The sequence below is a fragment of the Siphateles boraxobius genome, unplaced genomic scaffold (genome assembly GCF_051911475.1).
Source record: "Siphateles boraxobius isolate OS27281-9 unplaced genomic scaffold, OSU_SipBor_1 26, whole genome shotgun sequence".
Classification (NCBI taxonomy): domain Eukaryota; kingdom Metazoa; phylum Chordata; class Actinopteri; order Cypriniformes; family Leuciscidae; genus Siphateles; species Siphateles boraxobius.
The window spans coordinates 30,748-102,836 of NW_027508876.1; the positions used below are offsets into that span (position 1 = coordinate 30,748).

At 38.1% G+C, this 72,089-nt stretch overlaps 2 protein-coding genes across 4 annotated transcripts in view; one reads left to right on the forward strand and one right to left on the reverse strand.

Annotated features, from left to right (window-relative positions):
• Positions 1-22,311: 22,311 nt before the first annotated feature.
• On the reverse strand, positions 22,312-52,737 carry cul2 (cullin 2). 2 transcript variants are annotated; one of them, XM_077244086.1, is made up of 21 exons: positions 52,537-52,737; positions 50,540-50,679; positions 49,730-49,832; positions 49,555-49,649; positions 47,862-47,967; positions 47,663-47,745; positions 46,139-46,235; positions 44,293-44,403; positions 43,089-43,251; positions 40,530-40,654; positions 38,331-38,438; positions 37,221-37,280; positions 36,971-37,099; positions 35,570-35,656; positions 35,222-35,374; positions 32,359-32,436; positions 32,150-32,216; positions 29,123-29,325; positions 27,539-27,640; positions 25,939-26,055; positions 22,312-23,025 (listed from the first exon to the last, which is right to left on the reverse strand). In XM_077244086.1, exons 2-21 carry the CDS (start codon positions 50,656-50,658, stop codon positions 22,894-22,896), a joined length of 2,238 nt encoding a protein of 745 aa, XP_077100201.1. In that variant the 5' UTR covers positions 50,659-50,679; positions 52,537-52,737; the 3' UTR covers positions 22,312-22,893. The 2 variants fall into 2 exon arrangements, with proteins under 2 accessions (XP_077100201.1, XP_077100202.1); XM_077244087.1 differs by lacking the exon at positions 52,537-52,737 and adding an exon at positions 51,937-52,017.
• Positions 52,738-64,267: 11,530 nt separating this feature from the next.
• znf271 (zinc finger protein 271) overlaps positions 64,268-72,089 on the forward strand; it is a 15,811-nt gene continuing 7,989 nt past the window's right edge. The window contains exons 1-8 of one of the 2 annotated variants that reach the window (XM_077244091.1): positions 64,268-64,363; positions 64,464-64,508; positions 64,855-64,998; positions 66,530-66,811; positions 67,918-68,340; positions 68,906-69,226; positions 70,496-70,996; positions 71,693-71,884. In XM_077244091.1, the coding sequence (XP_077100206.1) occupies positions 64,872-64,998; positions 66,530-66,811; positions 67,918-68,340; positions 68,906-69,226; positions 70,496-70,996; positions 71,693-71,884 (1,846 nt within the window). In that variant the 5' untranslated portion in view covers positions 64,268-64,363; positions 64,464-64,508; positions 64,855-64,871. The remainder of the gene's footprint in view (positions 64,364-64,463; positions 64,509-64,854; positions 64,999-66,529; positions 66,812-67,917; positions 68,341-68,905; positions 69,227-70,495; positions 70,997-71,692; positions 71,885-72,089) is intronic. The other variant, XM_077244092.1, reaches the window with a different exon arrangement.

Below are 72,089 nucleotides of genomic sequence, written 5' to 3' on the forward strand. Positions count from 1 at the left end.
AACTCCTAATCAAATAATTTGATATATTGGCTAGCCCTATTTGAAATCATATACAGTATACTCTAAATATTCAATAATGTCATCCAGCCCCCAAACACCGTATTTTAAGCAGTTTCTTTGCCATTATTACACCTCATTTTCCATTCAAAAGGCTTTTCCAATGCCAAGGAAATCACATCTTGACAGTCTCGGCTGTTTCAGCAACAGAAACACAGTGAATGAACCAGTCTAGTTGAGATCTTGTCTCTCTGAGCTGGAAATCCTCTGGGTAAGAGATGGACACTTTTCTGCTCCATTACTGTAAGTCAACAGGAACGTGAACATCGCACAAGTGGAAAAGCAGATTTTTGGGATAAGATCTATGTGGAAAGAACATACTGTAATAAAAGTCATCAAAAACGGCAGTCTTGTCCAAACACATTACTGATGACACTTGACAAGCATGAAATGTCTTTTTCTACAGGATGAAGGGAGGTATTATAGAAGTCATCAACTCTGTCTGGTGGTTTCTGAACTGTCCACGTTCTCATGAATCAGACATTCTTGTTTATGAAGCCAAGTATTACTGGCACTTTCCAAGAAAAGAGGGTATAACTTTCTTTAATATAGTCTCAGTGAAGAAAAGGCGGTGATTAACTTCCAGAAAAGGATAAACAGTACACTACTTTTCAAAAGTTTGGGGTCAGTAAGACTTTTTTCAAAAGAATTGTATTTATTCAGCAAGTTTATACATTAAATAGATTTTTTAAAAGTAGCAGTAAAAATAGAATGATTTCTGAAGGATCATGTGACACTGAAGACTGGAGTAATGATGAGGAAAATTCAGCTTTGATCACAGGAATAAATTACACTTTACTATATATAAACATAGAAAAGAGCTGTTTTAAATTGCAATTAATATTTCACAATATTAATATATTTTTGATCAAATAAACAGCGGAAACATGAGAGACTTGCTGAACACAAACTTCATTAACATTTTTAAAATGTCAGAAAGAGTAATAAGTACAAGAAACGGGGTTGTAGATTTATCCTAGATACAATAAAATAAATGTAATATATATTACATTTATTTGATTGTATCTAGGATAAATCTACAACCCCGTTTCTTGTACTTATTACTCTTTCTATATATATATAAAAATAATAAAACAAAAGTAATAAAAAATAAAATAAAAATAATATTTATATTTATATTTATATTTATATTTATATTTATATTTATATTAATATTATATATATATATATATATATATATATATATATATATATACACAGTATATTATTCTTTTATATATATATATATATATATATATATATATATATTAGCATTTATATGAACAACCCCCCCTCTCACACTTAGATTAAAGCAGAAACAGGAAACAATGAATCAAAATTAAATTCTACAGTGATCTTACTTAAGTGCACGGAAAACAGAATGGGGAATAGGGATCCATATTATGATAAACGGTACAGGGATTGTTCGGATTATAACTCAAAAGGCGCGGAGGCCTTGGAAAGGCAGTCAGAGGAACGAGTCCCAACGCACCACTGCATTGTGGGATCTGTTGTTGTCTTTGCTCTGCTAAACAGTTTCTAAGTTACTAAATATGTCATGTATTTACATTCCACAGGATAACCATGGAAAAGGAAAATGCTGTTAAACAAACAGGTGAACGGCATCTGTTGAGTCACCAGGAAAACCAGAGTCATCTTTGGGTGGGCGGAGCCACAGCGACAGGAGGGTGGGGGCACAGCGACAGGAGGGGGCGGGGCCACAGCGGGATGAGGGCGGGGCCACATCATGAGGAGGGTGGAGCTACATGTGGCAGGAGGGCGGTGCCCCAGCGGACTAAAGGGTAGAGCCACAGCATGATGAGGGCGGAGCTACAGCTGGCAGGAGGGCGGAGCCACAGTGGTATATCACTGAAATGAATCGGTCCAAGATAGACCAAGCTCCTGTAAAAAAGTTATTTGAACACCTAAAATAAGCTCCTGGCCATTTCAAATCCATTATTTACATATCTACACTTCCTCTGTTTATGGAAACCATGTAGAAGAAACAGAGGAAAAGAGAGAGAAAAAGCACATGGGAAAAGAGACGGGCAGTGCTGCAGTGACCGTGGCGACTCGCATGAACAGATTCTTTTTAATGAATCAAAAAAATTATGTGTGACTATGAGATGAACAGAATCTTTTACTCAAATCATATGTACTTCATTTAAATAGCTGTTAATGTGAAAAAGTTATAAAGCCTATACATATAAAAAAAGGAATAGAAGATTCAATAATGTAACCAGAATTATTATATTTCATATGATTCTCTTCCCTCATACAAGATTTGTTAATGGACAAAAATCCTCACCAGTCCAAATCCTGGTCCTGAGTAAAGACAAGTTCTTCGACAACTGAGTAAAGACATGTTTTTCGACAACTTTGTAACAGAAAGCACAATGCTTTGTACATTTAAAGAGAATCATTAACCTACTTAAGCTCATCTATGCCAACAACGCAAAGCAGTCAAACCCCTCCAGGAATCCAGCAGCCGTCTCTTGATTGGCTGCTTTTCCCGCCAAAATGAGCCGTGGCGGCTCCAGTTCACCAGACTTTGTTTAAACTACTTTCGAGTGACGCCCATTGATCGCCCGTCGCCTGAACCAAGGCCACTTTGGCTTTTCAGCGCTACTCATTAAATAGACTTGTGTTTGCCGTAGATCTCGAACAATGGCACGATCAGTGTCTCACACACACAAACACTCAGAATCAATACTAGCTGCATCCAAGGACAGGATTTCTGTGTGATAAACGAGTCACAAAAGAAACTCAAGGTTACTTCAGATTCCTAAAGCAAGCTGCTGCTTCAATGTGTTTTACTTCTGTTCAAACGCCCTTTTGGAAAGTGAAATAAGCTAAACTGTAGGATTATGTCTATCTGTGGGATCTATTGTTACAATATGTGTCCGATTTGCATTAGAAATGATATCAAAAATAAAGAGATTATTTAGGCTAAGGATTATACGCCTGTGCAAAACACATCAGATAAAATGATAATCTCTATAAACAAATCCTGCAAATAATCCATCCAGCTGTGCAACAGCAGGCGTAAACCTTTATCCCTGATCATATGCAGAGCCCAACATTAGGAGGCTAATCCGCCGAGTTCATCATCTGTTACAAAGATCTTAAAAGCTGTGCTGGTCACCAGTTGAGAAAGTACTGGGAATAGTTGATGCTTTCCTTGTAAAAGACAGGACACATGAATGTGCTGTACAAAAAATTGTGTTCCTTTTGCTGTTAATATTCCTTAAACTGCTTTAAAAGTTAGAATTGAGCAAGCATTGCAGAAAAAAAACAAAATGAAGAAACTAAATTGTGGCGAGCAGGACGAGGGCCGCGAGAGAGCGAGGCCGGTGGAGTGAGAGAGCAGAGCGAGGCCGGTGGAGTGAGAGAGCGGAGCGAGGCCGGTGGAGTGAGAGAGCAGAGCGAGGCCGGTGGAGTGAGCGAGGCCGGTGGAGTGAGAGAGCGGAGCGAGGCCGGTGGAGTGAGAGAGCGGAGCGAGGCCGGTGAGTGAGAGAGTGGAGCGAGGCCGGTGAGTGAGAGAGCGGAGCGAGGCCGGTGGAGTGAGAGAGCGGAGCGAGGCCGGTGAGTGAGAGAGCGGAGCGAGGCCGGTGGAGTGAGAGAGCGGCGCGAGGCCGGTGAGTGAGAGAGCGGAGCGAGGCCGGTGGAGTGAGCGAGGCCGGTGGAGTGAGAGAGCGGAGCGAGGCCGGTGGAGTGAGAGAGCGGAGCGAGGCCGGTGAGTGAGAGAGTGGAGCGAGGCCGGTGAGTGAGAGAGCGGAGCGAGGCCGGTGGAGTGAGAGAGCGGAGCGAGGCCGGTGAGTGAGAGAGCGGAGCGAGGCCGGTGGAGTGAGAGAGCGGCGCGAGGCCGGTGAGTGAGAGAGCGGAGCGAGGCCGGTGGAGTGAGAGAGCGGAGCGAGGCCGGTGAGTGAGAGAGCGGAGCGAGGCCGGTGGAGTGAGAGAGCGGAGCGAGGCCGGTGGAGTGAGAGAGCGGAGCGAGGCCGGTGGAGTGAGAGAGCGGAGCGAGGCCGGTGGAGTGAGAGAGGGACGCGAGGCCGGTGGAGTGAGAGAGCGGAGCGAGGCCGGTGGAGTGAGAGAGCGGAGCGAGGCCGGTGAGTGAGAGAGCGGAGCGAGGCCGGTGGAGTGAGAGAGCGGAGCGAGGCCGGTGAGTGAGAGAGCGGAGCGAGGCCGGTGGAGTGAGAGAGCGGAGCGAGGCCGGTGGAGTGAGAGAGCGGAGCGAGGCCGGTGGAGTGAGAGAGCGGAGCGAGGCCGGTGGAGTGAGAGAGCGGAGCGGCCGGTGGAGTGAGAGAGCGGAGCGAGGCCGGTGGAGTGAGAGAGCGGAGCGAGGCCGGTGGAGTGAGAGAGCGGAGCGAGGCCGGTGGAGTGAGAGACCGGAGCGAGGCCGGTGGAGTGAGAGAGCGGAGCGAGGCCGGTGGAGTGAGAGAGCGGAGCGAGGCCGGTGGAGTGAGAGAGCAGAGCTCTCTATCTATTTTCATTTTGTGTTTGTTTATTTTATTATTAGAGTCTTTAAATGTTCGCCGGTTCCCACCTCCTTCTTCCCATAACAACAAACTGTTACAAAAATTAAAACAAAATAGAAAAAAAAAAAAAAGTTATTTTATAATATCTTTTTTGCCATTGTGGCAAATAAATAAATGTTACTTTGTATTATTTATTTTAATCCAATTTTGTAAAAAAAAAAGATTATGGTCAACAACAAGCAAACAAATAAATAAATACATATGGTAATATTCGTATCTCTCACGGAGAGATATTCATACGCCCCAGCTAATTAATATTTTCCACTAATGAATGAATGAATATATATATATATATATATATATATATATATATATATATAAATAAATATAAATATTAACGACTATGGCCAATGTGTCAAATAAGCGTAAATCACAAAGCGTAAGTGCAAATCATCCGCGTATTTCTTGCATGTGGAAAATATTCAATGTGCTCACAGTATGCATGCATACAGCAAATTTCCTGTGAGTATGGTAGTACATGAAGTGCATACTTCTCCCACATATACAGTATTTGGCTTGTTTGTGGCATGAAGGTCGTTCATAAAGCCTGCACATTTTTGCATGCCGTCATGATTGAATATGACAGCTGAGAAAGCCCTTCAATCTTCACAATAGTGTGTGACACAATGCCTGTCAGTGATGCGATTACTCTCAGACGCTTCGGTAACGTACACTACCGTTCCCCTGTGGACATCGAGCCATTGTCTGCTAAACAGAAGCTCTGGTCATGTCTGCCCCAGCTAATCGTATCTTGCACTGATCACTGGTTATGGCATTTTATTATGAATTTATGATTCTCAGTTCACTCCCACTGTATCCCACCTTTCCCTTTACATTTCAGAGCTGGACAATATAGCTAAAAATATAAAATGTTATTACCACATCCAATTTGAAATACTTTTGAAAAACAAATCAAGATCTCCAAAAAATATCAACAGTTTTATATTGGCCATTTATTATGCGTTAAAATTATATTTTATGTATTTAAATTAATATTATGCATTTAAAGTTGTTTTTCTTTTCTGATCTATTATTGCCAATTGATTTAAGGTAAAAAATCAAATAAATAAAAGTTTAAAATAATCAAGTTTTGCACAACATTTTTTCACTGAATTAAGAAAAGGTACTACGATATTTAATACATTTTGCTAATAAGAACAATATAACAATACATAATAAAAAGCAATATCTAAAAATTAAATGTATTAATATTAATCAAATAATAGTGTTAACTATTTAACAATATTCTTTTTTTTCCAAAAAATTTCAACATCACGCAGAGTTGCATTGCGATTTTGGAATAATTATACCATGTTGAATCAGAGTTTTGAAATTATTAGTTGAAACACTCAAGAAACGAAAGTTGTGTGAGTGTTTTCTTATATACGGATCCTTTTACACATTTCCGGTGTTCTCAGAAGCAGAAGTCATCGTATTTGAGTAATCTTCCATAGCAGTGAATGGGTGACAACAGCAAATATATTTGCATTTGCCCTAAAAGCAAAAGAAAATAGATCTGCGATAGCGCATCCACAACTTTCCAAAAAAATATCGAGAGATTGATTACAGCAGTCAGAAGAGAGAAAGACGGCGTCACTCCCTCAGCCGGTGTATCAGAAACATCCTCACCAATGTGTCATCTACTGACAAGGTAATAGCTAAAACAATAGCTAAAACACAAAGTACAGAAATGTGCAATAATTTAAAAAATAATGAAAATATTAAACATTTTACTAGATTTGCGATATTGTTAACTGTGGAAACATCACAATCTGTGAAAAGGGTCCATCATGAAATATATGAGAGTGAAACACTTCTGGAACAAGAACGAATGTGGGCGGGGCTTGATTGTGTCTGAGGAATTGATTGGATGGTTGTGGTTTGCTATTGGTGGATCTCATGTGAGTGACAGGTTGCCCCGCCCTCGTTAATAAATACTGCAATATTGCATTTAAAAAAAACAAGAATTTCCATTTTGATTTCATTGTGACTAAATCACAGCCCATAAAGCCTAATTCCGTGTTTGCAAGTGATGTTTAGAAGATTAAATAGTCTCTTAAATCGCTCGTATTCTCTATAGCCAAAACTACTCAAATGACACGACATTTAGGAAACTCTAAATATGGCGATGGATTTAATTTACATTTAATTTAACAAAAAATACATAAATATATTTTAAAAATTGTTTTTTTTGGCAAACATATTGCTTCATTGTATACAGCAAAAACAATATATTGTGAAAATTCAATATACCGCCCAGCCGTCCATGAAAAGCTCTGTTCCCGTTACTCCATATCCTCGCTAAACTCACATCCTTCAGATAGGTTCACCTACACTTTCCGATTACATCATTCCGGTTGCTAAAGGTCAAAGGTCACTGCTGAAAGCGAGACGGAAAGTGATAATTGGTCACCGGAGAAGCAGTGTGAAGGGAAGGAGGGATGATTGATGTGGGATTCTCTGGGATCGTTATAATACTACTGGGAGAACACAGAATGGGTGAACAAACAGAGACTCAGTGCAACACACACACAGACCATGAGCCTCCCACATCCTTCCTTATGAATGCACAGACATGCAAATATGGATGGATATGATACTAGGTTACTAATGTTGGGATAAACCAGGTCACCTGTTCTAATAAATGACCTTTAAAGGGATCACTCACCCAAAAATTATACATTCTGTTATCAATTACTCATCCTCATTTCATTCCAAACCCAGTATTTTTTCAGTAGAGGACAAAAGTAGAAAGCTACTGTGCTTATGAATGACTTAACTCTGTTAATCTGGTGCAAAAAGGGAGTAAATCTCCCCTTGAATGTCTTGATTGTTCAGGCTTTATACAGACCTGAATTCCCTCCGTCTGGTCGGCTTGTATCGACAAATGACGTAACAATACTCACTGCGCTAGTTCCCAGACATCACACCCAGCATCAGCGCTGAAAGACTGGGATCGACACAAATCTTCACGCTTACAGATCGGCTACACTCAAAAGGGTTTTTTTCCCAGCGATGCAATAAATGAAGCATTTATGGTTCCACAAAGAACCTTTTACTGAAAAGTTATTAAAATAACAATTTTTTCTCTGTGTAAAGAACATATCAATCATCTAACAAACAATTTTCCACTATAAAGACAGGACTGGTGGCCAGTGCCTGTTGGGAAAGCATTTTGACCGCTTTAACAGCTGATTTTTCTCTGTTCAATGAACTATGACACTGGCACAAAGGCTGTGTACACACTCCAGGTGAACTAAGTTGTCACTTCACCTATTGCTATGAAAAAAAATAACAATCCCAAAGATGCCTATAATAAGTGGAGATGGCAACGCTGCAAATGCACGCTTCTGGAAACAGCTTTACGAGTAGGGAAAAAAACACAGCAGAGCGAGACGCGAGTGCAACGGTCAAACATGCTCTTCAAGTGCATGTTTACATAGAAAAAGAATGGAAAAGTAGCACAGTGAAGTGAGAAAAAAAAATTAAAGTCCCCCTGTAGTCAATAATTGTATCTCTTAAAACTCATCTTTAATCACCAAAATGACATATTTAAAAAAACTTTTCCTTGAAAAAAATTCTTCATGTCTTCAAATAGCTTGAATGTAACTCAACACCCTTGCCTCATTTAGTACCTGCGTTCTATGAATATGCAAATGAGCCCCGCCTCCACTCACTCACTCACTCAGAGATCCACTCGTTGACGATCACACGTTGATCTGATTGGTTACAAGGTAGTTTGTGACGTCAGAAACACCAGCGATTTCAAACCGTGTTTTTGAGACTATCTTTGGTTCACTGCAGTTTTAAGGAGAAAATACTCAGCAATGCTGTCGACTTATGAATTTACACATGGTTTGTCTTAAAGCTTATTAAAAATACCACATAGACATACAAACAATAATAAAAGCTTGATTTCCACCACAGGGGGACTTTAAGGTTTTTCCAACAAAATTAACAAATATTATACATGGTTATACACGCTCACTCACATAGTAGCCTACATTACTCACACAGAAATGCACAGCCAAATATCTCTGACACCAAAACCATAAGTAAAAATAAGAAATTAATAAGGGGAAAAATTGTTTGTTGAAGTTAGGATAGGCAATGTTTTTCATAAACACTTTTTGTTATACTGGTTGAAACTCTCAATCGCAATCAATAATAGAACATAGAAGTGGTCTAAATATATTAAAACAATACATATCATCTGTGCAAGTCTCAGGACCAAAAAAATGTTCGCCATCTCATTGCTAATGTAATTAGGAGATTAGCAATCCATGACGTTGCTTAGACTCGGATTTATGTGTCTCCCTATCAACGCCGAAATGAATCTGCAGCAGTCAGGTGGTAAAGGTCAGAGCTCTTTAAGTTCAGTATTATTGTAATGTTATGTGCTTTGAGACATAAAACAGTAATTTAACGCCGTCTCTCGTCTCGTGGCGCTTCGCTCTGTCTGTATACGTTCATGTGTTCTGGAGACGCTCTGAAGGGAGCTAATGCTTTCAAAACTAACTCGCTATTGCTAGCCTCTCCAAAATGACCTACCCTAACTTTAAAGTTGCAATGAAATGCAATTAGTGACAGATCTGATCTTCAGTATTGCGATGTACATCAAAGTGAAACGCATTATTGGAGAAAAAAATAAGACAGGAACTTGTTTTAATTAATCAGTGGTTAATCTGAATGCAACTTTGCGGTAGATTGTAAGAAAGGGGCGGAGTTTCAGCAAAGTAAATGATTGGAGGAATCCAGGATTAGTCAGCTGAAGTCTGCCGTTTCACAAGTTATGACATTTTTTTATGACAAAATATGTTTCAAAAAGGAAATATAAATTAATTGTTCACATTAAGAGCAATAACATGTATTTGTGATTTTAGTGGTGACGTTAGTTAATTTTAGGGATGACGAAAACTAAAAATGTTCTTGACCGACCACCGAGCCCCATTAGCCGGTTGAAACCGGTTAACCGATTAGTATAAAATATGCAAACCTTGTGACCTCGCGCCAAATGTTTTTATTGGTTTATTAAGTACTGTTGGGGCAAAAATTCTGTTAAACATCATCACTGCGTAAGAGACACTCAGAGTCAAATTAATAAAAAAGAAAAGTATTTATTCTTGCAAGAATAGCTTCAGTCTAGTACACAGAAGTTACGCTGTGCAAGAGAGTGACACACAACAGGAAGATATGAGACAGCCTCAAGGTTCCTCCTCACCCGCTGTACCTTTCACCCACCCAGATAAGGTCCTTACTGCTGTTCAGTTTCTACTTAAAGACACAAACTGGTACTGAAATAAGCTGGCCAATACTGACCGTCCCTAAGGTCAGAGGTCCTGTCCCATATGTTCCTGAAACGTCACGCACAAGCACGTACACACATATACTTTTATACATTGAATAGGTTCTTTCTCTTAGATACCTGTTTGGGATCAATGACTATTAAAATTTCTACAACAGTACAAACAGGCGAGTTATGAAAAATTGAGTGAGGGATTTGTTCACTTCACACAAAAATATCTTGGAATGAGATGGGTAACTGTGGTAGCGTTTAGTCCACTGTCCATAATAGCCTAATTTAGAGATCACTTTTTTTTTTAACCGACTACCGACAACTTTGATCGGTTAACATTGAGACGGTCAACCATCGGTCAAACAATCATCGGTTAGCATCCCTAGTTAATTTATGCATAAAATTCACATTTTATTTAATTAATTTTGAGCACATTTCATTTGCAATCATTTTATTATACTACATCATATATGTATCAGTTTTAGATTGGAAATCAGTCACCCATTTCTCCAGATGTTGAAATAGAAACCCATACTTGTGTGCAAAACGGTACAAGTTAACTAATCTAATGATGGGAAAAGATAGAAACAGACACTATAACATTTGATACCAGCTACAAAATAATACTAAGTCGGTGCTGGAGGACTGAGCATCCTGACTTCTGTCATTCCAGTCCATCTTAAATGGAAAAGTTCACTATAAAGTGACTTCTAGCCTCAACAAGTTCAGTTTTACGTAACAATACACACATATAAAACATGATCTCGCAGGCTGATCTGTCATGGCTTTATATGTAATCTGCTTCTTGAAACCAGATAAAAGGTTTTAGTCCAGTTATTAGTCATTCAACATAAAAAACGCCACCTCTTATAGGCATACTGTAACTTTCCTACACATTCCTACAAGCTAAATGAGCTCATGTTATTTCCCAATTGTTTGCTTCTGCAGAAGGTCAGAACAAGTAAAGTGGCCAAAACAAGTATTTGCACACTTAAGTCGCACTTAAAAATGTCATTGCAAACAAACACAAAATATCTGGCAAATGTCATCTGCAAACAAATGCTACTAGAGCTTTTCTAAGAACTAACTTCACTTTTCTGAGTCATTTTTCAGTGGATGTATGAAGTCGTAAAACTAGCATTTCAGAAATGAAGGTCCTCTACAAAGAAACCTCTAAAGGGAAGGATTTCCGATCTGAAGGTCAAAGTTCGTCTGCAATTATTGCATTTCCCTTTCAGTAATAGACATCCAGATGTATGCGAGTCTCATAAACACAATGTATGTTTTGTGTGGACCTGTGTTTAATTACAGCCGTATGAAGAGACAGCAGGGGTGATGTCTGATCCAGCACATGTGCTTCTGTTATTTGAGAGCAGTATTTCAAAGCAGCACGATTCATTCAACCTTGAGTCGAAAAGTCACATCAAGTCACAATGAGTAGCTATTTTTCTATTCACATGCAATACCATCAGCTTTATACCTAGACATTTCGGAGCTATATCATTCATCTCAGCCTTTTCCTTTTCATAGCGCTTTGCAGGCAGTTACAAAAGCAGAGGAGCATTAGTGAATCCCAGAAAACCTGTCAAGAATTTGCTAATATATATATATATATAGTTTACATAAAGAAAGCAAAGCCCATTTTTAGTACCTTCAAGATTTTTTTTGCACTTTCATTTCTCTCCCTAACGTTGCAAATTGTACCATATTGCAACAAAAAAATGTCTCATTCTCAAAAAAAAGAAAATGCAAACAAATTTTTAAATATTGTTTTACCATAATCTAAACAATTATCATTCAAAATGTAATGCAAAAAACATATTTAAATTGTTCATATTTTTCTACAGGCATCAAAGTTAATGTGTTACAAGCAATTAATCAAATGCACATTTAAATTTAGCACACGATTTTATCCAAAGCATCTTGCAAATGAGTAACATCACAAGATATTGTACCTAATAATTACACAAAAGCCTAATTGATGATAGTTCTAATTTGCATCATTCTTGTACAGTCTATAATTTTATTAATTTATGCTACTTTTAATAAAAAAATTGTATTTGTTTCTGCAAAGATTACTTATAACTCATTACTGAAATATGACTCTCACATGTTTTTGAGAGATTCCCCCAAATCTTACTTATAAACATCATCACTTCGCCGACGGAATATTAACATATTCTAGAGTTGAAAGAAGAAAACATGTTTCCTGCAATAGCAAAAAAAAAGGCAAATTCAACAATCAAACAAATAAATAGGCTTATCTCCAATAAGACTCCTGTCTGCAACCGCCTCCTCTATACTAGATTTATATTGACTCGAAGGAAAGTCAATGGAAAGGCTGCAGACAGCAATCTTGCAATGGAGGAGGAAAAGTTTGAGCGTCCCGAAGAAAGAAGACGATTTATTAAGGTTATTGATAAAGAGCTTGAGTTCTCTCTGCAGACTCACATCTCCCTATAGATCATAAGCTCATTCATCCTCACACACTCCCGCTGACGCAGCAAACCCATGATCCTCCTCAGAATGAAGTGTGTTCTGGAGTGAGCATGCAACTCTCCGCTGGGAAAACCTGGATCAATATCCCGCCGCCATCATTGTGCTGAGGCAGAGGTACAGGGTGTGCCTGCTGACACACACACGCATGGGTGTGTGTGCCATGTGTGTACTGTAGGATCCAAGTCTTTGCCGTCCGCAAGGACACCCTGTCTATGAAAAGAATGAGAATGCACAGGGAACGACTCGGGAAACAGGCTCTCCGTTGAGTGTTGCATTTCATCGTGAGGTCTCTTCAAGGTGATGGAGCTTCAGTTTCATACTTCGCTGTAAGAGTGACATTTTTCTAGACTTGCCAACCTGTAAAATACAGTCTTGATTCTGTCTTTAAGGCCCTGTTTAAACCTATTTGGATGCTTTTTGTTCGATCAGATGCTAATTAAAGGAGTAAACAGGGTCTTAAACGTTTTTAGCTTGTCCACTTTTGGCCACTTCCAGAGGTCGTTGAAAACGCATCGACTTCGTAGTGTAAACGCTCATGTGGTCGAATGGGTTCAAACAGCCACAAAACACCGTCTGCTCTCCGTCTACTGATCTAACGCGTGAACATTACAGGAAGAGCTCTAGCCAGACGGGAGTTAAACTTTGTTAAACCCAAGTTTGGTTTGAAGATGAAAAATGTACCAAGCACAATGTTCTCTCTCCATTCCTGATTTCTAACACACACTCACAGAAACTAAAGCTGATTTGGTCCGTGTGGTTTATTATGGTCTCCGTGCGCGTTCATATGATAAAATAAGCTCTCTCAATTTACATTATTTCAAAAGATCTGAAAAAACACATACATCCCCCCCCCCATAAACCCTCCCCTCAAAAACATCAGGACAGAAGTGGTTAAAAGTGGACAAAAGAGACGGATTAAAACACCAGGTGTAAACGGGTATGTCTCTCCATCGTCTACTTGTGATCCGATCGACCAAAACACCTCTTAATACCAGGTTTAAAGAGGACCTAAATTTTACCGCATGTATTTGTGGAGGTGAAAGTGTACATTTCTGCATCACTGAACTGAACTGTATAGAGCGTTAAGCGTAACCAGACTAATGTTGTGGGATGAATGAATTGCATAACAAAATGCAGTATTTAGAAAGAAGCACAGTCGTGTGTCGTCAACACTTAAAGGGATAGTTCACCCAAAACTATCACCCAAACTATCAGCCAACTTTCCCTGAAAAGTTATTAAAGACATCGTTAAAATAGTCCAAGTGACTACGGTGGCTCAATCTTAAGTTTATCAAGTGACGAGAATACTTGTTGAACATGAGGGAGAGTAATTACTGACAATTTTCATTTTTGGGTGAACTATCCCTTTAAGTCACATGACATGCACCAAATTCCAAACTTAAAGGTGCCTTGTGTCATGTCCGCCAAAAAATCAACTCATACTCCACATTCCATACCAGATGGGGGCAGTATACCTCCAGAAAGTGAATTGGTCTACTCTAGAGTAACAAACGAGAAACGGCATAGTCTCTATGCTCCGCCCCTACCTTCACAACGACCCTATAACCATAGCCGAAGCCGAGCCAACTCCTAATAGAGGACGTTTTGACTCCAGAGGAACGTTGGTTGATGTTCAAGCTACTCCCTTTCACCTTTACCAGTGAATATGTTCATATTCGTTTTGTTCATATACATTTTTATTGTTAGTTTCAATTACATTAATTTGACAGACAGCATTCGCTGATGTTGACCAAGCTAGCGCCATTCAGAGCAGCCAACTCTCACGAATTCACCGTGAGACACACGCCACACATCTATTTTGTCACGCACAGAAAAATCGCAATGCAAAGAGGCTACGGAGACCCACAGACTAGACAGAGCAGGTTAGTTATGATATAAAAAAATCTCAGCTCTCAGATTCTGTCAATGTTATTACGCAATTCAAACAATAAAAACCGTTTTGGCGCTTGTAAATGTTACACGACAGATCCCTAGCGCATGTGAACCGATCATCTCTACTAGCTAATAGTAGGGGTGTCACGATTCTCCAAATCCTCGATTCGATTACATTTTCGATTCTAAGGTCACGGTTAGATTCGATTCTCGATTATTTTTTTTTAAGCACAGGTTGCTGTTGCTCCTAAAAAGCTGACATCAGTTCATCGCAATCTCACACATCTCTGTTATTATCAGTGAAGCTGACTGCACAATGAATCTTTCATAATATATAGCCTACACTTTGTTTGTTATTTAGAGGATTTGCCAGCTTACAGAATTCAGCACTGAACAAAAAGTCGGTTTTGAGCGGTGAGGAGAGTCTATCTTAAATGCTTCTGATTGGTCATTGCGTTCAAGAAATCAACACATATGTCTGTGATTGGCTAAATCGCTCAACGCTGCAAACATGTTATAAATAGAAACTCTGGCCTGTAAATCGTTTCTATTTTGTTTTAGTTGTTCTTGTTGCTTTTCTGCAACAGATGAAAAAAATGTATTAGTTTTTATATGTTTTATTCATAGATATTTCTAGTTTGCGGGAGTCCCGCGAATCGTTTTATTCTCCCGCACACACAGAGTGAGTGCATTACCGCCCGCGCTCGAACTCGGCCATCAAATCTAGTCCCGCGCCACACTATATTGCGTTGGGAGTGCACGTCTATAGATCAAGAGCCCGGCCCGAGGATAGTGACGGGAAATATCGGCCAAGTTCGGGCTCGGGCATAGAATCCAAGATAGAGGACTCACAGCCTTTCAACACGTGTGTTTTTTTCCCGCGGCGTGATGAGTCGTTCATAAACGATCCGTTCATTGCCTCTGTCACGCGACAAATCAACAAAAGACTCGTAAGGTCAAGTATTAATGTTCCCTGTAAATTACTTTTGACTGCATTATAATGATTTCTTAATTCAGAATATGATCAAGATTGCGTTGGATGTGTTCGGGGAATTTGCCTGTTAAAAGTATAACATTTAAAGCCCCTGAAATGACTAGAAAAAAGATTAGTTAATTTTGATGAACGAGATTGAACAATAGAGTCAGTAAAACGATCCAAACTTTCCATCACGGGCGCGACATGGGGGCGTGGCAGTATCGACGATATTGAGAATAAATATTTTAATATAAATATATATTATATAAATATAATATAACATCGATATTGTGAATTAATTTCAATCTCATTCCTCATCCATTATATCGACCAATCATTTTTTTAATCAGCGTGAAGAGGTCAATAACATAGCTGGAGAACAAATATGTCAGATTTACCTCAGGAAAGCAATTTAATAAACATAATATAATTAGCTAATGTTACATTTTATCATCAGCTTGGTAGAGACGGGCTCTGGTAGATAAAAGGTGAAAACCGGATCGGATCTGTGGGTACAGCTAACTATCGAGCACATCAGGTTCAAGTACGCCCACAAGCCGTGCGAGTTATTCGTGTATTGCAGTTTGGCTGGTGGTTATATTGCCCGCATACCGCCTCCCATGGCCGAAAATGGTATTATGACACCTGTCGCGCCGTGGCTAGTAATTTAGCATGCTAATTCAGGTTGATATCTCTGCAGCACTATAACTTGTCATTTTTTTAATGACATCATCGCCCTTATTTCTTCTCATTCTTTTGATGCGTGTAGCTCATTTTTTGGATATGTTTACCTCAATTCTTACACATGGCACCTTTAAAACTAATTTTGTCTATAAAAATTGTGAATGCAAGGCATTTTGTGAACAACAAAAAGACTAATTTGTGAATAAAATACACCCACAGCACGACACAAAATGATTTTTGTCCACAACAGAATGGGCAAAACATTCCACAAAATGGACAAAACAATCACGGAAGAGTTTTTTGTGATTCAGCATGTCATTAATGTATTGCATTTCATTCACAAAATGCACAATCTGCACTGAATTTTGCATAATGTAATTCATTCAGTCCACAAAATTATTCTGGTTGCACTCGACACCCCATAAATCTTAGTTTCAAAAATAGTAAACAGGTTTGCCAAACACTCTTCTAACCAGCCATTGGTCAGCCAAACATTTAGCCCCGCCTCAAACTCAGACCATTGGATGAGCTAGATCTATATCAGACTGGTCTAGATGCTTAATCAAGCAGAAAATGTTATGAAAGCTCCACACTGTCTACACTTCTCCGGGAAATCAACCTACAAATTACTTATTTTTAATAGTCTCTTGTTAAGTTTAGATAGAAAATGTATTAACACTGGAAAATATACACAAATCACTTGTTATATAGACTAAATACATTCAACCCACTGTCATTAAGACGCTTTAAGCATCTTAAACTTTTGTCACACAAAAAACAGTCCAGACAATCTATTCGCAAGGATGCAAAGAGCAAACTCAAATAGTTTTCCATATTAAAGAAACGCTCTGTAAAACGGAAAACCTGGCAATATCAGCGTTGGTTGACCAAACTATTCAAGGCCTGTAGAACAGAAGTTCTTGGACGACGTGATGCCAAAGTTAACACAGATTGTTGAGATCTGGGCAGGAATAATAGCACAGATGCCAACTCAAGACACACAGGAACCGAATGCCCCTTTACAACACACCAATACAGCCTGTAGCCCTGCAGTCTCTACACAACTACTGACTAAATCTACTTATTAATAATTAAACAGCTAGACCTCTTGACACTGAGCTGGAACACATACAAGATACTTTCTGCACTCAAATGTTTGGCTTTGTCCAACAATTTCCACTCTTACAAATTCTATATTATGTTTTCTGTACATTCTGCAACTCTAGTGGTCTACATTTTCTCAAAGTTTCTTAATAACTACACAACGAGGAGGATAAACTTTTCTATTCACAAGCATGCACATGATACTTGAGCCAAAATCAACAATGTATTTAAGTTCTTAATCCAAATCATAAGTACAGAAAGCAAACCTGGAAGTTAATTTGTGCAGTTTAGGAATTCAAAATCAGCACGGGACTAATATTCATACTACAACCAGTGCACATCTGCCAGCTCTCTGAGTTTGCCTTCAGATTTATGAGCACCAATGAGAAAACATCTGTTAACTCTTCAAGTTTTCTGTCTGAATGTCCAATGGCTATCTATAGAGTTTTGACCAAAGCATTTTCATAACCTTTCCATTTATGGGATAAGAATTGATTTTTTTTAATTTTTTTATCAGAAACAATGTTTTTGAGCACAATACTGGGGTGAAAACAACAATTTGCTTATAAATTGAACATTGCTATTGTTTGCAAGCATTTTTTTTCTCTACACAACGTCTAGAACCGGAGCTCTGAATGGTTCCAGCTTAACAAGGAACGTTTTTAAAATGTTGGCAAATATTCTGGAAAGGTTCTCTCAAACGTTGAACAAACCTTCTTCCGGAAACATTAATAAGAATGTTATTTTAAATATATCTCGTCTTTAATAACGTTCTTGAAACGTTAGCACAAAACGATATGGATAGCATTTGTCAGATGTGCGTTTAACGTTTTTTAAACATTTAGGCTATTATTGTTTCAGAACACATTTAAAAGTAGCGTTCCCTTCTTTGCAAAATTATAAAAATGGAACATTTGCATAACCAAGAAAAACATTTTGAAAAATGGATGTTTTGAACGTTCAGAAATAACGTTTTCATGACTTAAGAACGTTATCAAAACGTTCTTAGAAAACATGTTGTTAGCTGGTGTATCAGTTAATGATCAGCTATAAACCATCTTAGACCTCCAACAAACCAGTTAACCACTGTCTTTACCAGTTTAAGGTGGTCAGGGTTTGTTTTTTAACTTAATTAGTAGCCCAACTCATCAAGCAGCTGGTGACCACCTTAGACCATGCAGAAACAGAGTTGGACAAGAATCTATAAGATTTATAATCACTATAGAAATCTCATGATTTTCCCAGGCCACAAAATGTACAGGACCATTCCTGTCAATCAACCCTTTGAAAAGCTTAAACCTTCAACCTATCCATAACCATTAACTGCTAAACCACACAACCCATAGGCTAATTTTAAACGGTAGAACTAATAAAGGTATAGAAAGCACCATTCATCATGAATGTTTGAGTAAATAGTCAAATGATGTGTGACATTAACATTGAGTAGCTACATGTGGATCCAGGCTTCAGCTTGAGCGGATTTCCAGGGAAGTTTCCAGTCCTTGCCCTCCATCCGTGCCTCTAAAGTTCTTCCTTCACTCCCCGTTTACTTAGAAACACTGTAATGCGTCGTTCTGTGACAAATGAGCGTTATAACAGCCGACATGTCCTGTTGGAAAGAGTTTTGATGGCGAACACACAAGCGCGCGCCGAAGTTGCAACAATTTTAACAACCCGTTGTGACGTAACAAACACAAATGCAAAAATCTTTAAACAAACACCTCAATCGGACTGTTCGGGAATACCGACGATACATACACTCTTTATTTCCTATTCTTTCCCTTCTTTCTTTCTGTCTCCAGAAAAAGCGCCATGTTGAGAGCAGTGCTATTTTTCTCAAAAGCATTCGACTTACCTTGGCTATGGCTTTTTTATATCTCATTGTCGCTTGCTGAATAAGACTGTGTATTTTGATATTCCCATCCCCACAGGGAACGACCACCCGGGTCCTTCCAAAACACACTGTCACTTTCATATTCGCCCGATATTCCCAGAGACTCCACAGGGAAGCGCGTGAAGTGTTGAACTCTTCAGGAAAAATCAGTAAGCGACGGCAACATTGTATCCATGCAGGAGAAAAGCAGGATAAATCCTCATGTTGTGCTCCTCAGGTGGGATTGGACCACCTGTTCGGCGTCTGAGTGAGCTCGTGTCGCGGGTGAAGTGGCCGTGGGTTGGGCTTCGGTTCTCTCACACACACACACACACACACACACACGCACACACACACACACTTCTTCAGTCTGACTCACAGCCCGCATGTGTAGCTACATGAGGATCTGTTTCAGGTTAATGATAACTACTAGTTAAATGCTAGTAGGCTGTTCCAGTAGTTAGCTACTAGCATAGGATAGGCTACTTACGCTTAGTTTGGACTGGAGATTATATCTTAAAAATAAAGATTCCAAAGGTTTTTATTTATTTTTACAATGATCCCATTAAAAAGCCTTTTTTGTTTCCCCCAAAAAGCTGTCAGTGATCGATAGGAGCCATTTTTTTCTTAGTGTGAATAATGTTTTTCTCTGTAAAGAACCTTTTGTGGAATGTAAAGGTGTTATGGATGTTTATAGTTCGCCCAAAAATAATAATCCTGTCATTAATTATTCACCCTGTCGTTCCAACCCCGTAAGACTTCATTCATTTTCAAAACACAAATGAAGATATTTTTGATGAAATCTGATAGCTTTCTGTCCCTCCATTGACAGCATACGCAATTAACTATTAAGCCCCAGAAAGGTAGTAAAGAGATCATTAAAGTAATCCATATAGCTAAAGTGGTAAATAATGTTGTTGTTGTTTCACAAACAAAAGCACTCGCATTGCTTCATAAAACTGAGGTTAAACCACTGGAGTCACATGGATTACTTTAATGACCTCTTTACTACCTTTCTGGGGCTTTAAAGTGTCAGTGTATGTCAATGAAGGGACTGAAATCTCTCAGAATTCATTGAAAAGATCTTCATTTGTGTTCTGAAGATGAACGAAAGTCTTACGGGTTTGGAACGACATTATGAGAAATTAATGACAGACTGTTCATTTTTGTGTGAATTAACCCTTTAAGGTTCTTAATGGAACCATTGATGCCAATAAAGAATCTTTATTTTCAACATCTAAAGATCCACAAGTAGGCTAAAGACTAGTCCACACTGTAGTTTATCATGTCGCCTGGACATCTCCTGTCTGATTGTAGTTGAGATTGCATGTAACAGCCTGAGTAGCCTATTACCTTACCTGTCTGATGTTGCTGAGCTTATGTGTTTTTAAGTTTGAGCATGTCAGTCATTTATGATCATTAGCGAGTCCAAGCTGCCTATGATGATGATGGATCTGTTGCTGGTCTTGATCAAGCTAGACCTCCTTGAGCCAGTAATACACCAGATTTCATTATCCAAAAAAGTGTGTAGTATGACGTTATTATTCCAACGGTCTTACTTGCTACTTTTCATAGCAGAAATCTGCTATGAATATAATATGACTTATTTGTTAAATTTTCATTCTCATGAAATCTTTTAAATAAGACATACATGTAAAACTGCATCCACATTTAGCAAAAACAGAGGTTTATGTCTTTCCTTTCCAGTGAAGACATTGAACAGATTCACAGCGCTAAGCTTGTTTACAAGACAGATATCATGTCTTTCATACTAGTTCAAGAGACTGTGTGGTCCATAGGTCTTTAGTAGGCTAAATGCTTTTTATCAGTAAAGACAAAATTTTAATACGTTTTAATAAAAATAAGTTCCTTTTTTTCTTTAAAAAAAACTTCGTATCATTTGTTTTTTTTAAATGCATAACGCCCCCTTGTGGTAGAAGCAGAGGCTTTGTCCTGAAGTATAGCTCTTCACCTCTAATGAAGATTTATTCATTTCTGAAGCATCCAGTGACGACATCTGTGTCTGCAAAATGTCAGGCTTACGTAAGATGATGTATATTGTGCAGAAATGTTTTGCTGGTGACACTCACAGATTTTGGTCAGGCTTCTCCATATGGGTCTCATTAGTGCTGAATCCTCGACTAGGAGGAGATGAAAGTGAATAGGCAGTGAGATTTGCTTAAAGAATAGCAGAGAATCTGCTGTTCTTCAGCTCTCTCTCTCTCTCTCTCTCTCTCTCTCTCTCTGCAGTCGAGTGCATAGTAAGTGACGTACAGTAAGTGGGTGTGTACATAGTACCACATGACCACTGCAGATTTATTTTTGAGTTAATAATGAAAGCGAAAAATAGTGTATAGGCTAAATCCGAATCCAAGGACGTGAACAGCTCCAAGTATAGCGTCATGTTTTTTGTTTTTTTTTCCATCTCTTATTTACGGTGATTATGACACGGTCTTCAATATTATGGAAGGCCCAGCGGCAAAACTTGTGAAACTGACGTCTTGACGCGTCATAAAGTTCTGCAGTGCTGTGATGATGAATGTATGTAGGCCAATCCATAAGTTTGCATAACCCTGGTTCATGGCCAATGGGATTTTACATTGTTTTTTAATTTATATCATCCACACGTGTCAATATAACATTCACCAATACCATTCAACTGACCAGTGTCATTTTCAGGGATCAAGCCCTGCATCTGAAATCAAATACACCCCCTACTATCAGGTAGGCGAAAAACAAAAGTATGTCTGAATTCACAGTACTCATAAAAGCAGGCAAAAAGTACCAGGATGACCTACTTCTTCTGGTGAGATTCTGAAGTGTGCATATGATGGACACTTTACTATCCCATGATGAGGCCACGGGAGAGGATTTATGAATGGCAGTGAAACTGATGCTGTTAGGTCACATGATAATTACATGATAGATGTAGGACGTCTGGATTATAATAGAACATACTTTCTTAGTGTTTGTGAAGTAATTACTTGTTCAAAATAAGTACTCGAGAGAGTATGAGATTTCTGACACAGCCCAAGTTAGCGACATCAGGTACGGTCCAGTCACTTTGGTCAGAGCAAGATGGTGATGTAACTTTACTACAAAAAATACAGCAATTTTTTTAAATGTGCCTCAGGTGCTTTTGCTTTTTAAAGTTGTTTCTTATTTTATACATGCAACTTGACTAGTTTTATTGTAAATTTAAAAAAATCATTTCAACAAATTTACCGTAAACATAGACGTATTACTTGCTTCCAATATATTTAGTCACTTTCACCTGAAACTCGGGCTCAAGGAAAATCTCTTTGCTGTGGTTCATATGCATTCAACTTATAAATATGCAAAAAATGTACCTCAAATAATAACTGATGATTAAGTCATTCTTCTTAAAACATTTACGAAAAAGTGTTTTTTATTTGTTTATTTGACAAGCAGCAGATTCATGTTTGTCACCTCATTTTTGTTTTTTAATATTTTGAAAGTAAATGCAATTATCAGTATACCGGTTTTATTACAATATTTCTTTTACTTTGATACATTAAAAAAAGAATACACACAACAACTGCAACGTGAGAAAAAGAAAGCGTGGTTGTTTTTTTCCGGCCGTTTCTCGAACCTTTCACTTGTTTTGCTCTATGTGATGCATTTCATCTGCTCGCTTTCTCTTGTAGATTACGTCTAAAAATGTATTATCCTTTTACACTGGAGTAGCTATAGGCATTCTTCTTGTTTGGTAGACGCACTGAGCGTGGCACTGGTGATGTAAACAGCATAAAATCAGAAGGAGGAGGGCGGGGGGGCGGAGAGATGAAGTATGACTGTCCAGCTACTCAGAGGCTCTTTAACAAAGATGGAGGCACAGAGTCCCGTTCAATCCGATGGTCGAGTGCCGGAGCCAGCCAGAGCCCAAAATAAAAGACATGTTAACCGTTCACGCTTTACGGCGTTTATTTTCTTTCATTAAATTAATATGGTCTTATGCGACATAGCTGTATTCATCCGCAGAGCTCTGGCTTCGCTCGATGTACTGCTTGTCGATAAGAACCTCAATGCACTTCTTGATCATGCTGATACTCGGGCTGAATCTCGCTTTGGATTGGTTGATCACCTGAAAGAATAAACACACACGAATTAAAATTAGGCTGCTTATATTTGCAGTATTTACATGCAGTATATAGTATGCGCATATTCAGAATTACTACATTTACCAAAATTCACATTATAAAATGGACAGTTCCAGTCCTAGATGCGGATTGGTAACAAAAAAAGTAGTAATGTAGTAACAGCGAAACACTGAAAACATAAATGCATAATTAAGATTACTTGATGACAGTGATTTGAACATGCAGTATATGATGATGCCGTTAATACTGAAAAAGGTGATTAATTGCATGATTAAAATAAAACCGTAATAATGCCACATTCTGTACACTTTAACTCAGGGTAATCATCGTTAACTAAGACTAAAACTTTTCTGTTAATTAAAAAAAAAGCTAAAATAAAAAAAATGATATTAGTCGAAAAGCTTGAAACGAAAATTAGAAATGTTGCATTGGCAATAAACTGAACTAAGTTAAAGTTGAAGCACTAAAATCATTAACTGGAAATAAATACATTAAACCTAAATAACTATTTAAAATCTAATTCATTTGCTTATTTATTTTATTATTTTAAATTTCTCTGGAAACACCCCCCCCACACGCCCACTTTGTTGTGTTTATTTTTATATGGCATACTTTTTCACATAATAAAAAATAAAAAAAGTTGCATTTATAGAGTTTGCAGTATGTTAATGTTCTGAATCTGAACATATTCTTACATTCAGATGCGTGTTCTTTCACAGTCTGATTATAAACCGATCTCTGGTAACAACAAGAATGTTCTTGAGAACTGATCTTGTCGTGACTGACCCAGAAACTGAGGATTTGATCTTTTTTAGCAAAGCTTGTGAACAGATTAAAGTTGCAGACTTTATTGAAATCCATATTTCCTACAAGATAAAGAAGCAAGGCAAATCTGCCGGCATCACTGTGTCCTTGATATGCAGCACGACCCATAAATCAACGTAAGCATTTCTAGATGCTGGACGAGAGAATAAACTGTTCTCTAATAAAGCAACAAATTGAAGGCTGAGGGCTGCCATTGTTACGAGCTGTTTTCTGGCTGAAGGTGTGTGTGTGTGTGTGTGTGTGTGTGTGTGTGTGTGTGTGTGTGTGTGTGTGTGTGTGTGTGTGTGTGTGTGTGTGTGTGTGTGTGTGTGTGTGTGTGTGTGTGTGTGTGTGTGTGTGTGTGTGTGTGTGTGTGTGTGTGTCAGTGTGTGTGTGTGTGTGTGTGTGTGTACAGCTGCATTATTACACTGCAGGAATAACTGGAGCGCCAGTAGAAGCTGACAGCCCATAATCAAATACATTTCTCTGCGTTTTCCTCTACATTAGCAGTCAACAGCTTTGTTGTCATTTTGTTTTGTCATTTCCACAGCTTTGACTAAAAGCAATATATGTTTGATCAAACCACATGGGAAACATACAATAAGTAAGTTTAAAAACGTGGAATATTAAAGTGGAAATAGTAAGTTAAGATTTCATAACTACAACTTATTTCAAACTTCATGGGGACAAAAACATAATATGATAACATATGAATACAGTTCATATCAGCAGCTGTAGCTCGGCCCTGCCAGTTACAGTTAACAGTTGTTCCCCGTATACCTCAGAAAACGTCACTTCAGAGTCACATGATCCTTCAGAAATCATTCTAATGAATGAATGAATGAGGCATTTATATAGCGCTTCCATATGTACACTCAAAGCACTTTACAATCACCACACACACACACACACACACACACACACACACACACACACACACACACAAGCTATAGGTGAAGAGGACAGAGAGTGATAGAGCCAATTCAATGGATTGGGATTATTAGGAGGCCAGTGGGTGGAATGGGGGTCACACACCCCTACTCTTTTACGAGAAGTGCCACGGGATTTTTAATGACCACAGAGAGTCAAGACCTCAGTTTAACGTCTCATCCGAAGGACGGTAATATGATGATTTGCTGCTCGAGTAACATTTCCGATTATCAATGTTGAGATCAATGAATGAAATCAGTTTTTGCCACTTGACATTTTTGTGGAATTTTTTGTAACAATAAAAGTCTTGATCTAATGCATCCTTACTGAATACAATTATTTATTTAAAATAAAAATCTTACGGACCACAAATCTTTGAAGAGTAGTGTAAAATGTACAATACATTTGTCAGTAAACATCATGGTAGTGTTTGCTTTACTAAATTTAATCTATGCTCAAATCTGCCCATTCAGGATACTTTTCAAAACTGATTGAGAATGAGAGTTTGGGGTGAAAATGTGCTCAATTACCATAAAAATAATGAAAATAAATAACAGATCTTACTGGTCCTAAAACGGGCTTCATCTTCTTGATGAAAAATACAGTTATTATATCTTTGTCATTGTATTCTGAGGTGAAATATGACATTTACAGCCCCAGTTACAGAATCACTCATGTTCAACACGATGAAGGTTATGATCTATTTTAACATTCCCTCTCTATTCACTGTTTAAAAGAGACAAACAATGTAAAGCTTGTCTACGGTGTGTGTGTGTGTGTGTGTGTGTGTGTGTGTGTGTGTGTGTGTGTGTGTGTGTGTGTGTGTGTGTGTGTGTGTGTGTGTGTGTGTGTGTGTGTGTGTGTGTGTGTGTGTGTGTGTGTGTAATAAAAACAGCACACATTACAGTTTTCTTGTGTAACGGCCTGTGTTGGAGGACTCTCTGCTCTTCAGACGTGTTCTGACAGCAGTCTATGACGACGTCTCTCATTCCTGAGATTTCACAGCGCTCTTATCTGCATTTACAGCCTGACCTCTGCGTCAGGAGCCACACTATATACCGCACGCTTCCAAGACTCGCTTTCACTTCATATTGGCGTCCGAGGCCACAAGTGATGATTACACACTGAAACTGGAGTTTTAGCAGACGAGAGTGTCATCTCACCTCTTGTATGAGGGCGTTGTGTCTCAAGATTTTCCTGGCTTTCATAATCCTCACTATAGCAGCCTGTAAATACATTTTCCTGTCTTCATCCACGGCACTCCTCGTCTGTTCCAGTTCCTGCCGCACACAGAGGACAGAACAGGGTTTATATGACTAGATATTGTGACATCAGAAGAGCTCAAAAGTGTATTTCAACATGGAAAGAGCAGAAAATTGCAGACTAAGGATGCTCAGATCAAAGAACATGTACAGGTCTCGACATTAACGCTTATCCAGGGCCGACCGGTGCCTGATTAAAACATCAAGAACAAAAAAAATAACTATGGAATCACCAAAACGTGAGAACGATTCTGCATTAATTTAGTGTACATGGCGAATGATGGTGGATTATACTCTATAATGCAACATTTATTGACGGTAATGAGTCTCGCACAGTCTCATGAAGAGAAATGGAAACAAATTGGCGCAGCACACAAAGAAACTCAGTTAACATACTGCAGTAAAAATCCAAAATGAGTTTTTATATTTATAATATATGATACAGTTAAGCAGCATCACACAACCAAGAGTGCGTTCTTCCTGAACACCATCGAGATTTAAATTGTGACACTGATTTCATTCGACGGTTCAATTAACAAGTAGCTAGTTAATATTAAGTCATTTATATTTTAGATGCAATATTACCTATCTATTTGCACACAGTATTGCATTAAACAATCAGTTGTCAAAATAGAAATTAAACCCTGAGTTAAACTTTAAAACACTGCATAGTCTTCATATGAATTGAATATACATTGATTCTTATTAAAGCTCCTAAAGTTATTCAGTCATGAGTGAGTGGTTTTGTCTTTAACATTAATGACAGACAGCAGCAGATATTTGCATTAGGCTTTAAGACCGGATGCATGGATATAATATAATGAAGAATCAACAGTTTGTCCACTTAATACATAACTGACTGTAAATACTCGCCACGACGGACGTTTTGACATTTTTGTGTATATTTGAAATCTCGCAGCACACAGAGAGTGTGTGGGGATCAGTCTCTTCCACAGTTCAATGCACTTTTAATAACTATTTTTAATATAAAGCCTGTCCCGCAGTAGACTGCATTTTACCACAGTCACGTTACATGATTAGACTGAGTTGGACATTAAGGTTAGGCTTTTAAGGAGGGCGAAATTATCATTTTATCTTGGTAATCATGTTTTCATAATCATTGGAAGCCAAAATCGAAACCAAAACAAAAATTTTATTCATCGCAACTGTTTTTCAAATGCCTTACCAATGAACGCATAAAACCCATGAAAGTCACATGATAGAGTCACGTGATATAATTATTGTAGGCATGCTTATAATAATCTTGTAGGCAGTCATTGGTGTATTTCAACATTATTATGAGGACATAAAAGATCATGATCTCAACGATTTGCTTGAAAAGTAGATTGTGGACGTCTTCAGGATCGATCACTATATAACATCGTCAGATGTCCCAGCCCTTTGGTGAAGTCACATTAGTAGGGTTGTATTTGTATTAGGAATTTCCACCATAATAAATAACAAGATCAACCAATAACATCTGCTCAACACGAGACTGTACCTGTGGTGTGTCCTTCTGCATTGACGTCGTGATCTTGAACTTTGTTCTTTTACTGGTGAAACTCATAATTAGGGAAAAAGTGGATTCTGCCTCAATTTCCTCCTGGAGGGAAAAAGAAAGTGGGAGTTTAGTTATAATCAATCAATGAACAGTTTGATTAAAGTGCCCCAGTTATACTTTTTTGGGATATCACCTTTCATGCAGTGTGTAATACAGCTGTTTTTGAATGTAAAAGGTCTGCAAAGTTACAAAGATCAAAGTGCAGATAAATGGAGTTATTTTTTATTTAGCTTTTCATAAACAGGGAAACATTAATAACAATCACAATATGTTCTACAATAAGTGTCAGAAACAAAAACTCCCCCCTGTCCTCATTCGTAGACGTTATAAGTACAAGTCATACATATTGTACTCCAAGAAACTAAATAAGTATGTGTGACTGACTGCCTAAATATATACACATATGAGGAAAAATAAAATAAAATGAATTTAAAAAAATGATTGAATAAATTACTTTGATAATGCATACTAATAATATATACATATGTATACATATCATACGTATATACCCCTATATTAAATAAAACTATATATACCTACATAATTATACATCTATGTGCATTACATACGATAAATGGAGTCTTCATTAATTCCAAACTTACTTTCTGCCCGATCCAACGTAGGTTTGTAAATGATTTGCATAATGCCAGCCTATGGTCTTCATTGACTGCCTGTGAACAATGTCTACTTTGACCCTAAAACACTGCAGTTGTAGCCGAGACTTGAAGAGTTTGGTTCAGGACATGTAAAGACGACGCCACTTTGAATCCACTTTGAGGACTTGAAATGATTTTTCACCATTTTTACTGATCGTATCACTGTGTATAAGTGCTGAGAATGACCCAGAGAGGAAATTTAGATATGGTAATGAGCGTTTAGTTTTCGACACATTCTGTAAACGACCAATCACAAAAGACTGGGCAATCTGACCAATCAGAGCAAAGCAGGCTCTCGGAAAGGCGGGGTTTAGAGAGACTTAATCCTTTATTGAACCGTTTCATTATGAGAAAATCCAAGTGTTTTGTTTTTTTTTACCTTGGATGCATATACAGTGATGTGAATAAGTTAGGACACCCATGCTAAAGTTGCCTAAAAAGAGGAATACAAAATCATCTTTTGGAACTTGATCTTAATGCCTTAATTGGAAAAATGAGGAAAAATCCAACCTTTAAGGACACCAATTTTCTTTGTGAATGAATAATGTATCGTAAATAAATAAATGTTCTTCCTTAAAATACAGGTTGCATAAGTCAGGACACCCCTATGTTAAATTCCCATAGAGTCAGCAGATTTGTATTTTTAAAGGCCAGTTGTTTCATGGATTCAGGATAATATGAATCCTGATAAAGTTCCCTTGGCCTTTGGAATTAAAATATCCCACATCATCACATTCACTTCACCATACCTAGAGATTGGCATGGTTTTATTTCAGTTAGACTAATAGCTGGTTTGATTTGCATTGAAAGATGATCTTATGGAAAGTTCCCCATGCCAATCTCTAGGACTTACTGCACCCAGACTTACTTTCTCAGAGTCGTGGCTGATCATCTTGACGTCCAGCAGAGATTTGATGGTCTTCTGGAGCTCCTTCTCGTTCATCTGCGTGCTGTCCTGCAGTTCTTTATAGCTCACGGTCTCGCTGTTATTGAACGCCAGCAGCACGGCCATCTGATAGGTGGTCACCACCGCCACATACGGCTTGGACAGATAATTCATCTTTACCTCACCTGAGAGAAACAAGTTGGTTGAGACAAACAATATGCACTTATACTATATCCAATCTGTACTCAACCGTGTGGTGTATGACATTTATAAGGTTATTTAGTCATTGGGCCTCAGTCTGATCCCTGCCCCTCCACTGCTTAAGGAAAGCTGTGACAGTTGAGTGCATGTTTTCGGTTAATTAAGTGTATCATCCGGGTATTTAAAGTGCATTTCTTTCTTGTGAACGCATCATTTATAATACCAAACGACACAAAATAGTACGCAAATTAGGACGCACTTTTAAACTTAGATGAAAATTAGATGTGCTTCCTTGACAACTAACTGAAATAAAATAATGTTTAAATTTAAGTAAATTACCACAACTAAAGCTGAAATAATAAATAAACTAAAGCAAAATAGAAATATTTTATTTTAATTAAAACAAATTAAAATGACAGAAGCACCTAAAATTACTAAAACGCTAAATAAAATTAAAATACTAAAATTAAAATATAAAAATAAAATATAAAAATAAAGCAAATTCAGAAAACTAATACATAATATCCTACTATATAAATAATACTAAAAAATGTGATGTGATTTAGGACACTTTGAAGCAGCTCAAATATAAAATTAAGTTTCGATTTGTTTAACTTGTTTTAGTCACCACATATTTTCCATATTTGAATGCGTGTTATTTCATGAACTTTACTATTATTTTAAAATGTTCTAAAATTCAAAAATGTGGTAAATAGTAATAATAATGAATTAGTAAGTGTGTTGAAACTTGTGTCTGGTGCTGTACGTGAAGGATAAAGTTTTGTTAAAATACTGCACACTTATATGAGTGAGTGCTAGAAGTGTGACTTTATTTTGCTGTGTTGACGGATTACTCCGGATATTTTGTCACAGCTCAGTGCGATAATCTGACTCTTGCCAGGGATTTGCTGTGGTTGTGTAGAAATACCAGGTGTGGCTAATCAGGCTTAAACAACACCAGACAACATACATTATTTGTGTTCGAAATCACCTCCTACACCCTCATTCACTATTCCCTACATTACTCCACTTCAAGTAGTGAATAAAAACGAGTGAGTGAATTCGGACACTGGAAGGGATACCGCTTTTGCATAGTTTGTGCTTGCTGTTTAATAACCATTTGAAACTTACCAGATTGGCAGCTCTAATAGTAATGAAAAGATTTATCTTAAACTCAGTCATGTATTAATAATGAATTAAAAAGGAAATTACGCTGAAGCCACGTTGGACCAGCGGTTTGGAAAATGCAAGCGCCATCTTCTGGTCAGACGTGGAAATTCATTCAGTGCGTCACTCTCACAGTGCATTATGGGTATTCTCTAACTATCCGTTAAGTGTACATCAGTTGTACGCTCGTTATTGTGGTGCACTGTGGGATTGAATGGGTGCACTCGATCACGTCCAACACGACAAATGGCTGTTCCCTCAAATAGTGCCCTATTTAAGGGTAGGGCTGTCACTTTACGTTCAAAAATCAATTGCACAATCGATCGGACCAACCAACACAAGTTTCGAAAACGAAAATAGGGAATCGATTTTAACTGCCTTTTTTTTTTAACCAAAAATGTGTATTAGGTAGACAGATCAATACAGTACACAGAACATGTAGGATGTTGGAAAATAACAATATCTTTTCTGTTAACCAAATGCTTTTTAATATTCGCTATTACTTCAGTGCAAGTGAACAAGCGCGCCGTTATTTGTTGCTTAGTGACGTGTGTGTTCAAGCAAGCCAGAAATGCGCAGATTCTGCGCAATACGCTGTATTTAATATATCATGAGGACTCACGAATTGCGTATTTGCGCTAAATCCACGCAGATTTGGCTAACACGAACTTCCCCAGCAAAGTGAGTAAACATAGAAACACGCAAAATTGGCTCGTCATATGACAGCGTTACCCGCCAAAGTTAATTTTTATCCGAATTTGGCGTGTGTTCATTTCAATCCTTGAATGTTGCACTTTGTCATTGTGCAAAAAACTTCACGCCAATAAATCATCAGAAATATTGCTGACTTGTGCGCGTCTCAAGCGCCCTCTTTACGTTCGTCCTAATGCCTGTTAGTTGTCCGTGGATTTGCCAATATTTGGTGTTGAAAATGGAAACGTCTTTAGACATGGAAAAATCGATTTTACAATCGATTCAATGAACACATATGTCTCAAAAATCGTGATTTTTTCACAAAAGTGACAGCCCTATTTAAGGGTATGGGGTGATTTCAAATATAAATATAAAAGTTTGATATAATACATCTGTTGATTCTACACATTAATTTAGTATAAATATATATATATTTTTTAATTATTAATATTAATATTAATTGGGGGCTTTTCACAACTAATATTCATATATGTGATTAATTACAATTAATGAATCAGCATAACATCTTTAAATGTTCAAAAGTTTGGGGTCAGTACAATTCTTTTTTTAAATAAATTAATAATTTTATTCAGTTTTGCCATCACAGGAATCTATAACATTTGATTAAATATATTGCAATGGAAACCCGGCATTTTAAATCGCAATAATATTTAAATTGTAACATATAAGGTCAAATAAATGCAGCCTGGGTGAGAGGAAGAAAAAGATTTTAAAAAATTGGTTACACTTTATTTTAAGGTGTCATTAATTAATATGAATTAATTACATGTACTTACTATAGGGTTAGGGTAGGATTAGGATTTGGTTGAGGGTTAATTGCATGTATTTACGTATAACTGTTATTACTATGGTAATTACATGTCACATATGTAACAAGGACACTGTAAAATAAAGTGTTACCAAAAAATGGTTTATGATCGACTTTACCTGTGCAGAGATAATGTAGCCAGGTCAACTTCCTTCCGCTGAAGTGCTGATTATAAAACAACTCAAACTGCAGAAGAAAGAAATCCGTTAAATCAGCGTCATCTACTTTTATAACGAAATGAAAGAGGATTTTACATGTTCATCTCTCAGTACATGCAGGAAGCTTAAGTTCTTGCCCCTAATAAAAGCATGATGACATGGCGGCTTACCATTTGTACACTTTTCTCCAGCTCCTGTGGGATGGCAAACGTGGAAGAGGGAACATGTGTGAGGGGCCATGCACCTGCCTGAAACACATGGAAAACAGGCATATTCAACATTACTGAAGCAGTATTTATTATATATGATTTATCTGTGCACATCATTCTGTTCCTGGTAATCTTGAATCAGAATAACTTCCTCTTCCAGCTTCTCTTCTCTGATGACGAGGGCGGAGCTATAACCTGTCACTCACATGAGATCAGCCAATAGCAGAGCACAACCGTCCAATCAATTCCCACCCAACTTTTGTTCTCGTTCCAAAAGCCGTTTCACTCGGATATACGTCACAATAAGGAAGAAAAGACTAGCGAAACTTCTGTTTAATGCTGATTTTAAAGTCATAATTTAGTGTTTTATGACCCTTATAATTAAATAGGCTGTTTTTGCAACTGCATGTTTAAGACTTTTACATGTATATGACCTCTGTCATGATTGGCTAATCATTCTGCGTGTAAAATGAGTAGCAAAATCCTGTTTATATAAATGTGGGAAATCATTTCTTGATTTTCTCAAAGTTTCTCACAATAGTCAAAATTGTATTGTTTCCTGAATGTATTTTTAAAACTGAATCTATTTGGTAACCACCATTTTTCTCACTTAATAATTACTTATTCAATTATTGATATAATTATTTTTGGGGGAGTGGGGGTTCTCAGTTAATATTAATGAAAGCGATAAATTACAATTAATTATATATATATATTTATTTAGCATATGTAATTAATTTGATAACATATGTAAATGTGTTAATGGCCTAAAAGTTTTTACAACTTTGCTTCTGGATTGTATGGCCTGTTATATTGTCAACCTGATGAAAACCGCATGTCTGATCATTTAGAAAAGTAATAGCTTTTCTAACTATATAATAACTTCTCATCCAGACGCACGATTTGAGGTAACATTCATGTCCGTAGCATCAAGTTGCGGGATTAAGTTTAAAGGCCCGTTCACACCAAGGACGATAACTATGATGATAAAGACATTGTTCTAATAAACGATTTAAATATAAAAGAACAACTGTACTGACAACAGCACAGAAAAATTATAGTTGGAATCACTTTCAGTTAGCTTATAGTTCTGGTGGGAATGGGCCTTAATACTTAATGAGCACATTTACATCCACACCAGTACGCTGATAACTCACGAAAATCAGCTTATTGAAATAACCTGTTGTCCAGGTTTACATGCAAATGAATGCAATTAAACCACGTTTACAAGACTTTATTAATAAATCAGGATTTTTCCCAGTAGTGACATCAAAATGTAATAATTAGCGTGTCTAACGGAGAGTTTTTCCTTTTGTTCTGTAGGTTATGATGTTAAATAAAGCGTTATAGACTGAAGAAGAGTGTTGCAACATGTCATCGGCTCATATATTTTCCTCTCATGCGGTTACAGATGCACCTCTGCACTTTTTATTTCTGCACTTTTATCATTTTTAGACTGAGTTTGCGATATATATTTCCTCCTCTCTTACTGCGAAACACTGGAAACGCGCTCTGTAGCGCTGTGTGTTCGCTGTCGGCTACGCTAGAAACATGACCGCACAATATGTCGACCTCCACAGAAGGAGCCCGTGGTTATGGAGATATAAATGTCTCATTCTAAGGTAGTAAAAACATAACGGTTCATTATGCAAGGTCTTTATACACCACTGAAAACATAGTTATGGATCTTATATTGCATTTCTGTCAGTAGATCCTTAGAAATATTACACAATGCACCTTTAAAGAAATCCCCACTGATGCATCGGCGTAAGGGGCAGAAATTGAGATGTGATGATCGGTTTATGCTTCAGCCGTTTATGACTTTACCCCGACGAAGGAAAGCGAGTTAAAGGGGTCATGACATGAGAAACCAAATTTGCCTTGATCTTTTGGTATATAAGAGATCTATGTACTATTAAAACTTCCTGCAAGTTTCATAGCTTAAGACGTCCTCCCCATTATAAAGAAGCATTTATTTAATCAAGCTCTAAATACAGCTCGTTCTAGATCCATGGTATGAAGTGACGTCACGGTGCGAAGTGACGTACCAGTCGTTTGCATATGACCGCCTCCAGCGCAAGACAACTACGCCTCATTTCGCATCATCGCATGCGTTGTCGTGCAGCGAGTGGGTCTGTTTAGAAGATGACTGCGATGCTACGCAGATGTGCTGTTCCTGTTTGAGTCTTTGAATACGCTGCCGAAGGATCCAGACGTCAGGGAAAACAGTCGGATGCAGTTTATTTGCAGCATATGCAGCCCGCCAAAGCTTAATTTGAACGGTGAGTGATCAGATGAGTGTGACAGGGCATGTTACTGAAGAACGAGCAGAGAGAGAGAGAGAGAGAGCCCCGGCCGCGCGCGCGCCTTCAAACTCTCTCTCTCTCTCTCTCTCTCTCTCTCTCTCTCTCTCTCTCTCTCTCTCTCTCTCTCTCTCTCTCTCTCTCTCTCGCGCATTTGAATCAAAATCACTTGAGAATTGACACGATGGTAAAAGATCGGAAGACCGAGGTTTCACGTGGTGGAGCATTGTGTAGTCTACGTGTGATACAAAATGATAACGTTAATAATTTATGAATAAGCAGCACTGACGTTAACCAATCATAACAGTGGGCGTTAACACTGAACTCTTAAAGGGGAAACACCTCCAAAACAGACTGTTTGAATCAGAGGTGAGAAACAGGGTGGGAAAAGGTCATAAATCACTATATTTTTACATGATCACGTGCAGTGTCGGCTTATTAAACATAATCCGGTTAAGAAACATGCATGTAAACGCACTCATTGTATGAAATATGAACACAGTAATAGTATTATCTCTTACCTGTAATACATAAATCTGGAAGCTGATGCCCAGGTCCACTACAGTCTCCTGGGTTTTGATAAAGTTGTTGAATTTGTTGTTGAGGTCGGTGCTGACGCTCATATCAGTGTACATTCTGTGCAGTTTGCTTGTGAATTCATAGCCACACGCTTGCTGCAAGCCAAAGAGAGAGAAACAATGAAAGGTCTGCTCACTTTAATCACACGAAACCCTTCATCAGTCTCATCCGCCGTTCTGCATAATGACAAAGCAGACGCCCACAGCCAGCGAACACTCGCTTATAGACTCACATCTGGGAACCTTTACACACTTACACAAGAAATCGGCTGTGTGTGAGACTTTCTGTACCTTCAGTTTGTTGATCATGGCTTCCTCGGAGTCCATGGATAATGAAAGTCCATGTATTAACCTCTTTGCAAGCATCCTGGCATAAAACTAAGAATAAATGGCAATTAAAAAGAGAGGAAAACAGGAAATCAGTGAATGCCAAACACAGAAAGACTATCCAAACCAGACACAAAATGAAAGAAACTATATCAAATCAGTTCAGTCCCCATGATTTAACATTTGAAATGTTTTAGCACATCGTTAGCATATTTTAACATGTTGCTAAACATTTTGTTAAATATATTTACATATCGCTAGCACAACAATGCTAGCATGTTTAAACACATTTTGTTACAATGTTTTAGCACATTGATAGCATTTTCCTAACATGTTTTAACATTTTCATATCATGTTTTAACATGATAGCATGCTGCTAATGCGTTCTAACACATTGCTAGCAACTTCTAGCATGTTTTAACAAATTGCTAACATGTTTTAACAATTTCATATCAAATGTGTTCAAGCCATGTCAGTATTAATGTAATTACATGATTTCAAAGAGTCACGTCCTCGTAGAACTCGTAATTACAACTTTGTTAACTTTTTTATGCATTCCGAGTCTGAGGATGTGAAAAGCGTCACGGGTTGTCATCTCGCAATTACAGTAATTACAAAATGGCATCAAAGCAGCTCATGTTTCTCACGTTTTAGCATTTTTTTTCTAGCATGCTATAACATGTTAGCATGCTGCTAGCATCTTTTAAAACATTCCTAACACAACAATGCTATTGTTAAAGTTTTACATGTTACTAAAACGTAAACTTTTTTGACGTTATCTTGCTGCTATCATGTTTTAACATGTTCACAGCATGTGCTAATACGTTTTAACATGTTGATAAAATATTTTAACATACTGCTAACATGTTTTCACATTTATAACTTCTTGTTGCCATGTTTTAACATATTGCTAAGATGTTTTAACATGTTCATAACATGTTTCTCACATGTGACAATATTTGCTAGCATGTTTTAACACATATCTAACACAACAGTTCTAGCACATTGTTAAAACATGCTAGCATGGGATGGGAAATATCAAAATGTTTGATCAAAAGCTTTTAGCTGACATCACAGACTATGATTTGCAACTTAGATATTCTCATTGTAGAGAATTTCAATGGACATTGGAGCAAGATATATGACATCATAAATATTTTTGGTTCATTTTCCCGATAAAAAAATACTTTTTCTAAAGCTTAAAATTTGATTTTGTTTAATTTTTTATAAAAGGGTTATTTTGTCAACTTTTAAGTAAAATGCATCAACACAGGTTCGAATCCAGCTCGCAACATTTTACGTATCCTGTTTCCCCACCTTCTTTACATCATTTCCTGTAATCTTTAAATCAAGTCACGGCCTCACCTTCTGAAACACATCTTTGTCATCAATGTATTTGAAGACCGTGATGAAGCTGGTCAGTTTGTCCTCAACTTCATTCTCCGTCATTCCTTTTGCAGATTTCTTCAACAGGTTGTCACAGTACTTGGCCAGCTGTGTAGCGGCAAAGAGGAAAGGGAGTGTGAATGTTCAGTCAGTGTGTGTTCATTAGGTTTGTAAGAGTTTATTTAGTCATCTTGATCTAACACTGGCAGGATAAACAGTGGTTACACACCAGCTCAGGTGCTTTGCAGATGGATTTGGGCTCTCTGAAGTTCACTACTGAAGTCAAGGCCTGCAAGGGAAATGAGCAATAAAGGCACAAACCACAAACTCCAGTGTTTGGAAACACTCACATGAACCCGAGGCCAATGCTTTCTCAATCCCAGATCCCCCCTACTGGACTAAAGGGAGAATGTACTGTAAAATTAATTTTCTGGAGAAAATGTGTGTTTAATTCTCAGCCATGATGCTATAGTGTTGCTGAGGACATGTGACATGAGTGGACATGTGTGTTTTAAGTATATGTTATATTATATTATACTATATTAATTTCAATAACTGCATTTGTATTATTTCAAAGTATTTAAATTTGTACTATCATTACATTACGTTATTGCATTACATAACATTATAATGTATATTTATATATTTTATTATATAATATAATAATTTCCATAATTGCATTTGTATTATTTCATTACTATTTCAAAGTATTGAGTTTTTACATTCCTTATGTTATGTTATTATATTATAATTTAATCATATTATATATCAGTTTCCATAATTGCATTTGTATTATTTCAAAGTATTAATGTTTTTATTATTATTATGTTGTTATTATACTACATTACCTTAAATTACTATATATTCATAATGTCCATAACTACATTTGTATTATTTCTAAGTACTGATATTTTTACTATCATTATGTTATTACATCATAATTTATTATATTATATATTAATCTCCATAATTGCATTTGTATTATTTCTAAGTACTGATATTTTTACTATCATTATGTTATTACATCATAATTTATTATATTATATATTCATCTCCATAATTGCATTTGGGTTATTTCTAAGTATTGATGTTTTACTATTATTATGTTAGGTTATTACATCATAATTAGTTGTTAATTAATATTACTCAGTATTTTTTTGCATGATTACACTGTAATACAGGCACCTTAAAATAAATGCAGCCTTTATATTACATTATGCTGTGTAAATATTTCAAAGTATTGATGTTTTTACTATTAATAATGAGTGTCTAAATGTTTGCCTGTTACAGTATAGACACATGTAAATCATTTTTAAACTGTGTTGAAATGTAAATGTACCTTATCAAGAGCACTCATGAAGTGTTGGTCCCCATTCAACACTGTGTTAATCAACTGGACAAATTTACTATGAACCTCTAACACTGACTCCACAAACTGGGTTGGCATCTGCAAGACAAAGGTCAGACAGCACCACAATTAATGCTATATACAAATAATTCTGCATATAAACCTGTTTTAATCACATATATAGCTACCGAGCACTGTTAGACTCGAAGGCCTGGTTTCACAAACAGGGCTTAGATTAAGCCAGGATTATGCCTTAATTTAATTAGGACATTAAAGTAGCTTTCATAAACACGCCTTGGAAAAAAAAACATTACTGATATGCATCTTGAGACAAAACAATGGCAGTGACATATTTTAAGATATGCCAGTGCAAGTTACTTTCAGTTAAAAAAGCCTTTTAGTCTGGGACTAGACTTAAAGCTACAATATGTAAGATTTTTGTAATAAAATATCCAACATTAACTTGCACAGTGTGATATATTTCCTGCAGTTGTGTACTTACAATATCCCAAAAGTCCACAAAGATTTTTAATTTCAGAGAAATTCCAATTTTAAATAATGGCCCGTCCCGGAAAAAAATGTCACTTGTCAATGACGCAATATCCGCGCTATCCTCGGTTTCAGCAATATCACGTGGACAAATGCGGAAGTGGTGGTTATAGCTGTTGTGTACATACTGGATCACGATTACTCTTTGGCGAGTATTGAAACTCAAAAAAAACGTAAGCGTCGATATGGGGAGACACGCAGAATTTCTGACAACCGGAGGAATAAAACAAGGATGAATATCGTTTTGGCGTTTTTGAGATGGAGAGAGCTTCGCGACGAACTTGGGCTTGACAGAGACTCTGCTCTCGCATGTGTATTAATAGACAGGGTAAGCAAATCTATGTATTTTTTTGTACAAGTAACGTAACACAGGTCAATAATAGCACTTATAAACAATGTGAGATACATATATTACGTAATATATACATATATGACGTGACAGATCATAATGCATGTGTTGATTCATCTCAAAAACTATCAAGTGATTGTTACGCTGATGAAATTTCACAGTTATATTGCTCTTTGTACTTCGGTAATGCTTTTTATCATGTGTGGTGACTAAGATTATGGCAGTGCAATTAAATACAAAAAAAATATTTAGCCATTGCTTGCAAATACTGTGGGTTCGTTCAAATTTACTTTTAGTACGATTGTTTTGAACACGTAAAACAACACGGCATTAACCCAGCAAATCATTTGACAAATAGCTGTAACAGGATAATATAGCATTACATTTCACGTTCATTGCATTTAATTCATTACAATGACAAAATAGTGTGATCACACATACAGGTAGTACCAAAAATAATAAATGACCTCATCCGTGATCGTGATTCGTTAATTCAATACATCTCTGGATTACGGTGGCCGAGAAGGGTCACAACACATACAAACGCCACAACAACTACATATTCAGAAAACATCTCCAAATTCAGAAAACACATACAAACGCCACAACAACTACATATTCAGAAAACAACGTTGTCGATTTTTACTTCACGTACGCTGCAAATAAGAGGCTACAAGAGGTAAGTGTTTCTCTTTTATTATGACAGACTTGTCGATGTGCTCTGATACCGAAGTGGATTTGTGTCTTTTCAACATATTAAGTTATTGTCCCCATAACATATTAGTCCACGCAGATAATTGTTAAACGTTCTGCCAACGTTGTTAACTGGAAACTAGCTGGCTAGCTCACTTCTGGTCACTAAATAGATGCATTACTTGTAGCCATAGACAACAAAAGCGCACATTCAGATAGCGTGAAGACAACCGTATGGATGCGGGTCCGTCACTGATTATGCCCCCCTGGAAACTTTTCCATTGTGTCTTTGCAGTTTGCAGTTCGTTTCCCTATTTGCTTGTTCTGTGAATATTTGCAGCGTACGTGATGTGAAATTGACGAAGTTGTTTTCTGAATATGTAGTTGTTGTGGCGTTTGTATGTGTTGTGACCCTTCTCGGCCACCGTACTGGATGGTGAGAACGACATCATCGTTGCACTCTCCTTCATAGCGTGATCAAGATTCGCCTTTATTATTGTTCGTAAACTGCGCCCCCTTGCGGCGAAAAATCTTACATATTGCATCTTTAAGCCTTGTCTGTGAAACAGTTTTCTCTCCACATAACCCCAGTTACTCACGTTTTCCTGAGAGAGGTTACCGGTGGCTCGGAGACCCTCATCATGGATGTGGACCTGGAGCTCTTGGATCATGTGAGGTAAGCCGCTGGACACGGCCCGCAGTAGCGTGTACATATTCGCCATATCTGAAACCAAACAAACCATCGATACGTCCTACATTTACAACAAGCCAATGGACTACTTGCACAACTACTTACACGTTCTACTTATTACATCTCAGGAGTTTCCGGTAACAGCGCTCAGCGCACATACATACATGAGAATGCAGATTATCACTACGTTTTATGGCTGCAAATTGATTAAAACAATTAATTATGATCTCTGCATTAATTATCTTGAGCCTGCTGAAATGTTCCTATAAATATATTTTCTTAACTGTGAATACTGAAAAATAAATAGACTAAATATATGGTCCCACTTTATATTAAGTGGCTTTAAGTACAATGTACTTACATTGAAATTAATACTTTGATACAATGGACTTATTGTGTACATACATGTTTTTACATTGTACTTATATTTTGAAAATACCTGCATGTAATTACAGCTGTAATTAATTTATGTAACTACACGTATAATTACACTGTTGACCGTTCCCTTACAATTAACCCACCCTTAAACCGACCCATACCACCACACCTGACCCTAATCTTATTCATATCACACCTCAATAGCAGCAAAAGTGTTTTACAATACAAAATCAACACAATAAGTAAATTGTACTTATTTTTCGATGTAAATACGGTAGCATTTTTTTTACAGTCCTGTTTCGCATGAACATACTATGTACTTATTGTAGTAATGACACTAACCCTGAACCTACCCCTAAACCTTAACTTAACCCATGAAGTGACCTTACACTGCTCATTACTTTTGTGGTAAGAACACTGTAAGTACATTGAAAGTGCACGTACTGTAAAATGAAGTGTTACCGTAAATAATATTCAAAGCCACTTAATATAAAGTGGGACCAAATATATTTACCCACTAACCTTCTGCAGCTCGTCTTCGCATTAACAGTGTTTTTCTATTACTGATATTTCATACCTGTTGAGTTTACATTTTTAAATGAATTTGACTAATAAAAAAGATTGCTTGTGTGCGTTAAGTCAACTCAATGACTACAGTACATTGAAAATATACATAACCGGAAATAAGTGAGATGTACTATTACAAAACGGAAGTGCGTCACGAAGCTCAGTGCAAGAAACACATACATACACAAACGTAAAATCATTAAAATATAATTCTGGCATTTAGCACTTTGAGTCTGTTTTCTAGTTTGTTTTGGATGAACTAGAGTGGTGGACACAGAAATTTCGACGATGGGTCCTGTCTCGACTTTTTGACTCTTTTATAATCGCCTTCGAGCGCTTCAGAGTGGCTGTCTATGAGCATGCATAAACATGTCCTTAAAACAAAACTTAACGTTCGTTTTCAAAACTGTGCAACCAAGTGGTTAGTGGTGTTCGTTGATGATTAAAAACAAGTAGCGTAGCGAAATACAGTTTCTGTCGTGTTTTATTTGGCATTTTGTAAAATCGCATTGATTTCTGTTGGAGGACTCATTGCTCGTTGATATTACTGCGCTACCGCTATCAAGTGGTCGGGAGTGTGCTAACGCTTCAGACTCAAATATCGAGCGGAAGTTTATACGCGGTTGTGAGGTATCTGAAAAAAGAGTTCCACTATAGCAAATAACACGGATTGAAATCATACATTGAAATCATAACGTGAGTTGCACGTTAAGGGTTGTTTTAAGGACATGTTTGTGCATGCCGGTAGACAGCCACTCTGAAGCGCTCAAAGGCGATTCTAAAAGAGTTAATAAGTCGAGACAGGACCCATCGTCAAAATTTGTCCACCACTCTAGGGCCTCGTTCACACTGCAGGGGCTTAATGCTCAATTCCGATTTTTTGAAAAAATCAGATTTTTTTTCAAGGCTGTTCACATTTCCAATTAAAAGCGACCTTTTGTGATCTCCTGTGTGAACGTAAAATGACCCAGAAGTGACCCGCATGTGCAGAAGAGTACTCAGCGGTCAACGACGTCACTTGTTGTTTGCGGAAGTAGCTAAACATGGCCTGAATAGAGCTGTCCCCCCAAATATTAATTAAATCAGATGCTCGCTTCCCTTCCATTGACTGGTCTCTGCATCGTCCGCCATACTAGTTGTTTATCTTCTCATTCCCGCTTACTTCAACGCAGAATTATGACGTTTGTCGCATATCAATGACGTGCGGGTCGGATACATGTGACCTGGCCGTTCAGATTGAAGTCGCATTTCAAAAGATCGGATACATACCGGATTTGCACCACATACCCAAGTGGCCTGGGTCGCATTTGAAAAGATCGGATCTGTGTCGTTCTTACTGTAGTGAAAAAATCAGATACAGGTCGCATAGGGCCAAAAAAATCGGAATTGGGTCGTTTCAGCCTGCAGTGTGAACGTAGCCTAATTGATCCAAAACAAACTAGAAAACAGACTCAAAGTGTTAAATATGGTAATTCTCCATTTCCACTGAACACTGGTTGTAAGCGTAAGTAAACCAGCTGACCCTCTCTCTTTTCCTGTCTGATGATATTTTGACACTCCCCGTGCAAGAACTGCAGGTGATCGGCCACCATCCTCTGCTGACATTCATGGATGACTTTGGCGTAAGAGCTGGGGTGCAGATACTTCCGACATCTCACCTCTTCGTCTTTCAACCGGCCTAAAACCTGCGGCAGCAGAAAACAGCAGGACAGCAGAGTTAATGCCTCCTGACTACATCACACACCATCACACAAAGGTTTCCTGAAAGAGAGGGGGCTTCGGCTTAACGGGAATGTCAAATTTTAAGACTCGTAGTTTTCGAACTACTAGGAAAAGTTTCTGTTTATCTGTCAGTGGCGTTAAATTGCGGAATAAATTAAATAATGAGTTAAAGCAATGTACAAACAAATTCCATTTTAAGAAGATGTGGAAAGAAATTATATTCCAGAGGTACAAAGAAACACAGTGCTAATAATAACCTGAGCTTATACTGAATCATTTGTAGTATGTGTATAAATATTGTTGGGTATGTGTAATACATGTATGTGAATAGAATTTTTTTTTATATATATTTTTTCATTCATTATAGATTTATTAGCTATGTAGATTTATTGTTTTGTAGCCATTTCCTTAAATATAGTAGTAAGGATGCAAAGGAGTAGGAGTACATACATTTCTTTTTGTTCATGTAAATAGAGTTTTTTTTTAAGTACTGGAAAGTATGGAGTTTTTGGAGTATGGAGAAAGTATTTTTTTCTTTCTGTATTTACATGTTCAAAATAAAGATATCAATCAATCAATCAATCAATCAATCAATCAATCAATCAATCAATCAATCAATCAATCAATCAATCAATCAATCAATCACAGTACAGCTAGCAACTAAACAACCAAAACCAACTGTTCTAAATGTAAAAGACACCAATGCTACATTTTTCATTTGTTAACAAACAAGTATTCATTACTTCAATGAGCTCATTCTCTCTGCATATAATTATTACATTGTTTAAATTTATACCTTTTTCACTACCTGTGATTTTGAATATGTACATTTCTGAAATACATAACTTAGAGTTAACTCCGATAACAGATCACTCTAAATTGTAATGTGGACTCGTCGCATCGAATGCATTTTCTGTAAAGCTTCTTTGAACTTATGTGTATTGTGAAAAGCGCTATACAGATAAATGTGAATTGAACTAAAAGCTGGTATTGGACAGTCTCACCTTCTCCATATATTGGGAGCAGTTGGACTCCTGCAGTAGATTGGAGGCTTCTTGTTTGTAATACTCGCCAGTTTTTGTCAGAAACGGACCCTCAAAGATGTCCTGATAAAACTGGGATTAAAAAAAGAGGGTTTGGTCTTCAAATCAGATTGTGCAAAAACACACAAACTCGAAGCATGCAAATATGTACACAAACATTTGTGGTCAGTAAGATTGCTTAAATGTTTTTTGTGTTCAACAAGGCTGCATTTCAAAAATACAGTAAAAACAGTGAAATATTATTATAATTTAAAACAGCTGTTTTCTATGTGAATATATTGTAAGATGTAATTTATTCCTGTGATCAAAGCTGTCACATGATGCTTCAGAAATCATTCTAATATGCCGTATCCGCCATACTTTTTGAATAGAAATTTCAAAAGAACAGCATTTATTTGGAATATAACTCTTTTGTAACATTAAAAATGATCAATTTTTTGATCCATTTAATGCGTCCTTGCTGAATAAAAGTATTATTTTTTATTTTAAAACCTTTTGAACGGTAGTGTGCAAAAAATGCATTTTTAAAAATATTTACAGAAAATATTACTAAGTTTAACATTAGCATAAAAATAACAAAAAATTTGAATTAACGTCACATTTAAAAAAAACATGCATCTAGACCAGTGGTCTTCACTATTTTTTTCATGAGAGCCGCACTGATAGGACAAAGTCAGTAGGAGAGCCATTTTTACAGGAAAGTATAAAAAGTTACATCCAGTCATAAATACCATGTTTGTTTATTAATATGTCACCCCTGAACATTCAATATGCAATGCAATAAATTAAATTTTTTTTAATGATTTACCAGTCAAATTTGTAACTGAGACAAGATGATTTCCCTTAATGACAAAAAAGCAGGATTTCCAGAATAGATTCATCCCAGAATGACATTAAGTAATTTTTTTTTACATTAGCCGCTCATGTATCTAATCATCCAAGAGCACATGCGGCGATAAGAGCTGGAAATACCGCCATAACTGGCAACTCCGCAGGGACTGGATATGTTTACATGCACAACTTTTGTTTCAATCGGTCTGAATTCATTGTGATTGATTAATCTGAATGTATTGTAGTTTACACGAATGCTTAACATCGTGATATGATGCATGATCGGGGTGATCTGCACGTTTATAAGTCAAAAGATTCAAATTGGGAATAGTTTTTTTGACATTCGCACACTGCACAAATATACAAAGTTTCCCGCTGTTGTCGCGTAATAACCATTTTCCTACATTGGTTCTTTATTTGTTTTAAACAGCAGACTTAATATCAAATTCTGGTCATAATTTGGAGACTATGATGAACCGTTATGCCGTGCTGTTTGTATTGAACACGCAGTAAAAATGCCCAAAATCAGTCGTCTGTGGATGAGAATCTGAAACAAGGACTGGTGAGCCGTTGTCCTGCTTCACTTCACAGATACTGAGTGAAAGGAGAATTATAGAACGACGTGACACTCGTTTATACGACACTTTATTCATCAGAAGAACAGCGCTTTCACCGCGACGGACGGCGTACTTTCAGTTTCGGTTTTCGATCGATCAAGTGAACATGTTCTCTCGATAAACCACCCCTTTCAATCCGATCAAAATTATTTGAAAATAGAGCTGACACTTTGTGTTTTTAATGGGTTATGTTATAGTCCTACTTCTTTTTAAATGTTTTTATGAAATATCTGTAGCGACTGCTTGATCATATCACTGTATTATTTACCGCCATGCGAGCCACAAATGAAAGCTTGACGAGCCGCATGCGGCTCGCGAGCCGCGCAATGAGTAACACTGATCTAGACAGAGATTCTCACCTTTAGAGGAAACTTTTTCTTGTATTGTTCAACATGAACAAAGGAGTTGATAACCCCGTGGATTACTTTCTGATTCGGGTCCTCCCCACATCGGTCGCTGCGGAAACAACAGCAAAACTTAGTCATTAAACTACAAACGCATCCTCTGGAGAACTGACATATAATCAATGAAACAAAACTTGGGTTCAGGTCATGCAGAAGTATTTGTGGAACCGAAGATGTTATATTTTGAAATTACAAACCGTAAATATATTTACAATAAAACACAACAGAAACAAGCAAGTGGGCAGAATGGTTTAAAAGCTTGAACGTGAAGCTTGCAAAAAAATAAGTTTGTTATTTGAGCTACCGTATAGAGAACAAGGCTGGGCGATGTGACTATATATATTGTTGGTATAAAATGCTTATAGTTAGAGATTTTGCTATATTGTGTATATATATGTAAATAAATAGCACTATTGACACTTCAGAATGATGAAATGCTTGAATTAGTATATAAGGAGTGGGATGTGCTTGATGTTAAAAAGAGTTATAAGCGCAATATATTATTAAGGACAATGCGGTGCATACTATCGTGAATTCAGTTCTCTTTCACGTTTTATTGAGCTTGAATGGTCGAATACACACGCAATTCTTGTGTGGAGTATACATGTAAACACAGCTGTTATTACTCAAGAGAAATAAACCGGATGTGTATCAGTATATCACGCGTTTGGTCTTTAAGTGAAGCGGCCTAATAAACCGACTTGCTGCTCTGTGTCATTAATGTTAATCAAACAAAAGATGAAAACTTACTGTTCTTGACTGAATAACTTTTTAAGCTTTAATAAGAATACATTTAATTCATGCAGTGAAGACTATGCAATATTCTAACGTTTGATTATTACATTTCTATAGTAATTCCAACATGTTAAATAAACCTAATGTACCTGAAAAACTTAATTTGTTTAATTTGTATTTTTGTTATATGCTATTTGTCCTATTTTTTTCTTTTCTTATTTGCCACTTTTTTCTTATTTTTAATAAACGACATGAGATCAAATGAAACAAAATAACTATACTGTGATATATATTGATATCGTGAAATGAGAATTTAGTAATATCGCCCACTCCTAAAAGGTGAACTAGGTGAACTACATTTTTTTTTGTGAATAAACTACAACTGGTTATGCAATTCCAGTGTAATTCCTGTGGGTGGAGCACAATTTTATTCCTTTAGGGATGTTAATTATTAATTGCTGTTTATTGATTACGCTTGGCTTGCTCCCTCGCACTCTTGGCTATTTGTAGAACTGAAGTGGACAAACATTGTAAGAAAAAGACTAAAAGATTTAAATTTTCAATATTGACCGATACAAAAAAATTGTTCAATACAAATAAAATAAAATAAATGTGTCAATAGAAAAGAAAAAAAAAGAAAAAAAATAATGGTTAAAGTAAATAAAAGTGAAATAAATGTAAATGTTTCAAGGTAAAGTTGTATTAAACATGGAAACATTGGACGCATCTTAATGTTTGACCTACTTCTTGATCTCTTTCAGAAGCATCCCGATCAGCATCGGTTGAAGAGGCTCGATCATTAACTTCCGCCACATGTCGAGTGCAAGCTAAAAATACAACAACAACAACAAAAACAATACTGTTTATGAAAGAATAAAAGCCCAATTTGACATTTGAACTGTGAATAGCTCATCATCCTATTGTGTTAGAAAGCCCTGTATACCTCTCCGATCTCCATTAACGGCTCATTCATGTCCACTCCTCCATATCCATACTGCAGGTCAGCTTCAGTCAGCTTGTTCTTCTTAATAAACTGTGTGTTAAGGTACCTGCAGCAAATTCATCAAAACACTAATTAGGGAAAAGCAGTTGCAATTATTATAAATGAATACGTGCATATGTTGATGCACAATAAAGCCACGGGTGACGTCAACTCAATAGCTGGTTGTTTTCGCAGCTGCCCGAGACCAGCGGGACAGTGACGGGGTTCAGACGGTGAAACCAAGCAGAAACTGACCAAAGCCCTTGGCGAGGCCGAAGCCTGCATGCCAGAGAAACAAAACCTTGTGCACTCAATGTAGCGCATGATAGTGAACACTCACAATCAGTGATAAATGTAATGTATGATATCAAATAAAAATCACTATCCCTCACCACAAATCCTCAATATGTTCAGGCCGGCGTACTAATACTGCACTCTTACCAAATCTGTAACATGCATATTGTGTGTGCACAGTATGCAAACTTTCTGAATGCATGAAATTACAGGAAAATCTACTGTATGTGGCAAACCGTGCAGTTTACAACAGGCACACTTCAGGGAATACTGTATCCCACAGTGCAACGCTCCCGGCTCCATCTCCACACGCCTGATTAACTGTTATTTTAACATCCCTGTGGGACATATATTCCATTGTTCCACCAGAAGTTCATACAAGTTTACACAAAACTAGATTAAGAATTGCAAAACTATTCAATTACTTTTCATGTCTGATATGATAACTGGCCTGAACTACTTTTCAAGAGTTTGGGATCAGTACCATTTCCTTTAAAAGAATTTAAAGAACAAGGATGCATCAAATTTAATTTAAAAGTGACAGTAAAGACATTTACATTGTTACAAAAAAACATTTCAAATAAAAAGCTGCTCTTTTAAACTTTATAGTCATCAAGTAATCCTGAAAAAATGCAGCAAATCATCATATTATACTGATTTCTGAAGGATCATGTGACACTGAAGACTGGAGTAATGATGCTGAAAATTCAGCTTTGATCACAGGAATAAATTACACTTTACTAAATATTCACATAGAAAACAGCTGTTTTAAATTGTAATACTATTTCACAATATTACTTTTTAACTGTATTTAAATGAAGAGCATAACAGACCTTTAGTCAGTGTGTACTAATATATACGGTGGGTTTTACATCACTACTTTATTGGAACTGACTGATTTTTTTTAGGCTAAAGTTCAAGATTTCTAGTCGAGACTAATATCGGTCTGAGTGTTAAACTAAAGTAAAACACAAAAGAACAATAATTGAATCTTTAGACGACAACCACTCGATCACGATATAATATAAACACTTTTTTAAGTTAGGGTTCACCAGTATCACACCGGCATGAACCCAAACACCATTTACCAACCAAAAACTATTGATTAATTTAAAAACGAAAGTGAACAAGCCGTACCAAACAGAACTGCAAAAAAAAAAAAAAGACTGTTTCCAAACATTTCATCTGTCATCCACCTGATATTGTTTAGCAAACCTGGTAGTCCCGCCCCCAAATCCACAATTGGTTGAGCCAGGAAACGACAACCTACGAACTGCTTATGTATAGTTGTCTCTGCACATTAAACTCGACTAGGAGAATTCGAGCACTGGAAAACATTGCACACATCACAAGAACTTGCCTGTATAAGCAATCCATGTACTCCGCTCCTTTGCTGTACTCCTCCCAGTATCTGTGATACATCACCAAAACCTTTTCTTCAGACTCCAGGACTCTCTGGAAGACACACACCACAATGATGAAAGACATCCACGATTAAACCTAACGGCACTGGCCTGAGAATGAGCCGTTCGTACCTTGAACAGCTGACGGACGTGGTTCTCCAGAAACACCTTCGTCTCGGTGTACAGTCTCTCCCCTAAAGGCTCTGGATATGCAACACACAGCGCGTATATGTCACTGAAGAACACGTTAAGGAGATTTTACTGCAGGACATGAGGTTAGTCTACCATGCAAAAGTTTGGGGTCGGTAAGATTTTTTTATTGTTTTTAAAAAGAAATCTCTTCTGCTCATCAAGGGTGCATTTGTTTGATCAAAAACACAGTAAAAACAGTAATACTGTGAAATATGATTACAATTAAAAGTAACTTGTAATATATAGTAAAGTGTAATTTATTCCTGTGATCAAAGCTGAATTTTCAGCATCATTACTCCAGTCTTCAGTGTCACATGATCCTTCAGAAATCAGTATAATATGATGATTTCCTGCTCAAGAAACATTTTTTATTATTATTATCAATGTTGTTGAAAATATGCTGCTTCATATTTTGATGAACACTGTGATATTATTTATTTTTTTAAAGGATTCCTTGATGGTTAGAAAGGTCAAAAGAACCAATTTTTTTTAAATAGAAATCTTTTGTATCATCAATTTTGATCAATTTAATGCATCCTTGGAGAAAAAAAAATTCTTACTGATGCTATAAAGTTTTGAGTGGTAGTGTAAGAGGTACATATAAAATATGTGACACATTTAATAAATGGCAATTATGGCTTAGCACCATCATAAAATAAATTCTCCAATAATCTGATTAGAAGAAACATTCAAAAGGAAGAAGAAAGAGGAAGCAACATTTGTAAATCATGACAGTGTGTCTCAGGATACGAGAAGCGGTCGTTCCATGTCGCTCTCTCCACGTAATCGAGCATCACCACCGCTCTGATCGTCGTCAGGAGCTTGTTCCACGTCTCATCGAAATCCACCACCCGCGGTTTTAAGGACATGGTGTGTGGCTTCGGCTTCGACTGCAGGCGGAAAGACGTGAAAAACCAGGTGACAATCATCTCATTATAGCATTCCCTTTAGTGTTGTTATTAACTCAAACCAAAACCATTACAAGCATTTTCGGGAACTGAAATGGGGAAAATAAACTGAAATACGTTCAAGTTGAAGAACAAAAATTGTTAAAACTAAAACAACTAAATTAAAGCTAAATAGAAATAGTTAAGCAAAACGAAAAATAATAAAAATGAGAAAAAGAACATAAAACTAAAATTAAAATGAAAACTAAATGTAAAAAAATTGAATTCAAAATCTAAAAAATATATATATAAATAATATTAGAAAATAATTACTTTAGCAAGTCAAATGGACTGGATAAGAATTCTTCTTAAAATGCATTTTATAGAAATTTGAGCATAAATAGCAAAATAGTAGAAAATCCCATCATGGTTTTTATTTTAAAATTCCCTGAGGTTTTCTATAACTTCCTAAAAGTAAAACTTTAGCTCCTACCACATTCTGCACATAAATTATTCAAAGACAATTTTATTTTTCAAAATGTTTAAATTAAACATTTTTGGTCATCAATATACTTGAAGTGAAAGACATATATATCACCCAGGCTGAAAGATATTTCTCCATATTCATATTATGAGTTAACTTGAATAATTAATATTTCCCAAATAGTTTGTTTGAAGTTCAAATAAATAATAAATACATTTTTGATTTCTGCAATTCGTCTAATTTTCTTAAATGTTTCAATATTTCCCATATCTATATTTTATATCAACCTCCCTGATCTCAATATTTCAGCACTTCTTTAAACCCCTGACAGTCAGCGTTGGGTGTAATTCATTACTGAAATGTAATTACTTTTCCCCCGAAAAAGTAAACAAAGAGATAACTCTTAATTGTTCTGTAATTTAATTACACTTCTGAGGTAATTGCATTATAATCTGTAAATCGACTATTTAATGATTCTATATAAAATAATCGTGGATTCAACAGCTACATTTAATGTTAAAATATATGTTTTAATGTAACCTTCTCCTTTTACACATTTTGGTCAGTTCAATAATAATTTATCCGATTGCATATTTTTATTTGACAGAATCAAAACAGCAGTTTACATGTCTATCTGTTCGAGGTTGATATTATTAAATACGTTCTAAATATATCCCATAAGTCATGTGACACTTTTAACAGAGAGTAATTAGTACAGTAATCTAATTACACTTTTTGAAGATGTAATTAATTACATTTTTTAGAGTAACTGTAACCCAACACTGCTATCAGTTGACCACCACAACACACCAATGTAACAATAAAGTAATATCAGTTGACACTTGACAGGTCTATCTAGAAGAGAATAAAGGCATGAATGTCTGCCTTCTACACAAAACAACCACAAACTTCAGAAACAACATCATATTCACGGGGAAACTAATTATTAGAGTAACTGATTGTCACAACAAAGGCAGATCAGTGAAGATCAACTCATTATCTAAGTGTCAACAACCAAAATAGCTGTCAAGGCACATCAGAGTACCAATATTATTTGATCTACATAGAAACACCCCTATAAATAGCCAAAACAAATGAGTTTACACCTCCATTAAATCCAGTTGCTGTAAAACAGTCACCCCAAAAACTGCAGAGGCCTAGTTACACATATCCATGATATGACTGCATGAAAACAGAAGCTGTGGGTTATTTTAAGCAGACGTGATTGAATAACAGCTGTGTGCTGTGGTAAACAAACACGTACACGTGTGTTTATAAGCGATCAGTGTGTGTTTATGACGTTAATACAGTGTTATGGAGAAGAAACTGCAGCTAACGTCTATGCTAGCATGAGCGCTGCTCATTCACACACACACCTGAGATTGAGAAAGCCCTGCTGAGCTGCGAGTCTCGGGCGGTCAGGAGGCTCGGCTGGGCCGGGTCTGGATGTGTTGTCCACGGGTCAGTGTGTCACGGCTGTGGGTTAGAAGTAAAGCTGTCAGGACGCTTGATTCCTCTCTCTCTCCCTCTACACCTCTGCCATTGCCTTTCACGGACTGCACCACTGCATCAGCTGTAGGGGTGGACGAGCGCAGTTAATAATAGACACAGATATAATAACCTTTAAACTACACAACACGTTGAATAAGCGTTTATGTGCAAGGTAATACAAATAATGTGTTTTAATGGGATATATTTTCCATAAAATGAATGGTAACATTGTATCGCAGCTTTTACCGGACTCCCCTTTTTATTGGTGGTATGACCGAAAAGTACGGCAACTGTTGGCGGACAAAGTCGTGACAGAAGAGGCATGAGTAAGAAAATTGACAAATCTTTTTTTTCTTAACGGTTCCAGGTCCTTGACGGTTGCATTAACGATAATTTTAGTACTTTTTAGAAAGAAATGTTTTGGGGGAACATTCTATTTTTGAATTTCGCTTTACTCGTTATGATATTTCAGTTTTAACAGAACAAATAGCCCATAGAAAATCTGATTAAAATGTATTTTTGTCATAAAAATGTTTACACTGAATTTGTAATGGTTTTTCAGAGTCATTTTAAAGGTGGCTTAAATGTAATCACATATATAGTATCTATCACTAAATTACAACAAAACTTAATGTGTATCTTTGAATCATATTATATACAAACTATAATAAGGTTGGTTGTAGACCTTATTCACAGCAGCGCCATCTTTGATTTTTAATGGGAATGAAAGCGAGGCTGTGAGGGACAGACATGCATCTCTTCAGTGGGCTGTACTGTTATTTAATGTGTTTTTGGATTGTTCTGCTCATGAAACACTGGAAAAATATCTTTCCAAGAAATTTGAGTTGACAAAAAACTCCCGCCAATATAAGCTGTGGAAAATTGTAAGAAATCGAGGAGCTTTATACAGCTTTTTACAGCGGATGCCATTGGAAACACGGCAAGTCCCTCGCAGCCTCACTTTCATACCTGGCATGGCGCTGCTCTGAATAAGGTCTATAGCCTACCTTAATAATAAGGTAATTTGCACTTGGATTGGGTGTAACAGCACTGGTGGCCCCAGGGACACATTTGAAGCCCGAAAAAAGAAGCCCTAGTATTACCTAGTATTAGCCCTAGTCCTAACCAGATCCGAGCAGGATTCGAACAGAAGTCTCCAGTGTGGAAAGCGAATGGCTAACAAAGATGCTAAAGACCGCAGCCTCTTGAGGCTACGGGAGTGAGGTTTACATGCACAGCTCTTACGGGCCACATCCGTTACACTAGTGTCCTAAGTGTCTCTTTAATATGTTATATATTTCAATAAAAAGAGAAAATAGTATTGTTTACTAAATTTATTTAGACAGCAATATGTATTTCAGTCATGTTTGGATGTATGCCAGGTCTTTTGGAAACAGAGCATACGGAAAGCCAAAGCCCCGGATGGTGTCTTACCAAAGAAACAAAAAATCACTGGATTAAATGCTACAGACAAGTTGCTTTGATGTCTGTGGTTATAAAGTAATTTGAGAAACTGGTGTTGACCACCTGAAGGACATCACTAGCCTCTTGCTAGATCCTCTTCGGTTTGCTTATCTGGTCAGTTGATGCTGTCAACACTGGACTGCACTTGCAACATCTGGACAAACCAGGGACTTATGCAAGGATCCTGTTTGTGGACTTAAGCTCGACTTTCAACACCATCATCCCACATATCCTCCTGACTAAACTGACCCAGTTCTTTGTGTCAGTAGATCATCAACTCCCTGACAGACAGACAGCAGTTAATGAGGCTAGGAAAATTCACTTCAATCTGCACTGGCGCTCCACAGGATTGCATTCCCTCCCCATTACTCTTCTCCCTGTACAACAACGACTGCACTGCAAAAGACTGTAGCGTCTGGACCAATCACACACACACACAAATTATTCTTTTTATCGAATTAATAGTCCGGCAAACTCACTCTCCCAACAAAGTTCAGTGTAACTTCCCTCGAAACTAACCTCCCAATGAAGCTAACACCACGGGCAGAACTCGGGGTCCTGTTACATTGATAAGAAATTCCCCAAAAAGGGAATTCCTGAGAGATGTGACTCTCAATGAATTCTTACTGAGAAGGAGAAATAAACCCTGCTAATCCTATATATTCCCTATATATAACCACTTGAGAAATGTATAAACATGTATCTAATTTTCCCATCTCATGATTTTCCTTTTATGTTGTTTTTCTTGTAAACTTTAATGGGTTAATGTTTCAGACTTTGCTTACTATGGTAAAGCAAAATCATATGTGTGGCATATTTGGTCTCTATAACTTGGTACTTTAAAGATCGAAATGACTGTGTACATGATATGTCGATAACAACAACATATTATTATTACAAGAATCTTTCATAGTTTCTTCATCAGCTACCATCCCTCCAGTGGGCACATGCAAATAAGCACCCTTGAAACAAAGAGCCATAAACCAAATTCTCCCGCCTGGAACTTCCATCTTTCTTATTGGCCGAGCCAGTTTAACCCTGAGAGGTGGGACCTTTCCCGGGGTTTATATTGCATCTCTTATCTCTCTTGTCCCCCTTGACCCTCTGGATCCACTTGACTCTCTGAGCTTCTCTTAGCTCTCTCTTTCTCTTAGTCCTTGCAGAAGTCCTGATGTGAAGATGATGCTAAACTAGAAGTTTTCTAAGTACCACCAAGCTTGTGCCAGGCTGCAGCCTTGTCTTTCCATTCACCAAAGATCCTCTGACTTCAACTGGTTCTCTCTCTCATCAAAACAACATCAGCAAAGATCAACTGGAGCCTCAAACAAATTGCATCAGAACAGTTTAATTCAAATGGGCGAGACATGCACGTATCAAACTTAGTCTCATTATTTGATACATTAAGTATCCTTACACCTTTTAAAAAGGGTGTGTTAGAACTAAACTGATGGTTTGCTAAAGGCTGTTGATCTGCTGAATTTCAAACAATGCTATAACTTATTGCTTTCCTGTATTCTGCTTCAGCTCTCTTTCCCTTGGGAAACTGTTTGCATGAATGTATGTGTATGTTAGAGTAGTTTAAATGTTTAGTCTAGTTAATAAAGTCTTGTTCATATCACACGTAAAGTTGTCCGTGTCTCAAGTTCATATCTGGAAGTCAATAATCATATCGATCTTAACTATTTGCTCTTAGTAGTGCTTAGTAAGAAAACCATTTCCCATGCCCGGAAATGTACATTTCTATTTATTAATTAATGACCAATATTGAGGGTTCACAGGATGAACTGAGTAATTGGTTGTAATGTTAATGTAGCTACATCAAGTTAACCTGATTAACTGACACAAATATTCATAATCAATTATAAAAAGTTATGATTGGTTATTAATATTTCATAGAGCTAATTCGCTACAAGACCCGTCGGTCAAGCTCCTGAAGTTTGCAGACTATCTGGTGCAGTAATAAAAACCTGGAGCTGAACACCGCCACTGACCAATATGAACAACACTGTGGAGCCATTCAGATTCCTGGGCACATATTATATCTCAGGACCTGAAATGCCTAATATGCCATTACAGTAGAAGCTGTTGGCCTGGGATTTGCCTGTTGATCTTTTTTTTTCTCTCTGCTTGGACTTCTTAATAAGATATTTTAGATGGGAATAAATATTCTCTTGTGAAGTCTGCTTTCTGAGTGCAATTTCGGGATTAAGTGCTCAGTAACACTGTAGATACATTTAAACCTTACTGTATTTACATTCTTAATGCACTTTCCTGGTTTTATTGTACGTCATTCATTGCAGCACGTAATTAAAAAAATATATAAAAGTATAGTGATGTTTATCTTGTACCAGACGTACCAGGTTCAATCAGCAGCCAATCACAAAGAGCACCATCTCCAGAGTACTGACCATGCACACCTGATTCCAATCAAGTCATTCATCAACCACAGCATTTAAGCACTCACCTCGAGTTTCATTATTGTCTGGTCTCATTTTGAGTAAGGACTTCTCTCCTGTGTTACAGCCGATTGCGCTGAAGCTATTCCACTTACCTACGTTCCTGGTCTCCTGCATCTCCTCAGTCATCTCCTGGTGTATGTCCTGGTGCTTCTGTGTCTGCCAACGTTATCTGGACCAAACCCAAGTGTATTCTCTTCACTTCCACTCCATCCTCCATTCTTCTGCTTCCTGTCTGTTAAGGATTACTCTTCCATCTTCACCCTTCTCTCCATTTGCCATCAGTATTCCAATAAATCTCTATATATATCACTCTCATCATCTGTCTGTGTCATTCCGTAACTTATCTAAGTGAAACGGCAGCAGAGGTTGTTGAATCTGTTCTGTGCTCTTCTATAACTTATCTGGTTTGGGTCAACCACCATATCAGACATATGTAGATTGCAACAGACTTTTAGGACAGCTGAGAGGACTTCTATTTCCCAATCTATAGGACTTCCACATCTCCAGAGTGAAGAAACGGGCATCATCATCATCACAGACCCTTCTCACCCAGACCACAGATCTCTGTGAACATCCAGGCATAAGAACAGTTTCTCCAGCTTGAACAGCACACCATCTGTTTTTACAGATCTACTGTATATCCTTCTGGTGTTTCTCATGTAAATACATATTTATATGTATACAGTTGTACATTCAAACCAAAATTTCCTCAGACATATACAACATTTTTCACATTATCACAGTTTATTCGCTACAGTTTAGAAAATGGTAATAAAATATGACAAGAACTCAGAGTTTTCAAATCAGTTGATATTTCACAGTTCTTTTTTCTATCCTTCTGTTAGACCAGGGGTGGGGAACGTTGATACTGGAGGGCCATTGTCCTGCAGAGTTTAGCTCCATCAAGGCCGTGGCGCAGGTTCGACAAGGAAGCTGGACAACCTGGGAGGGAATCATGAACCGGAACATCAGTTGGTCAGACGTGGGGAAGATCCCACAGGCAAGACTTAGTTTCCTTATTCGGTCAACCTACGACACGCTTCCCTGCCCTCGGAACCTCCACCAGTGGTTTGGAAATGAAGAATCCTGCATACTCTGCAATGCTCCCAATGCAAGTCTCCAGCACATCTTGGCAGGCTGTAAGATCGCTCTCTCACAGGGACGCTACAGATGGCGCCACGATCAAGTCCTGAGAAAGCTAGCCGAAGTACTTGAGGAGTGTCGACAGGGTAGCAAACAACCACCATCAGCAGAGGACCCCACCATCTTTGTGTCGGAAGGAGGGGTAAGGAGAAGCACCAGATCAAGAGAAACAGCAAGGCCCTTCTCCCCCAACCAGGAGTGGGACATAAGGGGTTGACCTGGATAGGCAGCTCCGGTTCCCCACGGAGATAACCACCACATCTCTCCGGCCAGACATATTGGTGTGGTCAACCAAGGCGAGATCGACGCACCTCATCGAGCTCGCTGTACCACTGGAGGAGGGGATCGAGGCCTCCTTCGAACGAAAGAAGGCCAAGTACTCAGAGCTCGCTGGCGAGTGCCGGGAGGCTGGCTGGAAGAAGACCATCCACCCAGTGGAGGTCGGATGCCGAGGTTTCCTTGGGGTGTCAACCATACGCCTCTTGAGGGAAGCAGGAGTGACCGGAGGGAGGTTAAGGAGGGCAACAAAGGATCTGGCAGAGGAGGCAGAGAAAGGTAGCTTTTGGCTCTGGCTGAGGAGGAAAGATAGGTGTTAGGGGAAGAAAATCTAACCCCAGATAACGGCAGCAGGGAGAACAGCTATCAGCTGCAGGGGGTGACAGGGATACGTCAATTAAAGGAGCGAAACGTCGGTGAACGGTGGTTTCTGACTGATGACCCTGCAGCTGACCCATGGGCACTGGAGGAGGTGCGACAGGCAACAATGCCCAGCAAGTGGTAGCATCTTCCTGTGCAATTACATTTACATTTATCTGACACTTTTGTCCAAAGCGACTTACAATTGCTATATATGTCAGAGGTCGCACGCCTCTGGAGCAACTAGGGGTTAAGTGTCTTGGTCCGGGACACAATGGTGTCTCACAGTGGATTCGAACCCGGGTCTCTCACACCAAAGGCATGTGTCTTATCCATTGCGCCATCACCACCCCTAAAACATACATAAATCAACTATAGTGTGCTACACCCACTAGTAAAAAAATCTAATAAATTAAATCTGGTGTCTGAATAATTTTTGGTTTTACTATACAGTTTGCTTATCATCTAATCTACCCAGACCTTAATATGTACATAGGCCCTTGTCATGATCCTGCCTTCTTGTCCTTGATTTTCCCTAGTCTTGAGGCTGGATCATGACAGACCCATGTTTTGTGTATAAGCACGTGGCCTTTTGTTTGGGCCTTTTGTCTCATTACGTAACCCCGCCCCCTTGTTATCCACGTCTTGTCATTATTATCTAGTCAGCTTCACCTGTTTACATTATTAGTGTCTCCCTATTACATCCCCTTGTGTTTGCTGTCCTGTGTCGATTCATTGTGATTCTTACCTGCTATTATCTTACCTTGTTAAGCCTTGTGAGTATCCTGTCAAGAGTATTGTCCAGAGCAGTGGTTCTCAAACCTGTCCTAGGGACCCCTCGCCACTGCACATTTTGCATGTCTCCCTCACCTCTCACACCTGATTCAACTTATCAGCTCATTAGTACAGACTGCAAGACTTGAAGTGCCCGATGAGGGAGACATACAAAATGTGCAGTGGTGATGGGTCCCTAGGACAGGTTTGAGAAACACTGGTCTAGAGAGAGTTCTGATTCTATATTCGCTGTTTGTTTATCGTCTAGTTATTTGTCAGGTCATAGTCTAGTTCTGTCACTCCGTACCCTGTCCATGTTTTGCCCCCTCGTGGGTTTTGTTTTACTTGTTTTTTGTCCATTAATAAACTGTGTGTCAAGCATCCTGTCTGCGCTTGGGTTCATCCGCAAGATCATAACAGAATGATCCGACCAAGCCTGAACCCAGCAGACAATATGCCATTGCCCGTCGATCATCATTCGGACGATCTTGTACGTTGGTGGCAGGAGACGATTTCCGATTGTAGGAATGGCAAACTTCCATTTGTCCCCCATTTGTTCCATTTGTCCCCAGTGGTCCCTGAAGGAGTACGCCCGGGTCGTGGATGAGAGGAGGTTTTTCTTGCCGGACATCCTCCTAAATCGCTACCTTGTCGCGGGCCTAAATGATCTTCCTCCGCTGGCTGAACAGGAGAGGCTGGTCCGTCGCCCTTTCCTGGATGTGGTGACCTGTTTGTCACGGAAGGAATCGCAGGCCTCCACCATGTCGTCTTCACCTGGCAAGCTGCCCGTGATCCCGGAGGGTTGCGTCCTCGCCGTGGCTACGCGGGGTAACCAGACTCAGCCCAACTCGACTTCCGAGGCGTCATCCCCAGCTATCAGTCTTCGTGGAAAATGAGGAAGACGGCTGTCGTGGCTGTCTCTGCGGCCAAGGAGAAAGAGGAGGAAGAGGGGAGTTTTCTGTCCACCGTCTCTGTCTTCCACTGGCCTCTGTAACTGAGAGCGCTGTGCCTGAGCCTGCTGCTGTAAGCGCGGTCCCGGACTCTGCAGGTGGAAGGGCTGTTCCTGAATCTCCCAGTCTGCGTTGGTGAGAGGTGTTCCTGAGGCTGCTGCAGAGAGGACTGTTCCTGATCCTGCAGCAGTGAACGCTGACCTCGAGTCCATTGCCATCAGCACCGTCTCTGAGTCAGCTTCGGGGAGAGCTGTGGCCGACACAGCTGCAGAAGCTCTCCTCCGGTCTGTGTCAGCTCCCCAGGGGATGCCTGTCGTCATTGCTGCCAAAACTTTGTCTGACTATCTGTCTAGTCTTGTCAAAATTCTAGAGATTCCTCCCAGACCTGTCTTGTCCTCAAGTCCCGTGCCCACAGCTGAGGAGGGGGCTGTTTCCAAGTCTGCTGCAGAGAGCTCTGTATCCAAGTCTGCTGCAGAGAGCTCTGTACCCAAGTCTGCTGCAGAGAGCTCTGTACCCAAGTTTGCTGCTGTTTCAAGACCTGCCGCTGAGAAGCCTGCCCCACCTACCCACCCTGGACAGTTCCCCAAAAACTTTGTTGTGCCTCCGCCTCCCCTTCCTTGTTTATTGTTTCTGATTTTTCACCCTGACCCTGTCATTGTTTATTCGTGTATACCTTTGTTGTAATTTTTCATGATGTGTAGGTTCGTGTCTGTGTCTCAGTCAGTCTTGTCTCATGTTTTATGTCCTCTTGAGGAGCGTCTGGAAGCCGTAGGGTAGGAGGTTTTTGAATGTTTCCAGGTGTGTGTCCTGTGTGTCCAGGACTCCACTACCCCTGCACGCAGATAACTCGTCCCCCCTGTTGCTTTGAGAGCTAAGCCGTGGGGAAAGTCTAGGTCCATTAACCATTCTAACAAAAAGAAAAGGGATATTAAATTTATTCATTTAGCTGACGCTTTTATCCAAAGCGACTTACAATTGCTATATTTCTGAGGTCGCACACCTCTGGAGCAACTAGGGGTTAAGTGTCTTGCTCAGGGACACATTGGTGTCTCAAAGTGGATTCGAACCCGGGTCTCTCACACCAAAAGCATGTGTCTTATCCACTGCGCCATCACCGCCCCATATAGAAATCTAGAACAAATGGGAGGCAAGGACAGCACCAAGGGTTTTCTGTGATGTCTTCTCCCGAGTCCACCACACCTGTTCCTTCACCCACAAAACCTGTTCCCTCACCCACAAAAAAGCAGAGGATGTGGAGTTTTGGCGAAAGATGTGTTATAAGTTATGTTCAGGCCAGTTAAGCTCCATCTCAGGACACACAAGTTCGACAAGTTTGAATGCAAAAAACTGTACAAGCACACGTTCTCAAGCGTATTTTCACAAAACACTTCAGCCCCTGGGTTCAAAGCAAACAATAAAAGATTCTCTGTTGCGTCTAGGCTCAATGTCTAGGGCGCAGGGAGATTAACAAAATAACAGGAGATATAATCATTCCAAAGTTAAATCGGGGTTTACAACCAAAAATGGGCCTAAATGCTATAAATCTATGTTATGAATTTCACTCGAAATGTACTCTTCCTTTCGGGGTCGGCCTAGCTCCACGTGTGTTCAGCAGGTGCATAGAGGCGGCATTATCACCGCTGAGACACAAGGGTCTTAGGATTTCTGCTTATCTAGATGATGATCTGATATGCACTCATTCGCAGGAGCGCGCAGAATGAGACACAGAGACGATCACGTCTCATCTCACGAATCTGGGATTCAGAATCAACTGGCAAAAGCTAGCTGATTACATCTCAGGTGCCTATGCATGGGGGTCGGAACCATTGTATATGTGTGGGACAAGACCCACCCACTTTTTAAGACTAATGATATTGGACCCACTCACTTTTACCGTCTCTAATTCAGCGCATATGTCTGTTCGGTTTTCAGAGCACCGTCAGTCAAATCCATTCCACTTGAGGAATGCTCTAATAAATTAAACTCCATTTCTGCTGAATCATTATATTTCTCAACAAGCCGCAACTGACGAAAATAACTGCCCGTTGTACCCTTCCAGTACCCTTCCAAGCTATGCTCTCGGAGAGGAGGAGAATGCCTTTTTATCAGTGCCTCTCCCAGTTCTGCAAGGAAACCCTGGTATCGTTCAGGACTTATGGGCATGATGGCTTTGTAGCTGTCAGTGGTCCCGCTGGGCTTGCACAAAATGAGGGACTGCCAGTGTTGGGTAGCTGTGAGGCATCTGTGTCCTCATCCACTGAGTGAGAATATCCGCAGAATGTGTGGAGGTTCTTCATCAATGGAGAGACCCATGTGTATTTCAGACAGGGGCTGTGCTGGGGGGTGTATCGCTGAGAAAAGTACGGATGCATCTCTGATGGGCTGGGGTGCGGTTTTCAGCCAGCTTCGCAAACTTCACTGGAATCTTCTGGAGTTGAACGCAGTGTTTCCCTGAAACAGTTTCTGCAGTTCTGGTTCTGGGTTTCATGTTCTGGTCAGGACAGGCGGCTTGCCATGTAAGCTTCAGTGGGACGAAGTCTTATAATGCGCCGTGTGTCGAAGCGGCTGGTCCCGTCAGGCTTGTCCACGGTTCTGAATGCTTTCACTCGTGTTTTATTAACATAGTTTGGGAGGAACATGTCAAAATAAGCCACTCAAGTGCCACCTGCTGTCTACAATCAGTAACCAACAAATACTCTAGTATCACCAGCTGTCTACAATCAGTAATCAACATATCTACCCAATCAGCACGAAGGCAGACCATATATATTATCACAGTCAAACCCACCTAAGGATTCTCTACAGTCTTCAGAATCCCTCCACCACCAATTACAAGATCAGAGCCTTCTCCCCGGACAGCACGCCAATTTAATTTATCTGACTTATTTGTAAATAACTTATTTGTTATCCGACTTGTATTTGAACAGTTATCAGTTTCATAGGCCACTCAATGAAAGGGTACACCGATCTCCTCGCAGTGTCCCCAGAATGTGTCTGAAATTTCAGCTCAAAATACTGATTTAGACCCTTCTCCGTTTGCATGCTTTGCTCAAACTTTTGCCATTGCGTTAGAACTGGTTACACTGTTGTCGCTTGCGGAAACTAAATGACGGCATCGTGGATGGAAATGTGATTAAGGGGTGGTATATTATAATAAGATCCCCCTCCTACGTCAGAAGTGGAGCAAAATCTGATCGGCTTATTTTTTGACATGCTTGCAGAGAAAGGCTTAACAAAACAGTTACTGGGTTGTCACTTTGCACGTTTTCTGGGTTGGTATGCACCACGGGGACCCAATTATAGCACTTAAATGCAGAAAAAGTCAGATTTTCATGATATGTCACCTTTAAGGGCTCAGAGGTCTGGCTACCTCATGGGCATTTTTAGGGGGATTTTGGTGGGATATATCTGTGCAGTGACAAGCTGGGCTTCCCCTCATGCATTTATTAGATTTTACTGTCTGCTTATCACTGCACTACTATGGCTCATGCAGTTCTTAAAGTTGTCTCTTTGGAGAAATTAAAGGTTATCTTTCATTCTTGCCGAGTCTGTTATGTCTCGCCCTGTTTTCAGAAATAGGATTATGCAAGTAACCTAACAATATTACACTGTTGCATTTAGTAAAGGTGACAGACCAATCCCTGGACATCAAGCTGAAGAAGACTGAGCCTCTGGACCAAAATCTCCACAATGATAACTTTAAGAACCTTTTCATCTGTGCAATGCATAATTCAAACATCTCGACTTCTATATCTTACTGGTATTACATCAAGTTCCAAGTACACAGTTAGGATGCCAGCAAAATCTGTGTTATAATAAATTTGTATAGTAATAGTATTTAATATTCTCAACACACAACACAACACAACACAAAGTGTCACCATATTTTTTTAATCATCATTGTGAACTGTTCAACTACAGTTTCATCATTTAACCCCCCCCCCCCAAAAAATAAAATAATAATAAATAAATAAATAAATAAAATATTTTGCTCAAGAAGTGTTTGTGCAAGGCATATCATTCTTTAAAATATATACTGCTTGTTTAACAAAATTGTTATAAGATGTAATAACATTTAAAGAATGTTTATGTTGGTGTCCAAGTACATTTTTAGAGATGTTGAATGTTTGTTGCAAGATTAAAATGGACATAACATAAATATTTACGTGGTATATTCAAGCTTTTTTGCGATTGACTTTTATTTTGAAAAGACAGTAACCTCCAGTCATTTCCGGGTTGTCAGTCCGTGAACGTGCATGATAATTGTGTGATGAGACACAGAAAAGGTGAGGCTTCTTCTGCATGAACTTCACATTTGTGATTATGTGTCTCTGTGTTGTGACACAGCTAATGTTTATTTTTCTCTTTCATCTTCCTGAATGACAGCTAATGCGGCTTTAACTGTGCGCTGACATGTAGCAACTAAAGGAGGTTTGTTCTGTCTCCAGCATTGATTTTGTTGTCATATAGACATTAAGACATACATAATATAATACAGCACAACACAATCATTTCAGAATATATATAGATTATTCAGGGTATTACCATCTCTTTGGACAAATTGGCTATCATGGTAATACCATGATATTATAGTAGGCTATAGTATTTTGCTGTACCCTTGCAAATACCATGGTACATGAAAATTGTAGTAATTTATTGCAACCCACAGTTTTACCTTTTAATGTCATTACTGTACTAGAGTAACACTCTAGTGCATTTTCCTAAAAAAACAAAAAAACAAATCCTGTTTAGATATTAAAATGAAGTTCTCCTCTAGGTTTTCGACAGTAAGCCATGGATCTGAGCATGAAGTCCTACGGTGACCCAGATGAGGTGTGTGTGTTTCCATCAGCTGGCTGTAGCACTGAAGAACAGGCGAGAACGCTTGATCTACAGACATCAGGTGCTGCGTTTGATCTGGGTGAGAATGCAGGAATTTACATTATACATTAGGCATATTATACTACATTCATTCACTACTGTATGATAATCACACAAGGGCGTAGATTTGGTTTGAACATTGGGGGGGGGTTCAAGTTTGGGTATGCCTCCTGATATTGTGATCATGGTATAAATAATGGGGGGGTTGTAATGCATAGATTTAAATATTGGGGGGTATAGTTCCCAGCCATATCAGCCTAGAAAATCGCAACTTTACATTTTCCGTCGGTCTTAGTGCACGATGTAACTACAGAAGAGTCAAGTTTTAAATAGGAAAAATATTGAAACTCTTTGGTCATTTTTTTGGAGAAATGCTAATGGTCTTGTCCACTTCAATGATGTATGCTAAGCTATGCTAAAAGTGGTACCGCCAGAACCGGAGATCGGCTGAATGGATTCAAAAACGGTAAAACTCAACACTTTAACTCTGGGGGAGTTGTAAAATGAGCCTATTTCCAAAAAAAGTGGAGTATCCCTTTAAAGGAATGCTGGGTCAATGAAAAAGTTCAGAGAATTTTTTTTTAAATGTGCAAATAAATTTATAAAACCAAATTAATATAATATTTATTTATTAAAAAAAAAAATATATATAATAGATACGATTAAATTTACTGAATTTGACGTTACTGTTTTATTCTGTTTTCTAAAGACCTGTCTGTTATCATTAATTGATTAATGACAGTTACTTTGTTATATTTTATTTCTCTCTTCAGGTGTATACTATATAATACGCCTAACTGATGGAGTGTGTAGCTTTTCATTTCTTAAATGTAGGAAGACACATTATGGCCATATTCCAGGATGACAATGTCAAGATTCATCAGGCCCACACTGTGAAAGAATGGTTGGGAGGAGTATGAAGAATCATTTCCACACATAAATCCAGAGTTAAAATTCATTGAAAGTCTTTGGGATGTGCTGGAGGAGACTTTACAGAGACTTTACTCTTGCATTCTCAATACAAGATCTTGACCAAAAATTGATATGCAACTATAAAACAATATTCATTCCCATCAAGAGGTGCATACATTTTTGGTCAACATTTTCATCTCAGAATATGGCCATGATGTGTCTTCCTACATGATTGCTTAAAAATTAAATGCTACACACTCCATCAATTGCGATTAGAAGAACTGCTGCCAAACATATAACATGCTAGAAACATAAAAAACACTGCAATAATGATCCAAAATTGACTCTTACTGTAAGCATTTGTCTATTTACATCCAAACAGAGACTTTGTTTTGTGCTGGGCAGTGTATATATTAGTTAGGAAAGGAGTTCCTCGCTAAGGGAACATCATATTTGGGGGTCTGTGGCATCAAAACCTCTGGCCTATAGAGTACAACTGGATTCCTGTTTTATCTGACCATTTTATGCTGCGATTGCAGCTACAATATGTAATCAGACACACTCTTATTGTTTACCTGTCAAATATATTGAATAGATGTATGTATTTGTTGAGAGAGACAACATAACACAATCATTTTCCTTTACAAATGTCACCACAGACGACCACGCAAAGAGTGCTTCTGCCAGAGCGAGGCCGTTTCAATGCTCTCAGTGCGGGAAGGGTTTCTCCCGTATTCAGCATCTGTCCGAACATGTGCGGATTCACACAGGAGAGAGGCCTTTTGAGTGCTTGGTGTGCGGAAAGACTTTCACCCGGGAAAGAGACCTCAAGACGCACCAGATTGTCCATACAGATGCGAAGGCTTTCCACTGTACGATCTGTGTTAAAAACTTCGCCCTGTTATCCTCCTTGAGAAGACATCTGCGTGCATTTCATCAAGGTACAAAATGTTGCCTGCAAATATGAGACCGCAGACAATAAGACATTAGATTCTGTGATTTTTTCCTCCATAGTTTCGGGGTGTTGTTCGGCCCGAAATAAAATGGACTGCTAAAACCTGTGGATATATACATAACACCAACTATGTTTCCATTCAAAGTTGCGCAATTAAATTATACGCAAAATTTCCTGATCACACGATTCGTCGAGTTTCATGACTTTTTTTGTGGCGCATCGAGGGATTTATTCGGTAAATGTGTTTCCATCGCAGTTTATGTGGACGTCTTCTTAAGTTTTTATGCAAATCTTTTGAAATTATGTGCATCTCGCCGTTTCCATACAGCGTTTTTCTTTATAAATATAAACTTTGCATAAAAAATAGGTGGATGGAAACATAGCTACTATAACACCAATTTAAGTTCCCCGTAGTCAATAATTGTATCCCTTAAAACTCATCTTTGATCACCAAATTAACATATTTTATGTTTTTTTCCTTGAATGTAACTCGACACCCTTGCCTCATTTAGTATACGCGGTTCTATGGATATGCAAATGAGCCCTGCCTCCACTCACTCACTCAGCTCAATCTGATTGGTTACAAGGTCGTTTGTGACGTCAGAAACACCATCGATTTCAAACCGTGTTTTTGAGACTGTCTTTGGTTCACTGCAGTTTTAAAGAAAAAATACTCAGCAATGCTGAGCAATTCTGAATTTACACATGGTTTGTCTTAAAGCATTTTAAAAACACGACATAGATATATATAAACAACTGTAAAAACTTGATTTTCACCACAGGGGGACTTTAAGGTTATAAAAAAAAACACCTGAAACTTCTGTCGGTCCTGCCAGTTTATTGGCCCATCCAGTCAGATTTGATTACAGTTTAGTCTAGTTACATAATCCAAGCGTAAACTTAGAAATCAGTGCTTAATTTAGATTGGAATTCACTTTATTAAACCTTTCAGCGATAACAGTCATTATATTATACATTCATAAAGGTCACAATCGCAAAATAAAACCTACCAGGGTATCAGTCTCAGGTAAATCATCATCATGCAATGGCTTATTTTGTAAAATCAGAATGAAGTATCCTCTCTTTTTGCAGGTCAAGATGTTAGTACGGAGGGTAAGTGCTTAATTTGTGTTGAATGTGGGAAAAACTTTGCCTGTCAGCTTGAGGAACATGAGCTAACACACACCGGAGAGATATCCCACCGCTGCCCGGACTGTGTCAACAGCTTCACGCGATCTCACCATCAGACCGCCTCTGGATCAGACCACATGAACCATTCAGATGCTCGTGACAATGAGGGGCCTTGCAGCTCTGTGGTCTCTGAAGATCTGCACAAACACTTACAAACTAACGCACTTAAGGACAATATTGAATCACACTCTCTGGACCTTGTAGACAGTATTGAGAGTGAAGCATCTAATGAACACGATGCCCAAAGTCAACAGAAAGTGTCTGAGAGATCTCCATCTCCTTCATCTGAGCGCTCTCGGGATTCTGCACATTCTGCTGGAAAGGGTGAGTCAAATAAGTATGATGTATAGTTATGTCTAACAGAAACCTTACCATGATTATCATATTTCTGCATCCCAATTCACCTTCTTATACAATCGTGCTCAAACAGCAACATTACACAGTAATGAAAGTTGAAAATGTAAAAAAAAACAAAATAGGTCCTCTTTAAATATAACATTTCATCAGATTAGATATTATTATAAAATCCCTTTCAGGGCATCTCTACTTAACCCTTCGGACTCACGGCACATTTGTAGTTCTTTTTATTCATGTTTGTACCGAATCCTCATCCAAATGGGACGGAGGCAATATTAGCCATTAGAATGAGCACAAATCCATACTTTGAAAATCAACCAGAAATAATAGACCATCCGTGGACTATCAACAGACTATGCTTTAGGACACATTTATTCTAATCTCACACACTACTTAGGTTGGGTAGTAAGCACTTTGTGATGCAGATCTGGTTTCTACCAAAATACAATAGCATAAGCCACCGTGAAATCTCATTGGTCCAAAATCCCACTCCACATATCTGCATTTAACATTGCGTTATTTGCTCTTCTAGGCACTGAAACACATAACCCTCTTCAAGAGGAGGAGTTTACTGCTCACCAGCAACATCATGACGAAGACAAGCCGCACCAGTGCAATCACTGTGGAAAGAGGTTTCATAAGCAAGCAAAGCTTCGAATCCATCTGCGTGTTCACACCGGAGAGAGGCCGTACCAGTGCTCCCAGTGCGGGAAATATTTCAGTCAAGCAGTAAACCTTAAAAAACACCACCGTACTCATCATACAGAGGAGAGACCGTACCAGTGCACGCTCTGTGACAGGAGGTTTTCTCTCTCCTTCTCCCTGATAAAGCATCAACGAGTCGCTCATCCAGGTGAGACTGAGTCATTCTGGAAATTAAAACTGAGGAGAAATACCTCCTGTGACGTTTTATGATGGCGTTATCTCCTTTTCTAAAGTTACGGATATTGGTTAATCAGGGGTTTTCAAAAATTTTAATGCCACAGTCCTTGCAAGAGTTCCCATTCCTGAAATGGAAAAGGCAGCATTTTCATGTATAAAGAAATATAAATTTGTTAAAAATATATCTAGAAAATATTTACTTTCTATTAAGTTTCTAAGGTTTCTCTTTTTTTGGTGCCTTTTATCTGTTTCTAGAGTAAATTAATTTCTGATTATAAAACCTATTTGACAAAATAATTTAGAGCTTGGCGTAACCAGAAAAATGTGTATTCATTTTAAAACGGCAATGTCGTTTTCATATTTTAATTATTTGCATGGCTTAACCAGATCTAAAAAACACACTTTTAAAATCAGGCTACCTCATATATCCAGGTTTTCCAAGAAAAAACAATGTCTAAAAAGCAGAAAATCTTAATTTTTAGTTATGTTAGCTTATTTAAATGCTTTGAATCATTTTTTAAGTCATCTTTAGGCCCTCTTAAGTGGCCCGGAGTTAAATAACCAATAGCTAAAAGGCACTAAAAACACACTTTTAAAATCAGGCTACCTCATATATCCAGGTTTTCCAAGAAAAAACAAAGTCTAAAAAGCAGAAAATCTTAATTTTTATTTGTTTTAGCTTATTTTAATGCTTTGAATCATCTTTTAAGTCATCTTTAGGCCCTCTTAGTTGCCCGGAGTTAAATAACCAATAGCTAAAAAGCACTAAAAACACACTTTTAAAATCAGATCTAAAAAACACTCTTTTAATATCAGGCTACCTCATATATCCAGGTTTTCCAAGAAAAAACAATCTCTAAAAAGCAGAAAATCTTAATTTTTAGTTTTTTTAGCTTATTTTAATGCTTTGAATCATTTTTTAAGTCATCTTTAGGCCCTCTTAAGTGGCCTGGAGTTAAGTAACCAATAGCTAAATGGCACTAAAAACACACTTTTAAAATCAGGCTACAACGTATATCCAGGTTTTCCAAGAAAAAACAATGTCCAAAAAGCAGAAAATCTTGATTTTTAGTTGTTTTAGCTTATTTTAATGCTTTAAATCATCTTTAGGCCCTCTTATTGGCCCGGAGTTAAATAACCAATAGCATTGGCTCAATACAATGTTGTTGGGTTTGCGGTTTACATCTGTTTCTTTTGTCTGTCATCATTGAAAATCCTGTTGTTTTCTTTCTTTCAAAAGAACGTTTGAGTGTTGCTGAAAGGAAGCGCTTTACCTGTCCGTACTGTGGGAAAATATTTGGACGACATCAAGATATGGAGCAACATAAACGCATTCACACCGGGGAGAGACCGTTCCGCTGCACCGTGTGCAATAAAAGTTTTAGGCAGCGTTCAGTGTTGATCGTGCACAGGAAAATTCACACTGGAGAAAAGCCTTTCGAATGTTTCGTATGCTTCAGACGGTTTTATGGTTCAGGGGATCTGAAGACCCATATGGGAACTCACACCGGCGTGAGACCCCACAGTTGTCCTCTGTGCTCAAAAAGCTTCCCTCGGCCCAGTAGCCTGCAAGCACACATGCAGACCCATCTGAACAAGTTACAGGAACGAGACGTTCTGATCGCCGAAGCGGATGAGCTCATTCCTGAGGACGAGGAACAGGGGGAAAGTGTCTGTGGTGTTTCTGTTTCATCACAGCTATCAGCAATGCTTTCTGCAAACCCTGGAGCTTCTCTAGACAGTATGTTCATCTCTAGTTGTTTTGGCAACACTTTACAATAAGGTTCATTAGTTAACTACATTAGTTAACATTAACTAATTAATGAGCTGCACTTACAGGTGAAACAAGAAAAATTAGAATATCGTGCAGTTCATGTAACAGTAATTCAAATTAAAAGGTGAAACTAATATATTTAGTATATATAACTATATACATTATGCATGATTATACTTTTCAAAGGGCCGACATTTCTGTATTTAAAATCCTTTTTTTTTTTTTTATTGATATCATGTAATACCGGTATTCTAATTTTCTGAGATTTTGAATTTGGTGTTTTCATAAGCTGTAAAGCCATAATCATCAAAATTATAACTTTTTTTTCGAGTTTCACCTGTATACAGCATTTGTTAATGTTAATTTCAACATTTACTAATGCTTTATTAAAATCATGTGAACATTAGTTAATGCACTGTGAACTAACCTGAACAAACAATGAACAGATGTTTATTTTATTAACTAATGTTAAAAAAGATTAATAAATACTGTAAGAAATGTATTGCTGTTACATTCATGTTAGTTAATACAATAAAATAGGGTTCATTTATTAAACATTAGTTAAAGTGTTACTGTTATTTTTGATGGCCAGTTTACGTAGTAACATTGTTGTGTCTTAATATAGCATAAATGCATAGTAATGTGTCTGAACACGTTTTACAGAAATGAGCACAGAGGATCATCTATTAGAGACTGAGACAGGATTCAGTCCATCAGTGAATGAAGATCATGAAGGTGATCAGAGTTCCAGTTCAGAGCTGACAGATCATCAGAAGCTTTATCATTGTGCCATATGCAACAAAACCTTCTCGCTCGCAATTTCCCTGAAAAGACATCAGCTTATATTTCATCCAGGTAGGAGGACCTGCCAGGACACACTGCAATATTGGCATTTCTTTTCTTGAATGACGATAAGAAATAAATTGTATTTTTCCCACCTCGATAACTACATATACACTTATATAACCTTCAGAAATAACCTGATGTTAAATTCAAAAAGGTAACCGGTTATGCTGATATTTCCACAAATATCCACTCAATAATTCCTGTTAAAACTTCG

What these genes read in the sequence shown, in the direction of transcription:
- cul2 (XM_077244086.1), bottom strand. Translation starts at nt 50,658, where the DNA reads ATGTCCTTAAAACCGCGGGTGGTGGATTTCGATGAGACGTGGAACAAG. An exon ending in TCTGCAAAGCACCTGAGCTG is followed by an intron (nt 37,100 to 37,220) that starts GTGTGTAACCAC and finishes GCCGCTACACAG; the next exon opens with CTGGCCAAGTACTGTGACAA. An exon ending in TGCAGAAGGACACACCACAG is followed by an intron (nt 26,056 to 27,538) that starts GTACAGTCTCGT and finishes TGTGTGCGGCAG; the next exon opens with GAACTGGAACAGACGAGGAG.